This window comes from Vigna angularis, chromosome 8, assembly GCF_016808095.1.
Source record: "Vigna angularis cultivar LongXiaoDou No.4 chromosome 8, ASM1680809v1, whole genome shotgun sequence".
Taxonomy (NCBI): domain Eukaryota; kingdom Viridiplantae; phylum Streptophyta; class Magnoliopsida; order Fabales; family Fabaceae; genus Vigna; species Vigna angularis.
Window position 1 is genome coordinate 2,362,170 of NC_068977.1, and position 60,948 is coordinate 2,423,117.

Consider the following 60,948-nt stretch of genomic DNA (forward strand, 5'->3'; position numbering starts at 1 on the left):
GACTTGTAATCTTTTGTAATAATTGTATGAACACAGGAAAATTAGTAGTTTTATGTATGCATTCAAAAGTGATGTAAAAATAAGCCATAAGCAAAATTCTGTGCAGTGCTAATCGATTAACAAGAGGTGCTAATCGATTAGCGTTAATCGATTAACAAGGGCTGTTAATCGATTGTTCCAGTGCGCCATGAAGAAGCCCAGCATTGCAGTGTTAATCGATTAACACAGGGTGTTAATCGATTAACGTTAATCGATTAACAAGGGCTGTTAATCGATTAACAAGGTGAACGTTTGAAAAACTAGCCGTTTTTAGAGCCGTTGAAGTATCCGTTGGGTTGTTAATCGATTAACCACTGTAGCTAATCGATTAACACTGTCAGAAAGTCTAAAAGCGAAAATGGAGGAGCCTTTGGATGAGTCTATAAATAGACTCTCATTTTCTCTCAACTCCAACTCTTCCCTTGTGCTCAAATACTCTGAAACTCTTGAGAATTGTGTACTCTTGCTCAGCTAAGGAAACTCTGTCTGTAGAGTTGGTGAAATACTGCTACGGTGATAGAGGAATAGCTGGTTCATCCTTGGTGCATCTAAGGAAGTGTTTGGAAGAGGAATTCATCCTTCGTGAAGTATTCGGAGGAAGTGTTTCATCCTTTGTGAAGATTCAAAGGAGGTGTTGTTTCATCTCTTGTGGCTTCAAGAGAGGTGTTTTCTAAACTTTTACAAATTGTATCTGTGTGATTGTAGTTTGTAATAGTTTTGTGATTAGTGAAGTGTTTATCTTGTTTTTGAGATAAGCGACTGGACGTAGGATTGGTAAGATCCGAACCAGGATAAAATCAACTGTGCAAATTTCTCTCAACCTTACTCTATTTTATTGTCTTTATTATTTGCTAAGTAAGTTTAATTGAGTAGAAATTTTTAAGGCACACGATTTTAGTAAGAACCAATTCACCCCCCCTCTTGGTTTGTTATCCCACGCTAACCATTCCGCTGCAGCCGCTCTGACAATTGGTATCAGAGCTTGCTTTGATAGTCATTCAAATGGCGGGATCACATCAAACCTTTGCAGAGGGTGCTTCTATCAATAGACCACCACTATTCACAAGTGAAAATTACGCATTCTGGAAGGTAAGAATGCAAATTTTTATGGAATCTATTGATATAGATATTTGGGATGCTGTTGTATCTGGTCCTTTTGTTCCAATTAACAATATGCAGGAACCAAAGCCCCGTGACCAATGGACTGTTGAAGATAAGAGAAAATTTGGTAATGATGTAAAAGCTCGTAATATTATTTCATCTGCTTTAACTGTTGATGAGTTTTACAGGATTTCTATTTGTAAAACTGCACAAGAAATGTGGGAAGTACTTAGAGTAACCCACGAAGGTACAGATGATGTTAAGAGAGCAAGAAAGAATACATTAATCCAGGAATACGAAATGTTCAGGATGAAGCAAGGGGAAACAATAGTAGATGTTCAGAAACGCTTCACCAACATCGTAAATCATCTTATTGGATTAGGTAAGTCTTTCGATACTGATGAGCTTAACATTAAAATTTTGAAATCTTTAGACAGGTCTTGGCAACCAAAAGTGACTGCAATTTCTGAGTCACAAAATCTCAACACGATGACAATGGCTGCATTATTTGGAAAGTTGAGAGAGCATGAACTTGATCTTGGAAGACTTGATGAAGAAGAAGCAAAAGCCAAAAACAACAAGAAGAGTTTGGCATTAAAGTCGGAGGTTGAAAGAAACAAAGGTAAATCAGAAGATGAAGACTCAGACGAAGAAGAAAATTTAAGTCTCATGATCAAAAGGTTAAACAGGTTCATGAAGTCTAAAGGTAAAGGAAGATTTAGATACGAAAAGAAAGATAATCAAGCATCTTCCTCAAATTACCGATGTTACGGCTGTGGAGAAAAGGGGCATCTAAAAGCAGACTGCCCAAATCAAAAGAAGGGTGAAGAAAAGAAGGAGAAAAGATTCTTCAAGAAAAAGAAGGCCTACATTGCCTGGGAAGACGACAATGAGACCATTTCAGATTCAAGCGACTCAGATGAAGAAGCAAACATCTGTTTGATGGCAGATGATGATAACGTCAGCCAAGTAAGTAGTTCACACTATTCTGATAATGATAGTCATATGGATGAAGATGAACTGCATGATACTTATGCTGCTTTATTAGTAGAATCTGAAAAATTAGATATAGCTCATAAGAAATTGAAAAAGGACTTCAAAAAGTTAAAATTGAATTTTGAAAATATTCTTGAAGAAAATGAAAATTTGAAAATTACTTCTGAAAACTTCTCTAAAACAAATGATAATTTGAAAACTGAATTTACAAATTTATCTGAAGAAAACAGAAGTTTGAAAAATAAATTTTTATATCAAGCAGAAGAAATTAGAAATTTAAAAAGTAAGGTTTTATATTATGAAAAAGAAAAATATGTTGCTAAAAATGAATGTGAATCTTGCATAAAATTCAAATATTTTTCTGAAAATACAACCACTGGAGAATGTAGTAAAGCTAATGAAAATAAGGTTGTTAAAAATAAGTATGTTCCTAAAATTAAACATAATCATAGAACCCGTAGAACTTGGGTACAAAAAGGAACAACTTATAGGAACACAAATGTTGCATCATGCTTTTATTGTATGAAAAAGGGTCATACATCTAATAAATGTAAAATTAAGCATTATGGTGTTCCAAGTGGTAGATATGCTTGGGTTGCAAAATGATTTTAATCTTTTTAAATCTAACCCAAAGGACCCATACAAAGTAGTTGGGTACCTAAATAGCTTGTTCTTTTTATGTTGTAGGAATTATCAAAACCAAGGAAGTATATGTGGTGTCTTGACAGTGGATGTTCAAAACACATGACCGGAGATAAAAAGAAATTTACAAGCTTCCGGAAAAAGGAACGAGGCTTTGTCACCTATGGTGATAACAACAAAGGAAAAATCCTTGGAATTGGAGATATTGGAAGTGAAGATACCTTGATGATTAAAGACGTGCTATATGTGGAAGGATTAAAGCATAACTTAATTAGCATTAGTCAATTATGTGATAAAGGATTCAAGGTAACCTTCGAACAAAATTCTTGCACTATTTATAAAGATGATTCTTCTGAAATTGCTTTGAAAGGAATTAGGCATAACAATATTTATTTGATTGATTTGGAAAATGCATCAAATAGGAATATTTCATGTTTAGTAGTAAAAGAAGAAAATCCATGGTTATGGCATAAAAGAGCTGCACATATTCATATGCAACAATTGAATAAACTCATTTCTAAAGACTTAGTAATTGGTCTACCAAAACTAAAATATGTGAAAAATAAATTGTGTGATGCATGTCAAAAGGGAAAACAAGTGAAATCATCTTTCCATTCGAAAAATGTTGTTTCTAGTTTAAAACCCTTAGAACTTTTGCACATGGATTTATTTGGTCCCTCTAGGATAAAAAGTTTTGGAGGAAATTATTATGCTTTAGTTATTGTGGATGATTATTCAAGATATACTTGGACTTTCTTTCTTACTCTTAAAAGTGAAGCTTTCAAAGAATTTAAAAAGTTTTCAAATTTAGTTCAAAATGAAAAGGACTTGAAAATAAAGGCTATTAGAAGTGACCATGGAGGTGAATTTCAAAATGAATCTTTTGAAACTTTTTGTGAAGAATATGGCATTTCTCATAATTTTTCTGCACCTAGAACTCCTCAACAAAATGGAGTTGTAGAAAGAAAGAATAGATCCTTAGAGGAACTTGCTAGAACTATGTTAAATGAATATAGTGTTCCTAAACAATTTTGGGCTGATGCTGTGAGTACTGCATGTTATGTATTAAATAGAATGCTTATTAGGCCTATTTTGAAATGTACTCCTTATGAACTTTTTAAAGGTAGAAAACCAAATGTTTCACATTTAAGAATTTTTGGATGCAAATGTTTTGTCTTAAATAATGGAAAACAAAATTTAGGAAAATTTGATTCCAAATCCGATGAAGCTATTTTTCTAGGATATTCTCTAACTAGCAAAGCTTATAGAGTTTTTAATCGGAAAACACTTGAAATAGAAGAATCTGTGCATGTTGTCTTTGATGAAATTGTGGACCTTGAGGTAAAACCTCTTGAGTCAGATGAATCAGATGCAGGTGAAAATGAAGACTTGCAAAAGACAACCAATGAAGAGAAAATGAATAATCCTCAAGATGATGAAGATCTAAACAAAATATGGCAACAACCTAGAGGATTATCATTGGACAACATCATTGGCGACATATCAAAAGGGGTAAACACTAGAAGGAATTTAGTTAATTTTTGTATGAATGTAGCTTTTATGTCGCATATTGAACCTAAGAACATTAAGGAAGCTCTTCAAGATGAACAATGGTGTATAGCAATGCAAGAAGAACTCAACCAGTTTGAAAGAAATCAAGTTTGGGAATTGATTCCTAGAGAAGATACTCATCAAGTAATTGGAACAAAATGGGTATTTAGAAACAAACTGGATGAAGATGGAAACATCACCAAGAATAAAGCTAGGCTTGTGGCTCAAGGATATAGTCAAGAAGAAGGTATAGATTATGATGAAACATATGCTCCAGTTGCCAGGTTAGAGGCAATACGCCTACTTCTTGCTTATGCATCTATAATGAAATTTAAATTATTTCAAATGGATGTTAAAAGTGCATTTCTAAATGGTTTTATAAAAGAAGATGTGTATGTTGAACAACCACCCGGTTTTGAAGATTTTAAATTTCCAAATCACATCTATAAATTAAAGAAAGCACTTTATGGTTTAAAACAAGCACCTAGATCTTGGTATGAAAGACTTAGCAATTTTCTTTTAGAAAATGACTTTAATAGAGGAAAAGTTGATTCCACTTTGTTTATTAAAAGAGTCGGAAAACATATTTTGATTATTCAAGTATATGTTGATGATATTATTTTTGGATCAACTAATAAATCTCTTTGTGAGGAATTTGCTAAGACTATGCAGGGTGAATTTGAAATGTCTATGATGGGAGAATTAACATTCTTCCTTGGTCTTCAAATTAAGCAAACGAAAGAAGGTACGTTCATTTCTCAAACTAAGTATTGTAGAGAAATTCTTAAGAAGTTTGAAATGGACAAAGCAAAGGAAGCATCTACACCTATGGGAACCTCATGCTATCTTGACAAAGATGAGTCAGGTAAAGAGGTAAATCAAACCAAATATAGATGTATGATAGGTTCTTTGTTATATCTCACTGCTAGTAGACCAGATATTATGCAAAGTGTTTGTGTGTGTGCTAGGTATCAATCTAGTCCTAGAGAATCTCACCTTACTGCAGTTAAAAGAATATTGAAATATCTTAAGGGAACTGCATCCTTTGGTTTATGGTATCCATCTGGAACGGAACCTAGTCTTGTAGGATTTTCAGATGCTGATTATGGAGGTTGTAAGATAGATAGAAAAAGCACTAGTGGAACATGTCATCTTCTAGGTAGCTCCTTAGTTTCTTGGCATTCTAAGAAACAAGCCTGTGTAGCCTTATCTACCACTGAGGCTGAATATATTGCTGCGGGAAATCGCTGTGCACAAATCTTATGGATGAAACAGCAATTAGAAGATTATGACATTCACTTAGATCATATACCACTTAAGTGTGATAATACAAGTGCAATAAACCTTACAAAGAATCCCATAATGCACTCTAGAACCAAGCACATTGAGATTAGGCATCACTTTCTTAGAGATCATGTGCAAAAAGGAGATTGTGAAATAGAGTATATTGATACCCAACACCAATTAGCTGATATTTTCACCAAAGCATTGCCTAAAGATAGATTCTATGAGCTTAGAAGAGACCTAGGGATATTAAAAACATGTTAAAAATTGAAAAGCAGAACAAATTGCTGATTTTCGGAAATCAGCGTCTGTTAATCGATTAACACGTCCTGTTAATCGATTAACGTTAATCGATTAACACACCCTGTTAATCGATTAACAACGGTAACCTGCAGTAAATTCTGCAGAATCTAGCCGTTATAAACGGCTATAAACGGTAACTTTTTGAATTTGAACGTTGGGGGGTCATTTTTCTGCCTATTTAAACCCATACCATCCCTCATTTTTACCCACTCACTTTACCCATCCCTCTACAACTCAAAATCACTTCATTTCTTCTCTCAAAATTCAAATCTCTTGCTCTCATGGCTGAACCATCAAGAAGAAGAAGAAGAAGAAGCTATGGATCGGAAAGCACACCTATTGCACGTGGTCCGAATATTCAAGGGTGGATTTCCGATGATGGAAAGCATGAAGAATATCTACAAATGTGGAAAGAACGCAAGATTCTTCGTCAAAAATTTGTAGATCTCAATTGGTTTACCACACATCAATTTCAATTTTCTCAGCAATTGATTGAGCAAGGTGTCCAGCATCTACTGCAACTTCAAGGGAGATATTATCCAGATTTGGTAAGAGTATTCTACTACAATCTAAAATCCCAAAACGGTATTATTTACACTCGTGTAAAAGGGATAGATATCATTCTGGATAATGACATTTGGACCAATGTTGCTCATCTTCCCATCTTAGAAAATACCATGCATGTGCCAAATGACTTTGGTGATTTTAACAAAATTTTGGCATATCGTTCTTTCATGCGCAACCCTCAACAACCTCTACCAAATAGGCGATATCTTCTTGTAGGAAATCTTAGAATGGAGGAAAGGGTTCTTCATTATCTTATTGTATGGTTGTTGTGTCCAAGAGGTTCAAACCTAGCCCAATGCTTTGAAATTGATCTCATAATCATGTCTGCCATTACTCAAAATATCAAAATCAATTGGGTAGATCTTATCTCCGACACTATTGTCCGGGCAAAGAGGTATGATAGAGGTCATCTTCCATATCCCCTCCTTATTTCCTTAATATGTGTGTATAAAGGAGTTGATGTCACCGGAGAGAAACATCTATCCGTCTTAAGAAGTCATGAAATTGAGGAATCAGCTTTGCATCAAATGGGATTTATACGCCAAGGAAATATGTTTGTCCGTGCTGAAGATGATATTGCACCAGAAGATGATGCATCAGCTGAAGAAGATGAAGATATACCTATGCCTCATCCAACCAATGTTGCTGGACCATCCCATCCTCCCCAAGAATATAGTCTAGAGAGTATATCTAGACAAATTGCAGATATGGCTTCTATGCAGCAATCACGGATGGATGATATGATGGCTTATCATGCTCTTAGATATGATGCAATTGATAATCATCTTAAGGAGACTGATGAAAAACTGGCAAAACTCTATGTACCCGATAGCGATGATGAGCCCTAGGAAATTTATGTTTCTATGCTTTTATTAGTGTGTGCCCTTTATATTTCCTTGTATGCTTGCATCTTAATATTCAATAAAATGTATGTTGTCTTTTCTTATTCTATGCCTACATGCTTTTATTAAGGGGGAGTATAATTTCTAATCAAATTAGGGGGAGCACTTATTCATCACTTTTTAATAATGATCAAAAAGGGGGAGAAATATTTAAAGCCTTAAACTTATTTCTAAGTACCCTAACCATTATTTCTTCCTTAAGTTTTGTTTCAAATACAGATTATTACCAAAAGCTTTAAATCAAGAAAGTTTTGATCATCATCAAAAAGGGGGAGATTGTTAGCAAATTGATGAAGATGAAGTTTTGATGATGTCCAATTCAAGTCAAGAACAAACAAGACTCATGAAGAATGATCTTTGAAGACTTGTAATCTTTTGTAATAATTGTATGAACACAGGAAAATTAGTAGTTTTATGTATGCATTCAAAAGTGATGTAAAAATAAGCCATAAGCAAAATTCTGTGCAGTGCTAATCGATTAACAAGAGGTGCTAATCGATTAGCGTTAATCGATTAACAAGGGCTGTTAATCGATTGTTCCAGTGCGCCATGAAGAAGCCCAGCATTGCAGTGTTAATCGATTAACACAGGGTGTTAATCGATTAACGTTAATCGATTAACAAGGGCTGTTAATCGATTAACAAGGTGAACGTTTGAAAAACTAGCCGTTTTTAGAGCCGTTGAAGTATCCGTTGGGTTGTTAATCGATTAACCACTGTAGCTAATCGATTAACACTGTCAGAAAGTCTAAAAGCGAAAATGGAGGAGCCTTTGGATGAGTCTATAAATAGACTCTCATTTTCTCTCAACTCCAACTCTTCCCTTGTGCTCAAATACTCTGAAACTCTTGAGAATTGTGTACTCTTGCTCAGCTAAGGAAACTCTGTCTGTAGAGTTGGTGAAATACTGCTACGGTGATAGAGGAATAGTTGGTTCATCCTTGGTGCATCTAAGGAAGTGTTTGGAAGAGGAATTCATCCTTCGTGAAGTATTCGGAGGAAGTGTTTCATCCTTTGTGAAGATTCAAAGGAGGTGTTGTTTCATCTCTTGTGGCTTCAAGAGAGGTGTTTTCTAAACTTTTACAAATTGTATCTGTGTGATTGTAGTTTGTAATAGTTTTGTGATTAGTGAAGTGTTTATCTTGTTTTTGAGATAAGCGACTGGACGTAGGATTGGTAAGATCCGAACCAGGATAAAATCAACTGTGCAAATTTCTCTCAACCTTACTCTATTTTATTGTCTTTATTATTTGCTAAGTAAGTTTAATTGAGTAGAAATTTTTAAGGCACACGATTTTAGTAAGAACCAATTCACCCCCCCTCTTGGTTTGTTATCCCACGCTAACCATTCCGCTGCAGCCGCTCTGACAAGCAGATGGTGATACCCTTTTGGAGGAAGTGGTTGAAGAAGAAAACCTGGTGGACGTCGAAGTGAAGTCCAAGACTTAGAGCGGCCAGTAGGATTAGTCTGCTTAGAATTTTGAGACGTTCGGTTATTAGTTTTGTAAAACCGTTCATCTTGGACCTTAGTTATTTATGTATTTATCTTCTTGTAAGGTCGTTCGGCCAGAATCTCTGTTTTAGAAATTAAGACTGCATCGGTTAACTGTTAATTGTAATTAATTCTAGATTATAGTTATTACTATATTTTGGGATGTTACACTGGGATTCGCTGAATTGAAGGAAGAAATAGAGGTTCCAGATAGTTTGGTCGGGAACAAAGCAAAGAAAAGCAAATTACGTCTCATCATGGAAAGTGTGTGGAGTGCTGGACTGCGCCGACAAGCCATTTATTACTCTGAAGAAATCTGATCTTCCCGACTATCCCGCTTTCCTTACCGTCGCCCGATTTACTATTTAGGATCCGACGACTTTTCCGGTGGATACACGGGATGTTAACACGCAAGTTTCAAAATTTGCTGTACCCAGTCTCGCAAGAGTGGGTTGAAGATTCAGGTTTATCCTCTCTTTTGTCTTCCCTGCGAAATATCTTCATCCACAGATTGCATTTCAATTTACCGCATTCAGCACTCAATGCGACGACAATAAATCTTCTTCGGTGTCTTTATCGGAGTTGAAATAAAAGGGGAATTATCTTCCCAACAAGATGGAGTTGAGGCTGGTGGTATCAAGAACCGAAAAGCTTAACACTGAAGATGCAGATTCTAATTTGGAGCTTGATCTGTTGATGAAAGATGTGTATAGAGTTGGAGGATGTAGATAGTTCCGTTCGGCACGGACGATAACTCCTATGATATGGAAACTCATGTTCTCCGATAACCTCGCCATGGTGCCCGACAACGCCCGGAAGCGCGCCATCAATAGCCGCACCGCAACCACGACAACCAGTGTTTCTTTGTCACCGCTGACCACGAGCCCAAGAGACCACTTCATTGCAGTTTCTTCCCGCTTAAAATTGCGTTTAAATTGGAACATCTGACTAAGTTGCAGGGGAAGCTCAATGGGCTAAGTCCAACCCTCAGCAGTGGCAGTAACAGCAACAGGGCCGTTTTCCTTGGTTCAAACCCTAAAGGGCGATGCATAACTCACTATCCCGAGCAGTTTGATCTCCTCGATGATGATCACTGCGTAACCGGTTTCAACATCTATGATTTAATTTTTATGATATCTTCGAATAGGTTACTCGATTTTAGGAGTTTCTCTAGTTTCATTGGAAATTTCAACTGGGCACCTCAACACTTATTTAACACCTTCCGAGCGGTGATGGTTCATGCAATCATCGTCAACGTTTATTCTTTTTTACAGTTTGGAAGTGCAGGTGATAGGACCATACACTTGCTTAGTAACCCGAACGCGAGGTTACCTTAACATGAGTAGAGTCGCCGCTCGGTAACCAGAATCAGGCTAGTTTATTGGAACCGATCGGCGATACCAAAAAAGTCCCGCCACCAATGTTAACCAAATTCAGCCGAACGATCTCACCTGCGCGTTCGTCTTTCCTCAATATTTTGGCCGAGCGGTCATGTCCGACCTCAACATATTCTCGGCCGTTCGGCCTCAACATATTATCGGCCGTTCGGCCTCAACATCTTTTCGGCCGCTCGACCTCAGTGTGATCTCGGCCCGTTCGGCCTCATAATATTTTCGGTCGCTCGGCCGCAGCGTGATCTCGGCCCGTTCGGCCTCAACATCTTTTCGGTCGCTCGGCCTCAGTGTGATCTCGGCCTGCTCGGCCTCAACTTATTCTCGGCCGCTCGGCCTCATCGTGATCTCGACCCGCTCGGCCTCAGCGTGATCTCGGCCCGCTCGGCCTCTACTTAATCTCGGCCGCTCGGCCTCATCGTGATCTCGGCCCGCTCGGCCTCAACTTATTCTCCGCTGCTCGGCCTCAGAGTGATCTCGGTCGTTCGGCCTTAACATGAGCTCGGCCGTTCGGTCTTGCCTCTCCTTTAAACATCTTCAGAGTAATATTATACAATATTTTGCAGGTCTCAAGACAATAGGGCACTATAGGTGACACATCCTCATGAATACTTCATATGTCTAAAGATAGGTCGAATGGTCTACCAAAAGACTGAATGGTCTAGCATATATGCTGATATTATCTTATAGGTCACAAGGCACTAAGGCAGTGGCATAAACATTCAATTGAAGACTGAACGGTCTCACTGGTTCGATCAACCGCTCAACTAAATATAGCTACATATTTCTGACCGTTCGAAATTTGTGCGTTATTTTTTTCGGTGCAGATAACAGGACTCTGTATACAAACCACTTGGCACTCCTTGAGCAACCGAGCGGGTGTGGCAGATTTCTTTCGTGAACTCCCACCTTGGTCTTAGGGCACGCTTCTAGAGAGCTCCTAAGACCTAAACCGAGCGGGTGGGGCAGATTTCTTTCGTGAACTCCCACCTTGGTCTTAGGGCACGCTTCTAGAGAGCTCCTAAGACCTAAACCGAGCGGGTGGGGCAGATTTCTTTCGTGAACTCCCACCTTGGTCTTAGGGCACGCTTCTAGAGAGCTCCTAAGACCTAAACCAAGCGGGTGAGGCAGTCTCTTCGTGAGCTCTCACCTTGGTCTTAGGGCACCCTTCGAGAGAGCTCCTAAGACCTAAATCATGAGGCAAAGCAAGCTCAAGCAAGCTCTTTTGTAACTATTAGCGCAAAACCGCTCGGGTGATAAAGAACGCATGCTAGCGTGAATATAAACTCAGGTAAAATCTACTACCGATTGATATAACATTTCAAACCCAACGCAATATCATAATTTTGCTAGGGCTTGGGGGGCTTATGTTACTACCAAGGGCGGATAACCGACCGGAATACCCCGCACGCCTGGATAACCGACCGGAATACGGTCTTAACAATCCGCCGATCAGTCTCGACAATCAGACGATCGGTCCTGACAAAGCAGTCAGTTCGGTCTTCATCCCCATCAGCCGATCGGTCTCGACAGCTTCCGCGGTCGGTCTTCCGCGGTCAGTCTCGACAAAGCTTCCGCGGTCGGTCTCGACATAGCTTCCGCGGTCGGTCTCGACATAGCTTCCGCGGTCGGTCTCGACATATAGTTCTCCGTGGTCGGTCTTCCGCGCTCGACAAACAAGTAGGTGTAAATGCACAATGAATGAGTAATTAGCAAATAATTGAAGGAGAAAGTGGAGGGGTTTCCCATTCACCTAAAGGGGTAGCAGTTGTGAGTGGTGGGTCTCTCCACCTTTAGTGCGCCAGCCATTATTAAACCCCATCATTACCTTCACAGTGGACTTGGCATAAAGGAATGATTAGGGAATATTCTCTAAAATCATATAAATAAGGGGTAAAAGGAGAAGGTATGGCATCTTTTCTGATATAATGATACACTGATAAAAACCCATTCTGACTTGATCGTCGGAGTGTTTATTGCAGGTCCACCCCCCATTACACTGATACTGACGGCGGAGGAGGCGAGAGAAGGAGCACCGTGCGCAGGAGGAGGAGTGTTTCAGGACGGAGGCGGCAGGAGTTTTCCTCGGTCCGATTCAACAGAAACAGCCGTCTTTGTTAGATGGAGAAGACACCACACACGCCAATTCGCTTTGTTGGAGGTAAGCACACGGATAGGAGGAGAAGAATTTAGTTTACTATATTGAAAAGAAGGGTTATTACGGTTGTGAAGAGTAGAAAATGAATTTTGGTGGAGAATAGCAAGGTGTTTAAGTGAATGGTCCAGCCACCCCTTTTTGCTGAAGAAGTGCGTCGGTTTATAGTAGAAGGAAGCACATCTTTTCTTTAGCTAGGAGACAAAATGAAATTATTTATGCAAGAGTGCAGCTGCCATGTGGAGAAGAGGTAATCAATTTTAGATAGAAATCAAAGGTGGGTGGAGCCATAAAGAGTGTTTCTTTTCATGTGAAGAAGAGTTGGCCCGTGACCCCTTGATTGCATTTCTTTATTCCTTTGAAAATTGTAGACTAGATGGAGTAGTAGATAGCTTCCAATTTAATTTGCTTTCAATTCCTTTTTGCAAAGTGAGTGGACCAAGTGTGTAGAAGATGGAATTTCACGTCCGGAAGGAAGAGGCGACCAAATTGTTTTGATATTTTTTTTTAAAAGGGAACAGAATAGTGTCATGGCCAAGGAGTGGGTGTCCCTACCACTTAAAAATGAGGTCCTTACACCCCTTACCTGGATAGTGGTGCACGTCTAAAAGTAGGACTTTGTCTCGTTCAATTATGGCTTTCTACCCTCAACGATTTTCTTAAGTTCTTCACTAAATCTAACCAAAAGAAACGTAGAAGAATTTAGCTTATACCCTTGCATGCAGCCGAATCTTGGTTTGCATGTAACTCAGAAACGAGCGTCCAGAGTCGAGAGACTTACCGATTTCAGAACCTGGATCTATTCGGTTCAGATTGAAGCTCACAACTCAGAGAATGCTCCTACGGTTTCTGAAGATGAATCGGAGAAGAGAGTGGTGAGTTATGGTAGAGAGAAGATGGAGATGTTCTAGAGAGAAGAAGGAGAATTTGAAAGATCAGGGTTTTTGGAGAAGATGAGTGCATGCAGAGAGTGGGAAGAAGGTTTTTCAGGAAAAATCAGTTTTCTTCCCAAGGTCAAACAGACACACTCTCACATACGGACACCTATCTTCCACTACCGAAATCAGAATGTTCTATTTTGACACTTGACAGACGTGATCCGAGTTTGTGAGTGGGTTTTAATGGCACTGAGCGTTTGACGTGGGTGCATTTATGAGAGTAACCAGGTGACTCAACAGTGCATTAAATGAGACGTGACAATGAGCATGTTGATTTTTTTATTTTCTTCCAAATGAGATTCCAATTTTATAGAAGATAAATTCTTGAAAATAAACATAATTTACACGACTTGTGTAAATTAAAGCAGTTGTTTGACCAAGTACTTGCATAGTTAGTTAAGTGGTGGTTTCAGAAATTGTCTATTCCGAAATGTGTCGTTTTCATCGAAAAGTACAAGTATGAAACAAGAACTAGCAGCCTCCTCTCCCTTGAATCTTGTACAGTTCACATTTGGCAACTCTACGTAAGGTCGTTCGGCCAAGAGCGTTCAATAAGAAATGATTAAATTAATTTCAGAGAGACCACATTAATATTAATTAACATTTTGGAAATAATTTTTCTTGTCTATCAGTGTAAAAAACAAATTTAATTCATCATTATAAATTTAGAGATTAGATGGTTCATGCTTCTGTATTGTTATCGAATCATGGATTAATTTCAGCAAAGGTGTCTGCAAAAGGGGAAGCCCAAAAGGTATAGAAAGAAAAGACCAGGCCCAGTAAAGTTCGTGAAGAGGGAGGATGTTTCTTTCTGTACCCTGTCAATTTTCTTTTTACACTCTTCAAAACTTTCCAGAATAATGTCGTGTAAGGAAAAATTTAATGGATGGAGGAGGAAACTGTCGAAGAGGGAAAAAGCAAATAACCTTTGGGCCTTGTACCTCCGAACCAAAATTCGAAGGGTAAATTGGGAAGTTTTGGAAAAATATCTGAGAGGGATAAACCGGTAAGAGATGAGTGTTTGAGAAACAATAGAAGAGAAAAGAGAAAAGCGAGAAGAGAGAAGGATGTCGTCGTTGTCAAGCATGTTTGGGTGTGGAGTGGTGATGGCGCCACCACAAGCACTGGGAATTGGAAAGAGAAGTGACGGAGGATTGACGATAGTGTGTTCGTCTCGGCCGCAGAAGAAAGTGACTACGCATCACATGAAGACTCGGCCACGGAAGATGCAGCCATGGGATATAAACCGCAAGCCAACTGTGTACGATCCTATGTCTCCTCTTCCTCCGGATTGGACTCTCGTTATTCCTGCTGACGCTTCTTCTGCTTCCGCTGCTCCTCCGCCTCCCTCTGCCTAGCCACTCACTCGGTACTGCGTCGTCGTTTTCATGCTTTCTCTGTTTTCTTCAAGCCTCATATTCGCTACTCTTTAAACATTTTATCTTATATTTCTTGTTTAAATCTCAAATGAAACTTTTTATCTGTGCATTTGTTTTGGATGAATTCACTTTCTTAGGTACGGTGAGCACGAGAATTCGATTAATTTGCGAACTGATGGTTAGGTTTTCTGAATGCGTCTAGTATACGTCAATTTTTAGACTAAAACTAGACACTCTCCCTACACACTCAGGAACCCTTTGCAACTTCCTTTACCTTTATATTTCTGAATTCTTGTAGACAGATGTTCTTTCTGCACTACTCTTCTTACAGTTTTCTTTTTCACATTTTTTTTGTCCCTTATTTCCTTTCTCCACTTAGCTATGTTCTCGCATGTATACATATACTAGAGAAATTAAAGAAAGAGGCATAAGTGGACCAATATCGAACACCTTCAACTCAAAACTAAGGCAGTAGGAAAAATATTTGAATGTACAGTCTGACCAAGGGTCTGTGTAAATATTTGTAATGGAAAGTAGTTACTGCAGAAACAGAACAGAACAAAGCTGTTAATTACCACACGCTTGTGTTAACCAGAATTGTAACATCCCAAAATTATACAGTCATCAACTATATACTTAGAATAATCACATGTATTAATGTGACAAAACAGTCCTAAAATAAGAGGGGTTAAATTCGCAAATGGCTGAACGGCCTTACACATATACATAAGTTACGAGTGTTTACAAAACAATGAAGACGAACGGTTTACAAAATAAAATACCGAACGTCCAAGTATTTACATCAAGCAAAAGGGCGTTCGCTCACAAGCGGCCCGCTATCCTAAATACACTAACTAAAAACCGAACGCGCTACAGTTCGGCCTTCACTTCTACTTCTACGAGATTCTGTGTAGCTACGACGTCCGTGCACCCAGGTGGGATAGCTGCAATACTCGTCAGCAGCCACCTGAGGTTAGTCCGTTCTGTCCAAGTTACAGTTATGGACTAAGACCTCCTGCCATTCCCACACATGACATACCCCTCTCTACTTGAGAACGGGCACTCACGGAATATCAGGATGACCCGCCAGCTAAGCTTGCCACATTCATACTTTACAAATCCCAATTTCCATTCAAGAGTCGTTCCTCCCTGGAACGCTCGTTCAAATTCAACAATCATAATTTCATCTCTTACACCATTCGCACATCTTAATCTTTCCTCTTATTCACATTTTCATTCTTAGTTCCACTTTCATAAAAGGACGAACGTCCAGTCCTCTTTGTAATAGAGGACGAACGTTAATATAATACCAAGAAGGTTCGTTCACGAGTGGAATAAAACCAATACAGGTTATTAGACGGACTTCATATTAACTTGACTCAGTTAGATGAACTGAATCTAGTACGATCTGGAAAATACTTAGAATAATTTAAGTTCAATAACTCTGGAACGAATCCAATGGATAGATACGTCCCAAACTGGTTTAGATAAATAAACCGGACACGAGGTAATTTAGGAGACCAACCGCCCGTCAATGACCGAGCGCGAAAATAGGCATTTAATGAAGTTTTGAACAAACGTCACTGAAGTCTTGGACGAACGTTACTAGATCTATTGGACGAACGCTATTTAAATTTATGGACGAACGCTTATGGGAATTCAGGACGAACGCTATTACAGCTCGTTGCTAATTACGGAAAAAACGAGCGTTCGGTATAGGACCGAGCGCTACTTATCATTTTCACTTTTAGGACGAGCGTTCGGTATAAGACCGAGCGCTACTTATCATGTACGCTTTGGGACGTACGTCTATGGGTCGAGACCATTTGCTGATTCCAAATCATAGAATTAGGATTTTTATATAAGTAGAAATGGTGAAGTTATGTTTTTGACAATATGACTAAGTGTCTGAATGGGTATTCTCAAGCTTCTCAAATCCTCACACAACACTCAGGATATCTACGTTTGGCCGAACGCTCAAACGTAAAGATATTTACAAGAGGGCGTTCGTCCTCAAATACAATCCTTTCCAAATGAAAGGGTTCGACTATTTCAAAGAATTTACTGCGAATACCGAACGATCAAAGACCGTTTCGATAACGAACGTTCCATATCATATGAGAATTTATATTCAAAGTTTCATTTATATCAAATACATTTTCTCAGTATATACTTTCATGCATTCATCTCATCATACAGCTCATATTTCAGTTTAATCAACCCATAAAACATTTCATCATTTCCATACATCAATTCAGGATCATACTCATATGCCAAACATCCAATATCATAAATCATACTTCAAACAACACATAACGCACATGCAGTACAGTAAAATCATAAGAATTAAATCTAATAAGCTTCCCTTACCCGGATTAGAAGTGTGCGTACGCTCTTCGGACAGAAAAATCAGTTTTCAGAAATTCTCCTCTACCCTTAACGCTCAACCCAAAACTCCTCTAGCTAAATTTACAGAAAACCAAGATTTGGTTCAGAGTTATGCATAAACGCTGATAAGGACGAACAGTTAAGGACGAGGTACTTACCCGTTCAGAATCCAGAAACGTTCGGTTCAACTTGAAGCTTATAACGCCGGGACTACTTCCACGGTGCCTGATTGTTGATCGGAGAAGAAGAAAGTGAGTTAAGGTAGAGAGAAGATGGGGGTTCTAGTGAGAAGGAGGAGAAGTGAAAATCTGAGATTTGGAAGGGGAGAAGGTGCGCGTAGAGAGTGGGAGCTTTTCCAAAAATTTTACTTTTGATCAAATCCCACTTCCAGACGAACGAACGTCTCTCTGGTTGACACCTGCACCCCACCATTCACTTCAGAAACTTCCACTTTGACAAGTGGCGTGCATGCAGGGCTCTGAGGGTTGATTTTAAATGCTCAGAACACGTGGCACGGTGCATTTATGGGAGCAGAGTGGTGACTCATCAGGAAAATAAATGGGACGTGACAAGAATACTCTCCCTTAATCTAAGTTCTCAAAAGGAAACAATTCGTATTTCATTTCTCAGTTTTACAAATTCAGACACTCAGACAACATAATTCAGCTGCTTTTATGTGGACTTAAGAAGTCGTATTCTTTGCAAGTGGGTCTAAAGAATCAGTTTATCATTTGTATATGTGCTGCCTTCCCATCCTTTCTCTTAATCACAGTATTTTCCATTCCTTCTGCTAACAGAGTGCTAATGTATGCAATTCTAATCTTAATTATTTTGCTAACGTCAAATTCATTCAGCACCTCTCTTTACTCAGTCATATAGTTTTAACAACCAGTATTAAAATACCAAAATAGGGAGATCAGTCACCGCCAACAATACTGGATCCTAATCAGAATCTCGAGCCACATTTGTTTTTGGTCTATTTCCCTTTTGCATGCCAACACTCAGAAGCAAAATGGCCCGACACAGTTGTAACAGTGTATTTTTTTTTCTTATTAAAACTGTCTTTCCTTGACTTTTACCATTTCCTCCTCCTCCTCTACTTGAGAACTCGGAACTATCTTCACTCTCTTTCCTTTATTCGAGTGCCAATTTCCCTTTCCTCTTGCTTGTACCCTTCTTTCCATCTTTCTTATGACCCATCAGTTTTCTCAGAAGTTTGAACTTGCACATGTTTGATCTGTCTCTCGTGTGGACTTTCTAAACACGAGTCTTTGGTCATCATGTGTCTCAAGTCATTGAATGTTTAGTGCTTGGAGAAAATAGGTTTAATGTCTCGGTAGGTCCCTATTTTTGGCATGAATTTCAAATAGGTCCCTTTTCTTTTCGGCGTCTCAATTGGGTTCTTTTTTGTGTAAAATTGGAGCAATTAGGGGTCTGCCGTCAAATTAGACAAACGGCCGTTTAAGTTTGCCTACGTGTTATTAAAAATGATTTTGAATTAATTTTTGTATTAAAAAATGGATTTGTTCTTCAAGGGCAAAAAAGGAAAACTGGGGCAAACCCTTTTCATATAATCCTCTTCATATCATCTTCTCTTTGCCATTCCTCTGATAACCTCCAATCGCACCTCACCGGCGTTAGCCACGACAAACAGTGGAAGGAGCAGCCTTACGCACCTGCAGCAGCGTGACGAATCGAACATCTACCACACAGATTTGCGTCTCACAACACCTCCATTACAGATCTTGCGTTTGTGATAGATAGTGATATCACTTTCAAGAGTAAAGAATGGGTGACAAGAAGAAAAAGGCTCAGATGTTTGTGAAACTAGTGTCTGCTGCCGGCACTGGATTTTTCTATGAAAAGAGAAAGCCGAGACAGTTCACAGAGAAGCTTGAGTTTCGAAAATTTGATCCTAGGGTTAATCGTCATGTTCTCTTTACAGAGGCTAAGATACCTTGTATGGCTTCATTTCCCTTTAACTGGATCATTCTTATACTTCTCTCAAAGGGCTTTCTATGTTTTTGTTGATTTACCTTGATTTATGTAGTTCTGGGTTAGATTTGTTCGGTTTAGATTAGGAAATTACCTAAATAAGAAAGGACTGTGGCAGCTTTGTGTTAGAGTTTTGTAATGATTGTTTCAGAGAGGACAGTTTATAATTAACTGTCCAGTTGCCTTCTCATTGTATAAATTCTAAACCTCTGTTCTTGTAAATGTGACTTTGAAGAAATCAGAGTGAATAATATTGTTTCTGTGCTTTTTACTCTCTCTTTCTCTGTTCATCTCCTTCAGCGTTCGGCTAGGGACGTTCGTTCTCCAGTCGCACATGTTACTCATACCGTTCGGTCATCCACGCTGCAGTACTGTGTGTTCGTAGCGTTCGTCTAGGGATGTTCGTTCTCCAGTCGCACATGTTACTCATACCGTTCGGTCATCCACGCTGCAGTACTGTGTGTTCGTAGCGTTCGTCTAGGGACGTTCGTTCTCCAGTCGCACATGTTACTCATACCGTTCGGTCATCCACGCTGCAGTACTGTGTGTTCGTAGCGTTCGTCTAGGGACGTTCGTTCTCCAGTCGCACATGTTACTCATACCGTTCGGTCATCCACGCTGCAGTACTGTGTGACGCTAGGTGCAAACCCTTGGTTTTCCTTCTTTTCCCAACAAATCTGGAATCAACACTCTAACTGCTCAACTTCAATACAACCTTTAATATTGTCGTTTTTGGTCAAGCATTGGTTACCACTAAGTGGCATTGTTGTTGGAATAGAATGTCTAAGTTCTGTTCACATTCTCACTGGCCCTCTGTTTGTTTGCTTCGTTTATTCTTGAATTATGCCAGCTCAAGTAAGGCACTTAAAAGTTAGTTTGCAATTACGGTTGAGCTCAATTATGTAGAGATTTTTTTCCCAGTCTCTGCCTACTGCAACCATACAAACTCCAACCTTTGACTCCTCTCATCCGTAACCACCTCAACGCCTTCATCATCTATCATACACTTCTCACACTACTCACCTATATTCACCAGGAACCATCAAGAACCACTCGGGCACAAACAAAACAAATTTTGAGTTTCTCTTCATGTCTCCAACAGTCAAAAAACAGGAACAGTGAGAAGCACGGTGAAGTTAGGTTGTCGGAGAAGAGCGAAGAAGGAGAAGGTCGCGTTAACGCTGGTAAATCTTCCTCCTATGGTGACCGTCATCGCCGGTGGCTGTCCTAGCTTGATGGAGCGTGGTCGCGCAACGGTCGCCTGACTGGAGATCTCGAGGGGTCGCGACGGTTGTGAAGGCTGGTGCAGGAGTGCTTTGCCCGAAGTGAAGCGGGGCGCTGGGAGAAGCCCTGGTGGTGACCGGCGTCGTCGCCGGCGGTCCTGATAGCGAATAGCATCGTGACCTCTTGTAAGTTCTTCATTCGGAAGGGATTTCCCCTCCGCGCTTCCAATCGAAGAAGAAAAGAAGAATCGCGCTTCCAATCGAAGAAGAAAAGAAGAAAAGGGTTTGCCCCAGTTTGCCTTTTTTGCCCTTGAAGAACAAATCCATTTTTTAATACAAAAATTAATTCAAAATCATTTTTAATAACACGTAGGCAAACTTAAACGGCCGTTTGTCTAATTTGACGGCAGACCCCTAATTGCTCCAATTTTACACAAAAAAGAACCCAATTGAGACGCCGAAAAGAAAAGGGACCTATTTGAAATTCATGCCGAAAATAGGGACCTACCGAGACATTAAACCGAGAAAATATTATTTACAGGATATATTGTAAACTCAAGATTCTAACATTATTTTAAATTTAAAATGCTTTTACATGGTTGCTATATTGTATTTTGTACATTTATATGGTTGATGAATCATTATTTTATTCACTTCATTTAGTTTATTGTGCTAGAATTAATCAGGGAATTGTGCTTAATTGTCCAGTATTTTCCCATTTTACTGAATTGAGCCTAATCCGATCAGAAATTCTTATTTTAATTAATTTGAATTATCTGAAACGAATTATTTACATTATTGAGTGCATGAAAAATTTTGGAAAATATTTTTGGACATTTAGACTTTCTGTACAAATTCCCAATTCCTCTCGGGTAATTGTTTACAGGGGCAGAAGTGCCTAAAAGTCAGTTTTTTTGCCAATGGTGACCTGTGTTCACCTGACTGAGTACCTGTGTTGGACTTTCTGTACAAATTTGCAATTCCTCTCGGGTAATCGTTTACAGGAGTGCTGTAAACGATTACTAGTGCTGCGTGAATGTTGTGTCAACTTGTGTGTCTTCGTTTGAGTTCAATTCTTATCCGTTTTGCATGCAATTTTTTTTCATAGTTTCGTCTGGATGTCTATTTTCACGTATAGTTTTTACTTTGTTCAAATTCATTGTGTGCTGTTCCCAGTATTTATTTTACTATCCTATGTCAGTCTAGTGATTACTGTTTGAGTGCTCTAATATATTTGCATTGTTTGCTTATTGTTTAGCAATTGTGATGGCTGGAATTGATCATTTAGAAGCAAAACTTGGAACCCACATATACACCACACGGCCTAGGACCCATTGGAAATTCTATTTTGCAAAGTTTTACCTTAGATTATATTTTGTAATGAGGTGTTGATTTTGTAGTGCCATTACTGCAACCAAAAATCACACGGCCAATTCATGCTAAAAGCCTATTCATTCTTTGCCAATTGATGAAACATAATGGAGGGGCCACACTTGTTAAGAAGCACACGGCTGTCCAAATAAATATGGGTCCATGATTTTGAAGGAAGAAATACTACACATGGTTATCCAATGGAAAGCCACTGCCATTTACTTTTGTTGGGAGAAACATATGCTAATTTATTGGGTGGCCTTGGTGACTCATTTTCACATGTAAACCAATTTGGCAATATGGGAGGCTTATTTCTCTTAGTGGGAGACAACATAAAAGAAGGAAGGGCCACCACCATTGAAGGAGAGACCAGAACCACACGACCAAAGTCACATTTCATATTATATTCAAATGTAAGATATGCTGAATTATGGGCTGTAACTGTCACGGGAGAATTCTCTTGGAGATTTACGGACCAGCAATGAAGCTTTGAGAAGCTCACGGTCAGCCAAGGTGCAGTAGCGCTTCATTCATGCACCCAGTAAAGAAGAGATCTTTGTCCAGCAGCTGTAGCCTTCACAATAGAGAACGTGCAGCAGCCACACTTGGCTCGTCCAACAGCAGCATCACGTAGGTAGCGTTCCAGAGCTGGAAGCGTGATAACCAAAGTCCAGCATGAAGGATTGTCAGCAAGAAATGAAGAGCCACATACATGTAGATGCATTGTCCAGCCAGTAGCAGTGGTCTTCACGGAAGCAGACCAGCAGCAAAAAGGTGGTGATGACTGGAATGTTCAGAGAATGGATGTGCACGTGATGGACAACATGGAAGTGAGAAAGGGTTCCCCATCTGCAGAGAAGTTGGCAACAAATATGGAGGTGGATGAAGAAGCCACAATCACGGCCTGCACAATCAAGCAGCTTGGGCAACAGCATTTTGGAGGGGACCACATTGAATCAAAAGAAGGTCACGGTTTTTACTGGAAACTCACGGGTTTGGGAGGCCAGCAATTCACGTTCAGAATTCTGGCTATAAAATGGAATGGGCAGCAAAGGAGAAAGGCATTAGAGTTTAGGAGTAGGAATTAGGAAGCAATTTATGTGCTGGCTTTGATTTTTCTTCCTCCCCGTAGGGGAGGTTTTGTTTCCATTTTCAGTTCATTGCTTATTTCCAATTGCACAATTTAATTTCTTTCAGAAGTGTATTTGTTTTGCAATTTATCTTTTTCAGGTCTAGTTTCTGGAATTTTATTTGAAGTGTTGAATCATTACATGAATCTTTGTCATTTTCATTTAAGCATTTTATTTTTACCGTCTCTTTATTTTACTGTCTCTTATTTTACCGTCTATTGTTTTATGCATCGTTAAGTTTTACCATTTTCTAAATTTACCATTTTCTATACATTTACTGTTTCATGCAATTTATTTACCGTCTTACTATTTTAATCTTGTTTTTACAGTCTGTTATTTTTACTGCCTTTCCAATTTAATTTTTCTGTGTCAAACCAAAAATTACAAAAACAACCCCCCCCCCCCCTTCGTGTTAAAATCTAAGACTGAACCACATAAATTGGTCCTTGAGAGACGACCTAGGAGTCACTTCCTAGTAATTATACTGCATAAATTTTTGTATCAAATTTGTATGACCGCGACAGTCGTAGCAATGGTATAGTAATCTATTTGTCTTAAGTGATGTATGGTATATATTACCAACTTTAGTCTATTTTTATTTACTTATACTACTGCTAATAACAATGTATTCATACGTTTTTATGGAAGTTATAAACATAATTATTTTCCACTTTTAAATGATGGTATTAGATGTCTCACCTCATATAAAAGTTTGAAAGTCTGAGCATTTGTTTGCGTTATTTTGTAGAATTTTTAATGAACTATTTTTTATGATGCTGTCAAAGCTAATAACAAAGGAAATAAATTACTACGATAAGTTTAATAGTAGGATTAAGTTAAACACAGATACATATCGGTCATGATGTTTATTCTTAGTGAACGTTCGGTCATGATGTTTATTCTTAGTGAACGTTCGGTCATGATGTTTATTCTTAGTGAATTCGGTCTTCATTGAGCGTTCGCCCAAACAGTAATTTGTTTTAAAATGGTCGTTCGTCATTCTATCGTTCATCCTGACCCTCATCACTTCTTACCGCTCGTCCTGATCGTTCGCCCATGTATGCCGCTCGTCCTGATCGTTCCCAATGTCTGCCGCTCGTCCTAATCATTCTCCCTCTTCTACCGTTCGTCCTGACACTCCTCACTTATTACCGCTCGTCCTGTTCATTATCCCCTCTCGCCTTGATCGCTCCCCTTTGTTTAGGGCCCAGAAATGATTCCCACTATCTTCCACTAATGATTCCCACTTCACCAACCCTCCAAACTAATGATTCCCACTTCACCAACCCTCCAATTATGTCTACCAAATTATTCCAATGGTCCCCCAATCAAAGCTACCGACAGTTTCATCCAATGAGGCTTGCCGACAATTTTGAGTCTTCTGCCAATTTAAGGAGTGCACTTCGTCTTGGGGGGACAGGACTGAACGGCTAACATCTATCTCTTCTCCACAGCTCACGATCAGATCGATATCCTCATCCTGATACCACCTCCAGGATTCATCTTCAACCTATCCTCACCCTCCAATACCTCACGGCCAACACCCGTAACCTCAACAAACCACTTCCTTTTCACTCCCAACTCCATTGCCTTCAACCCTTCATCCATTACTTTCAGCTCCATACACCGTCTCCAACACCTATAATCTTCATCCCATCTCTTCCTCATCACTCACGGCCAACACCACCATATTCACTCCAAAACTTCCTTTTCATACCCAACTTCAACTTCATCTTTCAACTGTCAAAAACCCCCAACCATCAGACTCTCACTAGCTATCACGATTCATCCTTCACTTTTGCCAATAATCACAAAGAATCCAACAATTCAAAAAGAAGGAAGGAATCAAAAAACTGGAATACTGAAGAGTACATTGAAGCTTTAACCGTACATCGAAGGAGAAAGAGAGGCAATCGTCGGCGGTATCGTCGGCGACATTGCCAACACCGTTTCTGGCGCGGGCGACACCACTGACGGTGGCTTTTAGGAGGCCAAGGGGTGTGCGGTGACGCTAGCCGTGGAGCTGTCGTGGACGATGAAGAAGTGAACCCTGGCCGGCGCGGTGGCCGAGCTCGCCTGGGAGGCGATTCACGAAGGAAAGTGTCCCCCTCGCGCGCAAGGAGTAGAGGAAGGAGGAGGCTCGATTCCATGGCCGGCGACGAGCTCGACGGAGGGCAGCGACCCTAGCTTGGTGGCATCTATAACTCTCGACGGTGAACGGCCGGCATTGTTCCAGAATGAGAAGGTTTATCTCGCGTGAAGAGAAGGGAGTGAAGACGGAGGCCAAAACTGCTCCGACGATGGAGGTTCGAGCGGCGGCTTCGCGGTGTCCGAGCTTGCCTCACGAACGCATGGAGGGTGCGGTGGTGCTCCCAGCATGGGTGATGACGCCGGCGACTTTCTCGGTCGGCCACGGGGATGTGCGGCGGGCTGGTCGAAGATGGTGGTCACCGTGGGTGGTGAAGAAGTAGCTCTCGTTCCCATTTGTTTCATGTTTCTGGATGAGAAAGAAGACCTTAGTGGTTTCTAGTGGTTTCTGATTGAAGAGGATAAAAGAGGTATTGGGCCTGGACCAGCAAGTGTCATCCCAATATTTCAATTGCACCCCTTCCATTCGGGCTTAAGCCCATTTTGTGCAAATAACACAAAATAAATAAAAAATAGAAGAAGAATTGGACCTGGGCACACATTTCGGGATGCACCTCCATTTTTCATCCTTAAAAAAAAATATATTGACTTTTTTTAATGGAATGAATGGCGTTAAATTGGCCAGTTTTTTTATAGGATAACTCTGATGATTATTGTGGATGTTTTTCTCTACTATATCTCAATTTCGAAGAATGCAAATATGAGGGGATTCCGAACACTGGAGTTATACACTACTATCGCAATGAAGAGGGAAGCACGTGTTTATATAACTTAAAATTACACTACGTGTATTGATTTTTAAAATTACACTACGTGGTGATGATGGAAGATTAAAGTGTTTTAAATACTCTAAATCAGTTCAGCAAATCAATCAAATTCTAAGAAAATGTGTTTTAAATGTTATATAAATTAATCCAACAAATCAATCAAATTTTAACAAAACATAGTTAGAATTCTTCTACAACTAGTATATCTTTTTCTTCTGAGTTACGTTACTCTATCGGAAAATCTAGTTGTCACGTGGAACACGGTAGCTTAACTCATGACTTCAGTGACAAGAAAATTACTCTAGTAATCTCTCTAAATTATTTAATCTAATCTATTTTGCCAATCCATTTTCAAATTCAGACATGTAATAGTTCCTCAAATTTCAAAATTTCCCAGTTTAAGCTCACCATCAGTTGAATATCCATGCTAGATAAAGGAAAGGACAATTTTTTTTTACTTTCAAATTAAAAAGTAATAAACGTCAACTAGAGGAAGAAAATGAAATGGGAAAAATCACATTTACATGAAGTATTATAAAAAAAAATATAACAGAAAATTCGCCACTGTGTGTATCTTAAAAAATTTCGAGCTCTCGTTGTGTTTGTCCAACAGAAAACCAAATATCAATACATTGTAAACGATTTCGCATGACTACCGAAAGAACAACGTAGCGCTCCTTTGATCAGATGTTATGTCTCTTTTTCTCTTGTATTCTCTTAGGATCCAAATCAAGTAACGTGTATCTTTGAAAATTCCGGAGCTCAAGTTCTTTTTGTAGGCAAATTATCTGAGAGTCGCATACTGTTGAGAGGGTCGCACCTCACACAAAAGTTGATTGCAAAATTAATGCAATATAAGCTAGGAAGTGACTCCTAGATCATCTCTCAAGGACCAAATTTAGTTCAGTCTCAGATCAAACACATTGTGGGGGGGTTTGTGAAGATTTTTTTTAGAATGCAAGTGAACTAAATTAAAATGCGAATGTGAACACGGAAAGAAACGAAGAATTAAAATGGTTGGTGAGTGAAGCTAACATTACAACTAAATCAAAGAAAACTTGCGTGACTCACTTAAATTGAAATTGCTAAATCAGAAAACGTAACATTGAAAGTGACAAGCATGAGAAATGAAATTAAATGCGCAAGGTGTGGAAAGCGGCAGTAGACATAAAACATTCAATGCAAAAACTTTAACTAATTTAAAGGAGTGAGAATTAACTTCCGTGTGACAATGAGCATTGAAAGAAATGGTGAGTAAGCACAAAATGATTTAAAAGTTAGCAAACATTCATGAATGTATTCAATATGAAAATTGTAACCAAATTAAGTATAAGATCAAGCATTTAAAATAATCTGAAACAAGACCCTTGGAGCTCATCTCACGTGGACATGGCAGCAGGAGCCCTTCTCCCTAAGCACACGTGTGTTTCTTCCACCATCCAAAACTCTGGACCCGTGACAACACCACTTCATTTCTCCATGAAAATGAATCAGCACCTGTGCTTTCTCTCCAGCCCAGCCGTGACACCACCCTTCTCAAATTTAATGCGCTACATTTTTCTAAGCAAAAAATAAAATAAAATGTTTCTGCGGAGTCGGACCGGGAAAGACTCCTGCCGCCTCCGTCCTGAAACACTCCTTTTCCAATGTTCCGGACTCCTTCCTTTGTCTCCTTCTGCTGGTGGTATCAGTGTAATAGGGGGTGGACCTGATCCTTGGATCCTTTATTTATATGATTTTTAGAGGAGATTTCATAATCGTTTCTCAATTGTCAAGCAAGGGACCCACCCCTCATATTTGCTGCCTAAACAAGGGATTTGCTGCCCATTTAGGTAAGCAAGGGGTCCCTCCACTGTCTCCTTCAATTATTTGTTAGTTACTCATTTGCGCATTACACCTGCTTGAATTGCTGTCATGACCGACCGCGGAAGCTTTGTCGAGACCGAGGGAAGGCTTTGTCGAGGCCGAGCGGAAGGCTTTGTCGAGACCGAGCGTCTGATTATTAAGACTGTACTAAGTCCTCCGATCGGATATATGGCGTGCCCACTTCCGGTCGGTCGTCCGTCCAGGGTAGTAACATAAGCCCCCCAAGCCCTAGCAAAATTATGATATTTGCGTTGGGTTTGTAATGTTATATCAATCAGTAGTATATTTTACCTGAGTTTATTCATGCTGAGGCCGAGCGGGCCGATAATATGTTGAGGCCGAGCGGCCAATAATACACTGAGGCCGAGCGGCCATAGAATAGGTTGAGGCCGAGCGGCCAATATGATGATGAGGCCGAGCGGGCCAATAATGTGTTGAGGCCGAACGGCTGTGAATACATTGCCCGAGCGGGATTGCCATTCGGTCTTCATATATTGAGATGAGTTTTACCTCTTATCCGAGCAGGATTTACTGTCGGTCTTCAAATATTTATAGTGGAATTTACCTCTTATCCGAGCAGGATTTACCGTCGATCTTCATATATTTATAGAGGAATTTACCTCTTATCCGAGCGGGATTTACCGTCGGTCTTCAAATATTTATAGAGGAATTTACCTCTTATCCGAGCGGGATTTACCGTCGGTCTTCAAATATTTATAGAGGAAATTACCTCTTATCCGAGCGGGATTTACCGTCGGTCTTCATCTTCTAACTGAAACCTTCATTAAATATACTTTAGCTTCTTCGGGATCGATAGGTCGGCCTAAATTGGACTTAATTTATTTCATAATAAAAGCATAAGTTAATAACAAAAGCATGAATCAATTGAGACCGAGCTTAAACATGATAATAGTAAAATTGTGGGCGCTTCTCTTCAGTTGATCACTCCACGAAGCGGTTGTTCCCGACTACGGTTGGGACTGTGACTATAGCCTTGTCTCCGTTCGTCTTTCCTGCTCGCCCGCTCGAGGCTCCTTCTCGAATGTCCATCCTTAGGGAGATCGTATCTTGCTCCTTTTATATATCTTTGTAAATGTCCCGCCCGGATGAGATTCTCTATTTCGTTTTTTAATGTAATGCACTCTTCTGTATTATGTCCATGGTTTTGATGGTACCGACAACTTCTCCTTTCATCTGCATCTCTTGGGGATGGTTTCCTCAAAGGTGTGATAAGTTCCGCTCTAAAGGCTTCTTCAAGAACTTTTGCCCTAGGTGCATTGAGTGTTGTATAACGGTGAAACTTGGATGGCCTGTGTAACTCTCTATTCTTATCGTTACTCCCGAACGGTCGTTTGCCGTCCTTTCCACTTCCACTTGCATCACCCTCTTGCTTTCGTTTCTTTTGTGACAAAAGCATTTCCTCCATACGGATGAACTCGGTCGTTCGCTCTTGGAGTTCCTCCATCGTTTTTGGCGGTCGTGCGTATAGTTTTTCCGCAAAGTATCCTGGTCTCATACAAGAAGGCAGATTATTAATAATAAAAGATTGATCAACCTCTTTAACTCGTCGCGTGGTTTCCGTATATCTCTTCATAAAAGCCTTCAGAGTTTCTCCTTTCTCTTGTTTGGTATTTATTAAATCCACAGGCGTTACCTCCTGTTTCTGATTGGATGCATATTGTCTCCTAAAGAGGTCTTCCACAGTAGCGAAGCAATCCACTGTGTTGGGAGGAAGAGTATTATACCATTCCAATGCCTCTTCCTTAAGTGATAATGAGAAAGCTCTACACATGATAGGGTCACTGTCCGTATAAAATGCCATTGAATTACCGAGCGGCCAAGAATCCATTGAGGCCGAGCGGCGAGCGGCAGAGAATAGCTTTAGTCCGAGCGGCCGAGAATAAATTGAGGCCGAGCGGACGAGAACAAATTGAGGCCGAGCGGGTTGAATCCGAGCAGATTGAGTCCGAGCGGCCGAGAAGAAATTGAGGCCGAGCGGCCAAGAATCCATTGAGGCCGAGCGGCCGAGAATATGTTGTGTCCGAGCGGCCGAGAACAATTTGAGGCCGAGCGGGTTGAATCCGAGCGGATTGAGTCCGAGCGGCCGAGAAGAAATTGAGGCCGAGCGGCCAAGAATCCATTGAGGCCGAGCGGCCGAGAATATGTTGAGACACCCTTCCGCCCCTGGCCTGCGAAGTCGCCTGCTACACAGTCCCTGCCGAAACTGCTGTAAACAGGTTCCTGGAGAATTTCAATATCTCCAGCACTTCAGATTTTTATAAGTTCAAATTGTGAGAATAGTAGCCCGGTTGATGCAGCTCTAAATTTGAACGCCTTCATCCAGCCATGAACTGGCAATGAATATATCGGAGGTGCCACCAGTGTCAGCATTTCCTCTCTCTATTTCTGGACCCCTCTTTTTCATGAGGCTTTTTTGATGAAATTATTTATCCAAAGGGGAGCCTGACGCCCCCTTACAGCTGTAGATATTCATTTGTCCTTTCCTAAATAATGGAGTAAAAGAAAGAAGCAAGCCAAAGCCAAAATAATGTAATGTAACCTCCACTGGAAGTTAACGTAACAGTTAAAATTATTGACAACATTATCATATATCACATTTTTAAAGATCCATGTGATTATCGTAGAACTAGAATAAGTGGTAAAATAATAAAATTTTAATGAGAAAGTTTAGAATCTTAAGGATTTTCCACTCATCTTTTTCTAAACTTCAACCGACGGCATCTATATGATGAGCCTTTCCGAAGGTAGACTCAAGTTCAATGTCCATATATCTGGATATTCCTGGAAATTCTCAAAACAAAAGACATCAAATTTATTATTGAACTTTTTGTTCTTAGTGCAAAACCTGGTACTGATCCGAAGTAACCATGTTGAGACTGAGCACGTGTTTGATTTTATGTGGTTTCATGGGGATGCCACTCCTCCCCACAGACGGCGCCAAAATGTTTCTGCGGAATCGGACCAAGGAAGATTCCGGCCGCCTCCATCCTGAAACACTCCTTCTCCTGTGTTCTGTGCTCCTTCCCTCGCCTCTGTGCTCCTCCTCCTGCTACCGGTATCAGTGTAATGGGGGGTGGACCTGCAATAAAACCTTCGACGATCAAGTCAGAATGGGTTTTTATCAGCGGAAGCTGTCGAGACCGATCGAAAGCTGTCGAGACCGACCGCGGAAGCTGTTGAGACCGATCGGAAGCTGTCGAGACCGATCGGCGGACTGTTGAGAATGTATTCCGGTCGGTTGTCCAGGCGTGCTGGGTATTCCGGTCGGTTATCCGTCCATGGTAGTAACATGTTCAAAGCCAAAACCCTAAAAATCAAAACTCAGAAAGTGGCGGCTGGATGCAGCTCCAGGCCGAGACACCTCCTTCCAGGACCCCCTTTCTTTTCACTCCTTTGTCTTTTTTAAACCCTCATGAAGCCCTCCAAACTGTTGGGCCTGCTTCTTGCGTGTTGCTGCTGCTTTACGTGTGCACCCCTTCAAGCTTGAAGGTCTTCTCCTGCCTTGGGCCGTGGTGGGCCTTGATGTTGGACCAAGTTCGTGTTGATGTTGTCCGCGTGTTCCTTCACTCAACATAATCACCGCTTCTTTATTGGAAGAAAGGAAGAGAAGCTTCTCATCCCTGCTGCTTGGATGCTGGACCGTGAAGGCTGCTGGACGTGCGTATTGCTCCTAGACGTGCGTTCTTCTCCAAGCTGCTGGCCGCGTGCGTCACATGTGCGGACGTAGCACTTCATCCTTACTGGACGTGCGTATTGCTCCTGGACGTGCGTTCTTCTCCAAGCTGATGGCCGCGTGCGTCACATGTGCGGACGTAGCACTTCATCCTTACTGGACGTGCGTATTGCTCCTGGACGTGCGTTCTTCTCCAAGCTGCTGGCCACTTCTCTCAAAAGCTGCTGCCCGCGTGCGTCACATGTGCAGACGTAGCACTTCATCCTTACTGGACGTGCGTATTCTATCTGCTGGGCTTGCTGCTGCTCAAAAGATGGACGCGTGGTGCCTTCTGTGCTTGCTGGACGCTCCCCATGGGCCGTCTCTGTGTGAACCCAGCGTGGACGTCCGTTGCTGCCCCAGCTGGACGCTGCTATCCACTCTGCTGGACGTGCGTGTGGAGTGTGCTGGACGTGCGCTGTCTCCCAAGCTGCTGGAAGCGTGAATCCAAACCAGGCCGTGCGTGCCATCTGCTGGACGCTCCCCCTTGTGGGCCGTGTGGATTGCTGGACGATGACGTGCTTTCCATCCGCGCCAGCTCTTCTTCTAATGTGGAGAACACTGCTGGACCAGGCCCTCTTCCGTGACAAGCTGCTGCCAAGCTGGACCAGAATTTCAGTTGCACCTCCAAAAAGTAAATCCACACCTCTCACGTTTTAGTTTAAACAAAATTGATGTCACATTTTCTTTTGACCTCCAAAATGTCCCAAATATTATCCAACAATTTTCCTACAATTAATAATGAAAATAATTAGCTCAAATAATTCAAATTAATTAAAATAAGAATTTTTGGTCAATTTAAGCACAATTAGTAAAAATGGAAAAATACCGGACATTTTAGCATAATTCCCTGATTAAATTCGGTACAATAAACTAAGTGAAGTGAAGAAAATATCGACTCATCAAAATAGACCACACTTAGTCTTTTGCACTCCTGGGCAAAATCAAGACCAAGGAATAGTTTAGAGGACATCCAGGGAAGTGACACAACACTCAACACAAAAAAAAAACAAAGACTAACAATGACAGAAACAAAATTACACAGTTCTCAAGGAATCTGGACCAAGAAAGGAAGTAGACAATATTGTCAGAGCAGCTGCAGCGGAATGGTTAGCGTGGGAACAAACCAAGAGGGGGGGTGAATTGGTTATTTTCAAATATTATCCCTTTTTAATATTTTTCTCTTAATTTCTTACTAAGCAGATAATTAAACTTAAATAACAGAGTAAGGGAAAGAGAAAAATTACACAGGTATTTTATCCTGGTTCAGATCACTAGGATCCTACGTCCAGTCGCTTATCTCAAACAAGATAAACCTTTTTCACTATCACAAAACTATTACAAATATTAGTCACACAGAAAAACAATTTGTAACAATTTAGAAATTACCACCTCTCTTGAAACCACAAGAGATGAACTTACACCTCCTTTGAATCTTCACAAAGGATGATCACCTCCTTCGAATGCTTCACGAAGGATGATTCTCTTCCAGACACTTCCTCAGACACACCAAGGATGATCAAGCTATTCCTCTGTCACCGCAGTACCACTTCAGGACTTTGCAGACAAGAGTTTCCTTAGCTTCAGCAATTTCACAGAGTTCTCAAAAGAGTTCAGAGTACTTGAGCACAAGGGAAGAGTTGGAGTTGAGAGAAAATGAGAGTCTATTTATAGACTCATCCAAAGGCTCCTCCATTTTCGCTTTTAGACTTTCTGACAGTGTTAATCGATTAGCTACAGTGGTTAATCGATTAACAACCCAACGGATACTTCAACGGCTCTAAAAACGGCTAGTTTTTCAAACGTTCACCTTGTTAATCGATTAACAGCCCTTGTTAATCGATTAACGCTAATCGATTAACACCCTCTGTTAATCGATTAGCACTGCACTGCTTGGCTTCTTCATGGCGCACTGGAACAATCGATTAACAGCCCTTGTTAATCGATTAACGCTAATCGATTAGCACCTCTTGTTAATCGATTAGCACTGCACAGAATTTTGCTTATGGCTTATTTTTACATCACTTTTGAATGCATACATAAAACTACTAATTTTCCTATGTTCATACAATTATTACAAAAGATTACAAGTCTTCAAAGATCATTCTTCATGAGTCTTGTTTGTTCTTGACTTTGAATTGGACATCATCAAAACTTCATCTTCATCAATTTGCTAACAAATATCCAACACAAAATCAATCAGAGAAAGCAAATACTCATGAAATCATCCAAGCAATTCAAGACATGGCAAAATGATCAATCAGCTCAAGAGGTGAATCAAAAGTAACAAAAACTCACAGATGCACTATCAGTGTTTCTCTCAAGTGTCTACGGTAAGCAATTTCAACTCAATGCACTCAAGAAAAGCAAGCAACAACAGACTTGGCAAGCCTCTAATATCAACACTCAAGCACATACGCATGTTCAAATCAAAAGGTCTTTTATGGATGTAATGGGGCCAAGGACATGGGAGGATAACATATGGATGAGAAGCTATAAACCAAAAGAAATAGAGGAGCAATGGGGAACAAGTGTAAACACAATCAACTCACACCCAAAAGTTGTGCATAAAAGAATGCAGTATAGTGCTAGGAAGTGACTCCTAGGTCGTCTCTCAAGGACCAAATATGGTTCAGTCTTAGCTCTAACAAGTAGTGGGAGGTTTTGAGTTTGTTGTTGTGGACAAAAGAAATAAATTGCAGTAAAAATAAATTAAAACAGTGAAAACCGAAACAGTAAAAAAAAACGTGCAAACAGTAAAATCACAAAATGGTAAAAACGAAAATCAACACAGTGCAATGAAAATGAAACTGGAAAACATGACTGAATGGTAAACGTTCAGAAAACTTTGGTTCAGAAAAGCAAACAGCTTGCAGAAAATGTAATTTCAGATTTCAAAACAGTAAAACAGAAGGAGAAATTTGCAGCAGAATAATAAAAACGAAAATTTAAAGTGCATCAGAGAAAATGAAATGTTCAAACAGCAGCGTAAAACATCATATCAGCAGAAATTTAAAATCGCAGAAAGCATGAGACTGGCGGAAATTAAACTGCGACAGAAATAAAACAGTAAATAAACCTGGAAGCTCAGAAGCGGAATTTGAAATGAGACTGGAAATTACACTGAAGTTCATTACAGAAAACAAGAAATTATACTAACATCACATCATATTGATCACTGGAAATGGAAAAGAAACCCCAAACCTCCCCAAGGGGGAGGGGGAAAAATTACACAGAGCCGAAAACTAGGAAGCCTCTACCCTACTCCTACTCCTATACAAGCTTCCATCTTCTCTTCCGTTTCCAACACTGGACCAGGGCCGTGACACTCTTCTCTTCAAGCTTGCTGGATTTGGACGTTGCTGCCAGATGTGCTAGATGGGAGCTGCATTCTTTGCTTGCTTCTTCATGTGTGGCAGTGAGCTGTAGCGTGAAGAGCTGGATTGTTTTTCCTCTGTGCAGCAAGACCGTGAGTTTTTCTGGAATGGACGGTGCAGGCTTCTTCTGCTGGATACCGTGCACACCAACGTTACTCTTTCATGGATAGATTAAAAACCTCAATAAAGAAAATGCATGAACCAAATGAAAATGGCAATGTGTAAAATCAGCAATATAAAATTAAAGTAGATGCTTTTCATTCAACCGTAACAATGTTCACAATTTTTCCTCTCAAAATCCAAACGTTCAGGAAGAGAAAAAAAAACTCAGTAAATGTGGCGGCTGGAGCACATAACCGTGCTTCCCATTCCAGGCCCCCTTCAAAACATTAAGAAAGCTCCATCTAAAAAAAACATGTAAGTGGCGGCTTCAGCTAGTGCCCCAGCCCTCACCCGTAACCTTCCATCTCTCCAACTCTACTCTCCCTTTCGGTGGTGGCTACTCTCCTCCTGGACGAAAAACCCCCCAAAAACCAGAGAGTGGCAGCTTCTCTCGGTAGCTGCTTATTCTCCCCCCAAGCTGGACTTGCTTACCTCCGTGCTTCCAAGCTGGAATGCTGGATCCGAGAGCTCCCTCTTGCTAGACGTCACCTCCAGCTCCAAGCCTAGACACCCCCATTGCGTGTTGGGCCATGTGCTTCTGGATGCTACTGGACTTCAAAGCTTCTTTTCCTAATAACGAAAATAATTAGCTCAGATAATTCAAATTAGTTAAAATAAGAATTACTGGTCAATTTAAGCACAATTAGTAAAAACGGAAAAATACCAGACATTTTAAGTGAAGAAAATATCGACTCATCACATACCTTTCTTTTTGTGTACATTTGTTTCTTTTCAAATGCTTCAATTTTTACTTGTCCGATGTAACATTCCTTTGGCAGTGGCATAAACAATTTGATTAACCTTTATAATCCGACGTTTATCAAGCAATGCGTAGGAAGTTTGCCCTCTTCACTTAAAACTTTCATACCAGAGGATGTTCTGTGATCCTTGGAAAATTTGTCTATTGCATCCATCACAACGGGGTAACTTTTATCATGGGATTCTGGGAAAAATCCTGAATAAACCATCTCCTTAAAAATCTCAAATGCAGAGGCCAAGTCCATATCAGACAGAAAAGCACTGAGCAATGCAATATAAATGAACGAGTTGGGCTTCATTTCTTTCTGTTCCATCTCGCGTAAATAATGGAGTGCAGCAGATGGCCTCTTGCAAATGCAAAGACCATAAATAAGTGCCATAAAAGCAACTCGATTAGGAGAACAACCTTTTCTTTCCATCTCTTTCCAAACCAAGAGTGCATCATCAGGCCTTTCTTCTCTGCAAAACCCATCCACCAAAGTTGAGTAAGTGACGACATTGGGCTCCCTGTCTTCTTCAGACATTTTCGACAGAAGAGACATCGCCCTATCAACAGAACCACTTTTGCACCAACTATCTATAAGCAGACTGTAAGTCACAACTGAGGGACAGAGGCCCTTTACAAAAATCTCATCCAACAATTTTTCAGCTTCTGCAACTCGGTTGACCTTGCAGAGCCCTCTGATCACTATGTTAAAAGCCACCACATCAGGACAATGGCCACGAGAACACAAATCCCTGAGCAAGTTCAATGCTCGGTCCACTTTTTGAATCTTGATCAAACCCCCCATTGCTGCAGAATAGGAAACTATGTCAGGAAGGAAACCTAGCTGAACCATGCTGTCAAGAAAATCGCATGCTTCTACAGCCCGGCCACGATCACACAGTTCTTTCACAAGAAGGGTGGAATTTTTTATCCACGGTTCATGCCCACAAGCACGCATCACTTTCAACATATCGATAGCTCCTACGACATCTTTTCTTTTACACAGGCATCCATAAATTGAGTTGTAAGTGAAATGAGTTGGTTCAATTTCTGATTCTTTCATGTCTCTCAACAGCTCACGGCTCTCGTCCAATCTATCAGAATCGCAGAGACCATTGATCAGATTGTTGTAAATCAAAACGCTTGGCCTACCAACAAATTGTTTAAGGTCATTGAAAAGACTTAGAGCGAGGTCCAACTGACCATTTGTGAGTAAGCCATCAATCACGATGCTAAAGGAAGCGGCATTTGGGAAAACCAATCTCTTGTCCTTGAAGAAATCATCCATCTCGACATCAGTGAATTTGCTCTGAATCATCATCTGAAGAAGGCGGCAGGCTTCATCCACCTGTCCCTCATTAACATAACAAGTCAAAACAGCATTGTAAATCAAAACGAGAATTTTCTCCTCTTTATCTTCCAGAACCTCTTCCAGCAACTTGGTAATCACACTTCTGTCTGGAAAAACCGATATCAACTTCGTAAAGATTCCAATATCTGGGGCAACCACAAACTGCTTCATCTCCGAAAGCAAGCTCAGAGCTCTCTGAGCATCATTACTCTTACACAGTCCTCCAATGAGAACATCAAATAATGAAACAGGAGGAGTGAAGCCAACCCGACACATTTTCTCAAACAACTGAAGGGCCCTATCAACCCGATCCTCCTTGACAAACCCATGAATCAAAACAGAGAAAGTCTTCTCACTTAGCCTCACCCCCTGTCCATCCATCCTCTCCACCAACTCAAACGCTTTATCCACATCCCCCCACTTGGAAAACGACAATGCCAGCACAGAGCAAACACGCGCATCAATCAAACTCTTTTCCTTCATCCCATCATAAACCCTCAAAGCCTGATCAAACCTGCGAGCTTTGCAATAAGCTTGCACGACAGGCGTCAGCGTGAACTTATCAAATTCCCATCCAAACCCCTTCATCTCCTCCAACCTAGCCTCCACCAAATCAACCTCCCCGGCCTTGGACAGAGCCTCCAACAAGCAGTTGTAGCAGTAAACATTGGGAACGCAAAGACCCTTCACCCGCATTTCATCGAACAGGTGGTGGGCCTCCTGCGCAAGGCCCACTTCGCCCAAACACCGAATGAGGAAGCCCAAGGCACCGGGCGTGAAGGAACAAGGAGCGGACTCCACGAGCTGTTTGACGACCGTTTTGAGATGGGTGGTTTGGCGGGAGCGGGAGAAGATAGAGGCGATGGTATTGTAGGTGTAACAATTATGGCGGTAGCCATACTGGTGTTGATCGGAGGCCCACTGGAAGAAGGAGAGGGCGAGTTTCCAAGTGGGGGAGGCGCGTGAGAACGGACTCGACAAGGGGAGGCGTGAGGATGGGAGCGAAGAGGTTGAGTTCGGGCCCGGCGGCGTTGGGTTGTTGGGTGAAGACGGAGACGAGGTTGTCGGCCACAGAAGAATCATAATGAAGATTGTTATGGGGTGATCTCGAATATGAGAGTTTGGCGATTACAGAGAAAATAGAAGGGATTTTGAGTTTCTGGATTGCGACGGCCATTAACACTCTTTCGCACGAACCACTCCAATTGACATTTGCATTACATTCCTATGTACAGAGGTGTCATTTGAGCCTCTGATCCATGGGTTGACCGTGACCCCATCTAAAATCAAGGCTCAATTTTCTAGCCCACGGGTTTTTTAAAAGCTCCAATCCCTAAAGGTAGGGTTGGGTTGAGGCTAGTCCCAAATTAAATTAATTCATTTTTAATGTTCCTTTTACTTATTTTTTTTATTTATTTTACAAGTTTAATAATTTTCAAAATTTACATGATATTTAATATCTTTTAATTAAATATAAATGTATAAATATTGATTTTATAAAAACTTATTTAAAATAAATTTTTAGTTATAAGTATATTTTAAATATATAATTTTATTATTTTGGAAAGTTGAAAAAAAAATTATTATTATTATTTTTATTTTAAAGAAAATGAAAAAAATTTCAAAAAAGAAATTATAAAAGTAACACAGTTGAAAATTCGATTTTTCAATAATCGAATTCTGATATCTATATAAATATTTGAAATATTAATTATGGATAGATTTTAAATTCAAATCTATTGATTGGATGAATTTTTAATATCGGTGTAAAATTTTTATTTTTTATAGTTTGTCATATAAAATTCTTTTGTTGAATGTTGTAACATCCCAAAATACAGTAATTACCATAAATTAGAATTAATTACAATTAACAGTATAATAAACAGTCCTTATACTAAGAAAACGAAGAACAAAAGCCGAACGGCTTAAAGTACAGAACCATTGTACAGGAAACGGAAATAATACAGTTTCAGGACGAACGGTTTTACAAAATAAAATAATCGAACGTCCAATTCAAAAGCGAAATCTAAACTCTTTAAAAAGGACGAACGTCCTACTACTCCGCTTTAACTTCAACATCGATTAAGTTCTCTTCTTCGATCACATCCTCTAAGGTGGCCTCGCCTTCTGCTCACATCCACACAGATGATCATTGCAAGACAGGACGAACGTACATAGACAAATGGACAACACAAGGAAAAACGAAAGGGTAAGCTTATATAATTTAATTCATACAATCAACACATACATTTAACAATACAATTCACACACACAGCATGTAACTTCACATAGAATAACATAGTAATATATATATATATATATATAAGACAGACCGTCCGGACTGTATGAACCTGTGTAGTTACAAGCGTCCTTGCACCCGAGTGATGTAGTAACTGGGATACACCAAACAGCTGCCACTCGAGGTTAGTCCGTTCTTACGTCGCCCATGTTAACTTATGGACTAAGGACCTCCTGCCGTTCCCACACATGAACTACCCTCTTCTACGTGAAGATGAGCATCACGGAACATCAGGATGGACAGCGAGTCTTAACTTATCCACAGTCATACTTTACCAAATTTAATATTCAATATATATGTAAGAGACGTTCCTCCCTGGAACGCTCGTTGAAATTCCACAACCATAAATTCAGTTCTCATAGTGTTCGCACATCATAATACTTCCTCTTAAGTACATTTTCATTCTTTGTTCCACTTTCATAAAAAGACGAGCGTTCAACCCTCTGAAGGACGAGGACGAACGTTAACCGCTAACCCGAGAAGGACTCGTCACCAATTAGAATAAAACGACAGCTGATCATTTGACGAACGACACAGCTACTCGAATCATTTGAATGAAAAGACTCTAAAGTGATACAACAACTTTTCAAAATATTCTACGTACCAAGAAGTTAAGCCAAATCCAATTGGATGAATATACAACAAGACGAGAAATTGAATACGCTGAGAATCATTAGTTTAAAGGAATCGAATGTCAGTCAATGACCGAACGCATCAATAACCATTTACTAAGTATTTGGACGAACGCTATTTACGTCCGTTAAGAGATCAAAGGTAAGGACGAGCGGTCGGTATAAGACCGAACACTACATTAGAACGAACACTAGGTAGATGACCTAGCACTGATTAAGACGAACGTTCGGTATAAGACCGAGTGCTATTTAGAACGAACGCTTGATATAAGACCGAGCGTTATTTAGGACGAACGCTTGGTATAAGACCGAACGTTACTGATTTTAAAGTTTAAGGTATTTATATACAACTGAGCTGAATCGAACGCTCAGAAAGTAATTCAAATGAGGACGCTCGTTCTTGATCAGAATTCTTTCCGAATGAAAGAATTCCATTCTAAGTCAATTTCAGGAAAACCGAACGGTATAAGACCGTATGATGACGAGCGTACTTTATCATAGAGAAAATCATTATATCCAGATTTATTTAAACTATATTAACTTTCACAATTTTCATACGATTCATACTTTATAACTTCACATCCAGTATCAATTCACAGACTTTATAGAATTCATCATAATAATAACTCATACATTACAGTAATCATCCATCCTTCAATCCATACGTATCAAACATACTCATACATTACAACCAACATATGCCATATTCATTATCAGCGAACGTTCATAACAGTTAAATCAGCATACTTTTCATGCATCCAAGTATATCATACCACATACAAGTATAAATTAAATTTATAAGCTTTCCTTACCTGGATAGTAGTGTACTCTCAAAAAGCAAGATTTAGTGCTTCCTCTAACAGCGTTCTACCCTCAGGTTTCGCTCAACAATTTCCACTCAATCTAAAAATACCAGAAATCAAAACAACTCAGTCCTATAACCCATGCATGCAACCAGAACTAGGGTTTGCATGAAACCAAATGGACGAACGCTTAGCGACGAGAACTTACCAGTTTCCAATCCAAATTCTGTTCGGTCCAGAATGACGCTCACGTCTCAGGGAACGTTTCTACGGTTCTGAAACGTGATCGGAGAAGAAGGTGATGAGTTACAGTAGAGAGAAGTTAGGAGGTTCTAGAGAGAAGTTAGAGAAAATGAAAGGTTGGGTTCTAAGGAAGAAGAAAAGTGCGTGCAGGTCAGAGAGAGTTTTTCCAGAAACTCAGTTTTGTTAATTTCCACGCCCAAACGAACGAGCGTCTCCTCTACTGACACCTGCACTCCCACTTCTGATTTCCGAAACTTCTAACGTGACACGTGGCGCTCGTGCATGCAGTGCAAAGTGCGTTTTTAATGCACTGGACGTGTGGCGTGGGTGCATTTATGGAAGCTGACAGGTGACTCAGCAGTGTATTAATTGAGATTTAGACAAGATAATTATGGTTAAATTTTCCGAGGTCTCACATTCCACCTATCTACAAAAATTTTCGTCCTCGAAAATTAAAGACTCACCCGGAAATAGATTAGGATACAAGTCCTTCATGGCGCTTTCCACTTCCCACGTTGAGTCACCAGTTCTTGCGTCCCATAACACTTTCACCATTCGGACAGCTTTCCGCTTGTAATATCTGGTATCACTTTCTTCAATTCGCACCGGCTGCATCTCCAACGTTCGGTCTGGACGAAGTTGAACGTCTTCCAACTCCAGTACGTGGGATGGATTCGCTATGTACTTCCAAAGTTGGGAAACGTGGAATACAGGGTGAAGGTTCAACAGCTGAGGTGGCAATGCAAGCTCGTATGCTACTGGTCCAATTTTCTTCAGGATTTGATATGGTCCAATGAATTTGGGAGACAGCTTCTTTGGACGAACGGCTCGGCCTACACCAATGATCGGGTTGAGTCGAAGAAACACATGATCTCCTGCAGCGAACTCCAAAGGTCTTCTCCTCTTATCCGCATAAGATTTCTGCCTACTCAGAGACGTCTTCAACCTCTCCTGAATTTGCTTGACTTTCTCGGTCATTTGCTGGATAAGCTCAGGTCCAGTTAGCACGTTCTCTCCTTCCTGGAACCAACAAAGTGGCGTTCGGCATTTTCTCCCATAGAGTGCTTCAAACGGTGCCATTCCAATGCTTGCCTGAAAACTGTTGTTATATGAGAATTCCACTAGCGACAGGACTTCATCCCAAGCGCCTAAGTGATCTAGGACGCACGTCCTCAATAAATCTGTCAGGAGCGGCTGCAGCGGAATGGTTAGCGTGGAATAACAAACCAAGAGGGTTTTTAATTCAAACGTGTGCCTTTTAATTTCTACTCAATTAAACTTACTTAGCAATTAATATTGATAAATAAAGAGAGTAAGGTTGAGAGAAATTTGCACAGATGATTTTATCCTGGTTCGGATCTTACCAATCCTACGTCCAGTCGTTTATCTCAAACAAGATAAACAATTAACTACTCACAAAACAATTACAAACTACAATCACAAAGATACAATTTGTAAGAGTTTAGAAAACACCTCTCTTGATACCACAAGAGATGAAACTACACCTCCTTTGAGTCTTCACAAAGGATGAACACCTCCTCCGAATACTTCACGAAGGATGAACACCTCCTCCGAATACTTCACGAAGGATGATTCTCTTCCGAACACCTCCTTAGACACACCAAGGATGAACCGGCTATTTCCTCTGTCACCGTAGCAGCACTTCACTAGCTCCACAGACACGAGTTTCACAAGCCGAACAAGAACACACAAGTCTCAAGAATTTCTGAGTATTTGAGCACAAGGGAAGAGTTTCTGTGTTGTTGGTTGTTTTTCTTGAGAGGAAATGAGAGTCTATTTATAGACTCATCCAAAGGCTCTTCCATTTTTCGTTTTTAGGCTTTCTTACTGTGATAATCGATTATCTTAAGTTGCTAATCGATTAGTCACTAAAAGACAAAACAACGGATAGTCCAACGTCTCGAAAACGACTAGTTTTTCAAACGGACACCTTGCTAATCGATTAACAGCCTCTGCTAATCGATTAGCGCTAATCGATTAACCACCCTTGTTAATCGATTAGCTACAGTGTTTTGCTACAGTAATTGTGCTACAGTATTTTGCTACAGTATTGTGCTACAGTATTTTGCTACAGTAATTTTACAAAACACTTTCTTTTTCTAATCTAAGTCCTATACATATTTCTAAGAGTATTACAAAAGCTTTCCATATCAATACAAGTCTTCATAACATCTTGATTCTTGATTGGTCTTGACTTGATTTGGACATCATTAAAACTTCATCTTCATCATTTTGCTAACAAAATCTTCCAGCGTCTGGATTGTCCTCTCAGATTGGCCGTCCGTCTGTGGATGATAGGTTGAACTCATCTGCAATCTACTCCCCAATTCACCTTGCAAAGATTGCCAAAACCGAGATGTGATTCTCGTGTCTCGGTCAGAAATTATGCTTGAGGGGACTCCATGTAAACGAACGATCTCCTTGATATACAACTTAGCCAAGTTGGTCATCGACATCTTCAAATTTACTGCCAGGAAGTGGGCGCTCTTCGTTAGCCTATCCACGATTACCCAAATCGAGTCGTGATTCCTGACCATGTGTAAGGAATCGTAATTAATTAAAAAAAAAAAAGAGAGAACGGGGAGGAAGGAACGTGCGCTGCCACAAAGGGACAGTGAACGTTGCTTCCCCTTTGAAAACAAAACCAAAAGAAAACAAGAAAAGGAAAGAGAAGAAGAGGGGAAGAGGGAAGAGTTTGGGAAGTTAAAAAAGGGAAGCTATGGGTTCTGCTGGGAGGAGAAATGATTGCTGCCAAATTTTTTGTGAGAGAGGAGAAGTTCTTGCTGCAAGTTCTGGGAAAGAGGAGAAGTGGAGAACTTTTGAAGTTTTGGAGGAGATAGACTCAAAGAATTCACAAAGGAAGTCTTCAAGAGGTAAGGGGTGCTAGATTTTTCGTTTTGATTAGTTAATCTTACTGTTTTTGTAAAAATCTAAAAGCTTTAGAGTTAAAAATGGAGGTTTTTCTGGTTTTCTGGAAAACCAGTGATTCTGCAGAATCTGCAGACTCGCGTTCGTCCAATTTGGTTTCAAATTGGACGTTCGTCCAAAACTTGACGAATTGAACGTTCGTCCACGTTGTTTTGAACACTCGTTTTTTCTTTAGCCTGACGAGCGTCCGCTCATGCGTTCGCTCATGCGTTCGTCCTAACACTATATGACCTAATATAGGTGGGTTTCTGAGCGTTCGTTCATATATAGTGGATTAACGAGCGTTGGTGATAAGGATTTGAGTAGAGAGCGTCTGTGTGCGCCTGTGAACGTTCGTTCATTCCAGGTAAGGGAAGCTTATTTGATTTAATTCATGTGGTGTGCCTTGTATGAACGTCCGTTAATTTACTGCATGAAATTAATGCCTGATGTATGATACGTATGAATTGTATGAACGATCGTTTTTGATGGTATGAGTAAAATACATGATATTTGATTTACTGAACTTCATGAACGTTCGTTTCATTGGTGAAATGAGTTTATATGATATGGATTGTATAAAATGTGGGAGATGAGGTTGATACGAACGTATGGAATTTTATGAATTACATGTTGAAATTGAACTGGAATGTAAATGAATGGAAAAAGAGTTTCCCTCCATATTGAACGTTCGTTCTGAACGGTCTTTGACCGTTCGGTTTTCTTATTTGCCATAGTCAAAACGGGATTCGTTCATTTGGAGTGATCCCTGGTCGAGGACGAGCGTCCTCATATTCCACTGTCTTGCTGAGCGTTCGACCTAATAGTGCTCGGTCTCCAACTGAGCGTTCGACCTAATAGTGCTCGGTCTCCAACTGAGCGTTCGACCTAATAGTGCTCGGTCTCCAACTGAGCGTTCGTCCAAATAGTGCTCGGTCTTGAATGAGCGTTCGTCCAAATAGTGCTCGGTATCACACTGAGCGTTCGTCCTAATAGTGCTCGATTTTGAGCTGAGCGTTCGTCCAAATAGTGCTCGGTATCACACTGAGCGTTCGTCCTAATAGTGCTCGGTTTTGAGCTGAGCGTTCGTCCAAATAGTGCTCGGTATCACACTGAGCGTTCGTCCTAATAGTGCTCGGTTTTGAGCTGAGCGTTCGTCCAAATAGTGCTCGGTATCACACTGAGCGTTCGTCCTAATAGTGCTCGGTTTTGAGCTGAGCGTTCGTCCAAATAGTGCTCGGTATCACACTGAGCGTTCGTCCTAATAGTGCTCGGTTTTGAATTGAGCGTTCGTCCGAATAGTGCTCGGTATCATTTTGAGTGCTCGTACTATTCTCCACAAATAGCGTTCGTCCAGTGAACAGTACCAGACTTGTACATTTCTGAACTTAAACCGTTCGTTCTTTGATTCGAACGAGCGTCCTTTTTGGGTCTCGGCTCACAGCGTTCGTCCTCGGTCTTATTGGGGACAGAACGTTCGTTTTTAATGGCTTCCTTATGAATGATGAAAATGATTATGGAATGATGACTAGTGAATTATGAATAGTGAGTGATGAACAGTATATGAGATGAAATGAAAATATGAATATATGATCAAAAGTGAATGATGAACTATATATGAGATGAAATGAAAGTATGAATGATTGAAAGAGCGTTCCGGGGAGGAACGACTCCGAATTTGATTATTTAAATTTGTAAAGTATGAATGTGGTAAGCTTAGCCGGTTGTTCATCCTGATGTTCCGTGAGTACTCGTCCTCACGTAGAGGGGGTACGTCATGTGTGGGAACGGCAGGAGGTCCTAGTCCTGATGATTATTTGGACAGATAGGATTAACCTCGGGTGGCAGCTGATGAGAGTTCCAGTTACTACATCACCCGGGTGCACGAACACCGAAGCTACACAGAGTTCATACAGTCCGGACAGTCAGTCGTGTTGAGTTTTAATTTGTGAATACATTAAAGTGGGTCGTTATTTAATGAATGTGTATGTTGAAATATGCATGTATGTTGAATTATTTACCTGAAATTGTATGTTGATGCATGAGTTAAATTACGTAAGCTTACCCTTTCGTTTTCCTTGTGTTGTCCATTATACTTGTACGTCCGTCTTGTCATTGCAATGATCATCCGTGTGGATGTGAGCAGAGGGAGATGAGCGTTTGGAAGATGCGTTGAATGAAGAGAACCTGGTTGATGTCGAAGTGAAGATCGAGCAGTGAGACGCTCTGCTATTAGTTGTTGGCATGAGTGGTCGTTCGACCTACTCACTCGTTTTCTTTTAAGTTCGGCCGTTCGGTAATTGTTTCTGTAAACCGTTCGGTCAGATTTTCTTGTACGTTCGGTTTTAAATTATAAACTCTTGTGTGGACGTGCAGTTGTGCACGCTCGTCCCTTAATGTTGTACTGTACTCAAGGACGTTCGTCCTTGATCATTCGTTCGTTTTTAATTTTTAGTGGAAAACTGTTTGAGATTATTATTAAATGTGATTTTTCTGAATTTATAGTTATGACTGTATTTTTGGGATGTCACACCGTGCGTGGTAGATGAGTCACGAAATCCATGGATATGCTATCCCACTTTCACTCGGGAATTACCCAAATATTAATTTTATTAAATTTGGAAAATTTAAAAAGTTAAAAAGTTATTAAGTCAAAATTTTAACATGTTCACACCAATTAAAAATAATGTAGGCTTAATTACCTACTTAGTCCCCATGTTCGGAGGTAATTTGCTGTTTAGTACCCGGTTTTAAAAATGTAGGCATTTGATACCTATGTTTTGAAATTTGTATCAATTGAATCCTACCCACTTAACGCCGTTATAAATCTAACGTTTTTCTGACATCAACTTTGAATTGTGGACGAGCGGTAGTGGACGAGCGTCCTCTTAGTGGACGAGCAATTGATAACGCTTGCCCTGTGGATGCAAGTACGTTCAGTGGACGCTCGTCCAACGAAGCGAACGCCCAGTCAGGACGCTCGTCCAGCGAAGCGAACGCCGAGTCAGGCAGAAGAGGACGCTCGTCCAGCGAAGCGAACGCCCAGTCAGGCAGAAGAGGACGCTCGTCCACAACCGCTCGTCCACAATTCAAAGTTGATGTCAGAAAAACGTTAGATTTATAACGGCGTTAAGTGGGTAGGATTCAATTGATACAAATTTCAAAACATAGGTATCAAATGCCTACATTTTTAAAACCGGGTACTAAACAGCAAATTACCTCCGAACATGGGGACTAAGTAGGTAATTAAGCCAATAATGTAATTTTGATCACAAATCTTAATCGAATGATATTGATTTAAACTAGTGACAAAATAGATTACCATCTATAAATAAATTCGTTAGTCCATCAAAATTTTACAAATTAAATTAAATTTTTTAACTTTTAAACCTATTTTATGTGGATATCTCTGAACCGTCAAATTTACAAACCAAAATTAAGATGAAAAAATTATTAAAACAAAATTTGAAAATTAAAGAATAATTGTATAAAAGCATTATTATTAAACTAATTAATATAGAAATAGTTATGACGTAGAAAATTAATTTTATTCGTAAAAAAATATAATTACACATGAATCAATTATGATTATAAGTTATTATTAACTCTCAACATCCAATTTCGTCCGGATTGACTAATAGGTTTGCTGTATTTTATTTTCATCATGAGTATAAAATAAAAAATAAAAAAATGAAAAATAATGAATAATAAAATAATAATAATAATAATAAAAAAAAAAGAGAACAAAGCGTTCGGCCTTTTGCTGTATGACCGAGCCGTTCGTACTCAACTAAGCGCGACCGTCCGCCCTATACATCGAGCCGTTCGTCCTCTTCCACTGGTGACCGTTCGTCCTCAATCCTTAGAGCCGTTCGTCCTCTACCCTGCGCAACAGGTCTTTGTTGGCCAACATCGAGACCGTTCGTCCTCTTCACTGGGAGACCGTTCGTCCTCTACCGTGCACTACTGTTTTACGGTCAGTTCCTTCCACCTGCATGCAACCGTTCGTCCTTCATTGAATAATATCAGACATTCGGCCGTTCGTCCTTAACCGTTCCGATGTGCCCATTGACGTTCGACAATTCTCATTCTCAAGCGTTCCTTCGTTCGACCGTGGAGCCTCTCAGGTAGCGAGCGTTCGGTCTTGGCTTATTGGTGTTGAGTTTAATATGACGTTCGGTTTTGAGACTTTGAACGTTCGGTCCTGATGTTGAACGCTCGACCTTGATGTTGAACGTTCGGTCTTGATGTTGAACGTTCGGTCTTGTGTTGTTTAACGGCCGGTCCTATTATGTGTTAGAGAACGTTCGGTCATGCTTATTCTTAGTGAACGTTCGGTCATGATGTTTATTCTTAGTGAACGTTCGGTCATGATGTTTATTCTTAGTGAACGTTCGGTCTTGATTTAGCGTTCGCCCAAACAGTAATTTGTTTTAAAATGGTCGTTCGTCATTCTATCGTTCGTCCTGACCCTCATCACTTCTTACCGCTCGTGCTGATCGTTCCCCCATGTCTGCCGTTCGTCCTGATCGTTCCCCGATGTCTGGCGCTCGTCCTAATCATTCTCCCTCTTCTACCGTTCGTCCTGACACTCCTCACTTATTACCGCTCGTCCTGTTCACTATCCCCTCTCGCCGTGCACTTCGTCTTGGGGGGACAGGACTGAACGGCCAACATCTATCTCTTCCCCACAGCTCACGATCAGATCAATATCCTCATCCTGATACCACCTACAGGATTCATCTTTAACCTATCCTCACCCTTCAATACCTCACGGCCAACACCCGTAACCTTAACAAACCACTTCCTTTTCACTCCCAACTCCATTGCCTTCAACCCTTCATCCATTACTTTCAGCTCCATACACCGTCTCCAACACCTATAATCTTCATCCCATCTCTTCCTCATCACTCACGGCCAACACCTCCATATTCACTCCAAAACTTCCTTTTCATACCCAACTTCAACTTCATCTTTCAACTGTCAAAAACCCCCAACCATCAGACTCTCACTAGCGATCACGATTCATCCTTCACTTTTGCCAATAATCACAAAGAATCCAACAATTCAAAAAGAAGAAGGAAGGAATCAAAAAACTGGAATACTAAAGAGTACATTGAAGGCAATCGTCGGTGATATCGTCGGCGACATTGCCAACACCGTTTCTGGCGCGGGCGACACCACTGACGGTGGCTTTTAGGAGGCCAAGGGGTGTGCGGTGACGCTAGCCGTGGAGCTGTCGTGGACGATGAAGAAGTGAACCCTGGCCGGCGCGGTGGCCGAGCTTGCTTGGGAGGCGATTCACGAAGGAAAGTGTCCCCCTCGCGCGCAAGGAGTAGAGGAAGGAGGAGGCTCGATTCCATGGCCGGCGACGAGCTCGACGGAGGGCAGCGACCCTAGCTTGGTGGCATCTGTAACTCTCGACGGTGAACGGCCGGGATTGTTCCAGAATGAGAAGGTTTATCTCGCGTGAAGAGAAGGGAGTGAAGACGGAGGCCAAAACTGCTCCGACGATGGAGGTTCGAGCGGCGGCATCGTAGTCCACGCTTCGCGGTGTCCGAGCTTGCCTCACGAACGCATGGAGGGTGCGGCGGTGCTCCCAGCATGGGTGATGACGCCGGTGAGTTTCTCGGTCGGCCACGGGGATGTGCGGCGGGCTGGTCGAAGATGGTGGTCACCGTGGGTGGTGAAGAAGTAGCTCCCGTTCCCATTTGTTTCATGATTCTGGATGAGAAAGAAGTTAGTGGTTTCTAGTGGTTTCTGATTGAAGAGGATAAAAGAGGTATTGGGCCTGGACCAGCAAGTGTCATCCCAATATTTCAATTGCACCCCTTCCATTCGGGCTTAAGCCCATTTTGTGCAAATAACACAAAATAAATAAAAAATAGAAGAAGAATTGGACCTGGGCACACATTTCGGGATGCACCTCTATTTTTCATCCTTAAAAAAAATATATTGACTTTTTTTAATGGAATGAATGGCGTTAAATTGGCCAGTTTTTTTATAGGATAACTCTGATGATTATTGTGGATGTTTTTCTCTACTATATCTCAATTTCGAAGAATGCAAATATGAGGGGATTCTGAACACTGGAGTTATACACTACTATCGCAATGAAGAGGGAAGCACGTGTTTATATAACTTAAAATTACACTACGTGTATTGATTTTTAAAATTACACTACGTGGTGATGATGGAAGATTAAAGTGTTTTAAATACTCTAAATCAGTTCAGCAAATCAATCAAATTCTAAGAAAATGTGTTTTAAATGTTATATAAATTAATCCAACAAATCAATCAAATTTTAACAAAACATAGTTAGAATACTTCTACAACTCTAGTATATCTTTTTCTTCTGAGTTACGTTACTCTATCGGAAAATCTAGTTGTCACGTGGAACACGGTTGCTTAACTCATGACTTCAGTGACGAGAAAATGACTCTAGTAATCTCTCTAAATTATTTAATCTAATCTATTTTGCCAATCCATTTTCAAATTCAGACATGTAATAGTTCCTCAAATTTCAAAATTTCCCACCTTAAGCTTACCATCAGTTGAATATCCATGCTAGATAAAGGAAAGGACAATTTTTTTTTACTTTCAAATTAAAAAGTAATAAACGTCAACTAGAGGAAGAAAATGAAATGGGAAAAATCACATTTACATGAAGTATTATAAAAAAAAATATAACAGAAAATTCGCCACTGTGTGTATCTTAAAAAATTTCAAGCTCTCGTTGTGTTTGTCCAACAGAAAACCAAATATGAATACATTGTAAACGATTTCGCATGACTACCGAAAGAACAACATAGCGCTCCTTTGATCAGCTGTTATGTCTCTTTTTCTCTTGTATTCTCTTAGGATCCAAATCAAGTAACGTGTATCTTTGAAAATTCCGGAGCTCAAGTTCTTTTTGTAGGCAAATTATCTGAGAGTCGCATACTGTTGAGAGGGTCGCACCTCACACAAAAGTTGATTGCAAAATTAATGCAGTATAAGCTAGGAAGTGACTCCTAGATCGTCTCTCAAGGACCAAATTTAGTTCAGTCTCAGATCAAACACATTGTGGGGGGTTTGTGAAGATTTTTTTTAGAATGCAAGTGAACTAAATTAAAATGCGAATGTGAACACGGAAAGAAACGAAGAATTAAAATGGTTGGTGAGTGAAGCTAACATTACAACTAAATCAAAGAAAACATGCGTGACTCACTTAAATTGAAATTGCTAAATCAGAAAACGTAACATTGAAAGTGACAAGCATGATACAATTCTCGAAGGCACCCCATGTAATCTCACTATCTCCTTAACATACAGTTGCGCCAACCTTGCCATAGACATTCTCAAATCAATTGCCAAGAAGTGGGCACTCTTGGTCAATCGGTCCACTATTACCCATATTGCATCATGTCTTCGGACAGTGCGTGGCAAATGGGTAACAAAGTCCATAGCGACGCTATCCCATTTCCACTTTGGAATTTCTAATGGTTGCAACAAACCTCCCGGTCTCTGATGCTCTATCTTAGCCTTCTGACATGTTAAACATGACGCAACAAACTGAGCTACATCTCTCTTCATACCGGACCACCAAAAAGACTCCTTGAGGTCTTGATACATTTTAGTCATGCCAGGATGCATGCTAAAACGACTTTTATGACCTTCCTCAAGGATTAACTTCTTCATTTCTGAATTGCTAGGGATACAGACTCTGCCTTTGAACCTTAAGATACCATCAGCCCCCAAGGAAAAATCTTTTCCTTGTTCAGTCCCAATCAAACTGGAGGACGTTTGGAGCTCAACGTCCTTCGACTGCTCTTCTTTAATATGCTTCAACAAGTCATTGGACACCACCAAATTACTGCATCTGATGCTGTCAGCTTCAAATTCTACCTGCAACCTCAAATCTCTGAAGCTTTTCACTAACTCCAGCTCTCTGACCATTAAGGCTGAAATATGCACTGACTTCCTGCTCAATGCATCCGCCACCACATTAGCCTTCCCAGGGTGATAAAGGAGATCAAAGTCAAAATCTTTAAGAAACTCCATCCATCGCCTTTGCCTCATATTAAGCTCCTTCTGATCAAAGAGGTATTTCAGGCTCTTATGATCACTGAACACCTGAAATTGCGCGCCATACAGGTAGTGTCTCCAAATCTTCAAAGCAAATACCACAACTGCCAACTCCAAATCATGAGTGGGATAATTCTTCTCATGAACCTTGAGTTGTCTTGATGCATATGCCATTACCTTCTTCTCCTGCATTAGTACACACCCTAATCCCTGATGAGAGGCATCACAAAAAACCTCAAAAGGTTTACTTGTGTCAGGGACAACCAAAATCGGTGCACTAGTCAACCTGTTCTTTAACTCTTGGAAGCTAGTCTCACAACGATCTGTCCAAATAAAAGGTTGATCCTTCCTAGTCAGTTGTGTTAACGGCGCCACAATCCAGGATAAACTCTCAATAAAACGGCGGTAGTAGCCCGCTAAACCCACAAAGCTCCTGACTTCTGTAACAGTCTTAGGTCTCTCCCACTGAAGCACTGCTTGTACCTTAGCGGGATCAACAGCAATTCCTCCAGCTGAAATCACATGTCCAAGAAAAGGAACCTCTTTCATCCAAAACTCACACTTGAACAACTTGGCGTACAATCTTCTTTCTCTCAGCACTTCAAGCACTGCCCTAAGGTGATCTTCATGTTCTTCCCGAGTTTTAGAATAGACAAGTATGTCATCTATAAACACCACCACGAACTTGTCCAAGAAGGGTCTGAAAATTCGATTCATATAGTCCATGAATATGGCTGGAGCATTAGTCACACCAAAAGGCATAACCACATACTCATAGTGACCATACCTGGACCTGAATGCCGTCTTCTGCACATCATCGGCTTTCACTAAAATTTGATGGTAACCCGACCTCAAATCAATCTTGGAGAATACCGTAGCTCCATGCAATTGATCCATCAGATCATCGATCCTCGGCAATGGATATTTGTTCTTGATTGTCAACTTATTCAACTGTCGATAGTCGATGCACAACCTTGAGCTACCATCTTTCTTCTTTACTAGCAACACTGGCGCACCCTATGGCGAAGCACTCGGTCGGATAAACTATTTTTCTAACAACTCTTCAATCTGCTTCTTCAACTCAGCCAGCTCAGCTGGAGCCATCCGATAAGGGGCTATGGATACTGGTCCTGCTCCTGAGACCAGATCAATAGAGAACTCCACTTCTCGCGGAGGAGGTAAACTAGGAACTTCTTCAGGGAAAACATCCATGAAGTCATTCACAACAAGAAGGTCTACACTTTGGTTCCCAATCGCTAAAGAGTTCAAATTAGAAGTCCCGTCCATATGAAACATAATTAGGAAGCAGCTGGCCCCCTCGAAGATGTCTTGCCTCAATACACCGAGTGATAACGACAAGTCTTCCTCTTCTTTGGGAAATATTAACTTCTTACCACCGCAATCTAAAAGAATACGATTGGCTGCTAACCAATCCATTCCCAGAATTACCTCTAGCTCCTGTAGAGGTAAGCAAATAAGGTTCACTCTGAACCTACGCCCCTCTACCTCAATAGGACATCTGGAGCACACATTAGATGTCTTGACTAACCCAGCTGCTGGTGTAGACACCACCAGATCACACGGAAGCTCTCTGACAACTAAACCAAGCCTCTCCACACAAGCTTTAGACACAAAAGAATGTGTCGCCCCCGAATCAAACAACGTCACACACGAAGCTCCAAATAACAAACAACTGTTGATAATTAAATTACCTGCACTAGTTGCCTCAGTCTTAGTCAACGCATAGACTCTCCCGGTTGCCTCAGGTCTGTGCCCACCCCTCTGAATAGATCTGCCAGCCTGGCGTGGCTGTGGTCCTGCCCTCCTAGTAGTAGGACAGTCTCTGGCGTAGTGTCCCTCTTGCCTGCAGATATTACACCTCCTATACCCTTCTAACTGAGGGCAAGACATCTGGAGGTGTGGTCCACCACACTTGAAGCATCTAACGGAACTGGCAAAACTGGATTTCCCCGATGACTGAGAGGAAGAACCCCTGGACCCGGAGTAAGAGGGTCTAGAAAAAGGGGTCTTTCTAGAACTGGAGCCTCCCCGGGATATCACAGGTCCACCAACCCTAAGTGGCTGGTTCTGTTGTCTCTGAGGTCCCTCTGGTTCTCCCTTAGTCTTTTCCATATCACGGGCCATCTCTACCAAAGCGGAGAATTCTCTAATGCACAATCCTTTTACTAGTAACTTTATATCCTTCCTCAAGCCATTCTCAAACTTGCGACACTGCCATTCTTCATCTATTGACATGGTGTTGAAGCGAAGCAGGTGTTTAAAACGATCTGCATACTCCGATACCGATCTGCTGCCCTGAGTCAACTCAAGAAACTCTACTTCCTTAGCAAACCTGACACTATTTGGGAAGTATTTAGTGTAGAATTTAGTTCTGAACAACTCCCAAGTGATAGGAGTCTCGTTCCTCTCCAAGATCATCTTCACACTGTTCCACCAATGTCCAGCTTCTCCTGTCAGCAAGTACTGGGTGTAGGCTAGCTTCTTCTCATCCGGACACCCTTTGGCTTCATAGATTCGCTCCATATCTTGGAACCAATGATCGGCCTCATCCGGACTGCACTTGCCAGTAAATCTGTCGGGATGATGTTGGAGAAAACTCTCCAAACTCCACTCCTTAACTGGAATGGCAATAGGGGCAGAAACACCAGGAGTAGGTCTTCCATTAGCCATCATTTCCCTGAGGTACTTCTGAGTATCTTCAGCTGACACTCTTGCAGCTTCTAGGTTTTGAAGAGCGATGGTGTTTTGTTGCACCAAGGCAGTATTCTGAAGTTGCATAGCCTCAAGTACAGCCTCCAGTCTTACGGTGTTCTCAGAAGGCTCAGGCTGAGAAGGAGGAGGAGGAGGTGGTCTAGGTGCCATTTTCTGCTCATACAGAGAAACACCATTAGTCCAACCCACGGAAACAAGAACAACCATCCAACACAAGACTAAGAGTACACAACAGAAGCAGGGCACACACATATCCTACAAGATCCTCTAAGGACAAAAACTGCTCTGATACCATAAATGTAACATCCCAATTATATACGTCATGCATATATAATAAAGACGTCATCATGCATAATATAGGAAAGCAGTCAAGAGTTAATTTAGGATTACAGTCATCCTCAGAATAGTGCAGAATTGACAACAAGAGTATTAGAATTTCTCTATGGAAATTACGGAGAATTTAAAACTTAAGATACACAAAATGTCCTTTCAAAAAAAAAAAAAACAAGTTCACGAAATAAAAACTAGCAAGTCTAAGTTGCAGCACTGCCGTCTCCATCAAGGGCCGCTTCCAAAGTATCCTCTCCACCATCTGCTCCCATCCAAGTGGATGATCATCGCCAAAGAAACGTACACAAGCAATACAAACAAGCAAGGGTGAGCTAGATATAAAAAGCATGTTATATAATCTCACACGACATGCAAAAATCATCCAAACATGGTAAACCGACATTACAAGACTTGTTACTTTATACTCCGACTTGTTACTTTATAGACCGACACGTCCGGACTAGAATGATTACCGAGCTATGGCGGGTCTTGCACTCGTGGTGGCTTTATGAAATTTGGGCACTCCCGCCCCAGAGTCAAAACAAACAACTTAGGGGTAGAACTGTCAGACTTGTCAAAGTTATCTGGAACAATGGAATGGGTGACTCTACTTGGGAGTTAGAAGACGAGATGAGAGAAACTTACCCCTATTTGTTCTGATAAGCTTAATTTTCGAGGACGAAAATTTTTGTTGTTGGGAAGAATGTAAGGACCGTGCGTCTGCACATAGTGGGCGGCTGCACGTTCTAGTGGAACGAGGGCTCCATGTCCAGCAACTGATGGTGGTGGGAGATGTGGAGACACAAATGAAGAGAACAGACTCTAGCTGGAATTCTCACGATAGCCAGACGGGAAGTACATCCCAGAGTGACACCGCTACACAACTCCTCTATTTCTAAGTTGCGCTCAGACCCGGGTATAGGGCCCCACTCATGATATGCATAAAGTGTGTGAAGGGAGATTATACTGTAAAACAACAATTGCAAAAATAAACACACATAAGTAGAAACAATTATTTCAAACATAAATAAAAAGTAAAAGAAACTCACATGCAATTATTCCAAATATTAAACATAGATAAAGACAAAGGGAATAAATACACAAAGGAAAACCACATCGAATTCGCTTATCTAATTAAATGGCCTGACTCTCTGACTTCCCCAGTGGAGTCGCCATCTGTCGCAACCGGGATCGCGACGGGACGACGATCCGAAAAGGAAAAAGGAATTTTGAAAAAGAGATTGGGAGTCGCCACCATAGTTTATTCTGGAAAACTACGGAAAAACCATAAAATGATAAAGCATGGTCTATTAGAACCAGATTCTTGGTTCGGGAGTCGGTTACGTGTAGGGAAGGTATTAGCACCCTACAACGCCTGCCTTAAGGCAGTACCTTTAATTAAATATGCGAATATGATGTGGTTTTCAAAATGTTTAACTTTCCCTTAAAATAAAACTCGAAAGAAACAAACAATATTTTTTAGTTTTTTGAGCCCGACAAGGATTGACCTTGCTCCTACGTATTCCCATTCAGAATGAGAAATCAGGGTTCCGTAGTTCATTCAGAAACTGTTTGAGAAATTTGTTTGGAAAATTGTTTGAAAACTTGTTATGGATAATTTGGATTTTTGGGAGAATGAGCCTGACAAGGACTGGCCTTGCTCCTACGTATCTCCACTTTTGATGGAGAATCAAGGATCACGTAGTTCTGCACAGGCGATATTGTTTGTAGTTTAAAAAATAGATGTTTTTTTAGTTTTTGAAGATTTTTTTTATATGTTTTTGGTATTTTAATTTAGGAGAGTGAAAAGGTTTTTAGCACAAGGACGATGCGTGCAATCACACATGTGCCTAAACCTTTAAAACATATTTTTGTAATTTTATTTAAAAGAGAGAAAAGGTTTTTAGCACAAGGACGATGCGTGCGATCACACATGTGCTTAAACCTTTGAAACATATTTTTGTAATTTTATTTAAAAGAGAGAAAAGGTTTTTAGCACAAGGACGATGCGTGCGATCACACATGTGCTTAAACCTTTGAAACGTATTTTTGACATTTTTTTGAAGAAAGAGAAAAGGTTTTTGGCACAAGGACGATGCGTGCGATCACATATTTTTGATATTTTTTAGAATTTATCTTTTATTTTTCTTCATTCATTTTTTTTATTTTTGTAATTTTTTATGTAAAACGAAACAAATAAGTTCAATAGATAAAACAAATGGTGGGGAAACTATACAAGGAGGGCATGCCATAAAAACCAAATAATTAAATAAAGAAACAAAATAAAGTAAAAAGAAGTCCAACATGAATAAGGGTACAGAGATAAAAACCAGAGTGCCAATTGAAATTGAAGCTCCTTTATTTAGGCCAATACTCTTCTCCAACTTTGGATATGCTAGGAGTGTAAACATGAAAGTGGAGGTGCACCCTGAAATCCTGAAATCTGTTTGTAAGGTCCAAAGCTCACCCTTCTATATTTTTTTGAAACAATAGGGGTGCGTATAGGACACAGGTGTGTGCAAAGAGAGGATAGAAATTTTTTGATATTTTTCTTTTGATTTGTTCCAAGTTCTTTTAGCAGAAAGATCAGGGTCCTTCTCCTCCTTCCATTCGTTTTTCCTTCTTATTTGTAAAAGCTAATCTCTCTTCTCCCAGCCAAGGACTCTGATGAAGGGGCGTCACCACCGCCAAACACTGCCGCCTCCGCCAGATCGGCATCGCCGGTGATACCATTCCTTCGGAGCTACCGCCGGCCACGGCGTCACTCCCCTTTCTCCCTCTTCTCGCTTCGCGAGAAATCATCTCCTCTCTCTGCGCCGCGTCCCGCTGCCTGGGGGAGCCCGACCACCGCGAGCCGCGGCTGATGCCGCCAAACCAGGGCCGCTCCTCCCTTCTCTTCTTCACTTTTTTATTATTAGAATTCAGAACTGGGTTTGTTCATTCTCTGTTCAATTGATGTATGTGATGAACTAGGAGGAAAACAGGTTTCTATCTGAGTTTAATTTACGAAAATGAAGAAGTATGTGGTTGTATGTGATGGCTGGGGAATAAAGATGTTGAACTGAGCCATGTTCATGAATGGGTAATGGAAGTTTCGTGTTTGGGTTTGGATAGTTGGAAGACGAAGTGGGAGTTGGGTGTTGACAGAGAATAATAGAATCGGCTGAAGCAAATTTGGGTTTCTGTTTGTTGGGATGATGATTATCAAGGGATTTTTTTTTTGGGTGTTGACAGAGGATGGAGAGGATGGTGATGGGGAAATTGGTTTCCGAAAATCTGTGTGAGTGTCCGTGATGGAGGAAATGAAAGCAGAAAAGGGTAAAGAATGAAGAGTGTGAGTTTTGTAGTGATGGGGGAGCCAGTGCCCCCCCTGGCCGTGGTCACCAGGTGTTCCAGATGAATGAAGAGTAAGGCCCAGCAGAGGGGTGGAGAGCAAAAGGGTCGAGTGTGGGACGGAGATCCCCTCCCTCTGGGGGTGATTCTCCTGGGCTTAAATTAACAGAAAGAGATAACTGTCGGCAGCTCTGATTGAATGAAATTGTCGGCAGATTATGATTGGAGTATGCAGAAATTATTGGGTTGGTGGAAGATTGTAGGAATAATTGGAGGGTTGGTGAAGTGAGGGAAGGTAGAAGTGGACCGTTGGAAGATTGTGGGAATCAGGGGGCCCAGGAACGACGGGTGATCAGGACGAGCGGTAGGAAGGGAAGGTGATGGACGAGCGGTTGAAAGGGGAGGTGAGTTCGACGAGCGGCAGACCGGGAGTGATAAGGACGAGCGTCAGAATAGCAGGACGAGCGTAGATGAGGGGGAACGAATTGGGCGAGCGGTCGCACGCATAGGACGAGCGCTCAAAAACGAACGCTGGAAGAAATTAAGCACAAATGCTGAAGACAAACACATGGAGACCGAACGTTCAAATGAGAATAAAACCGAACGTTCAAATGAAGACCGAACGTTCAGTAAACAATCATGGCCGAACGGTAAACCTGCGGGGCCGAACGGTCGAGGACGAGCGGCCGAACGGTTGAAAAGCCTGTGGTTGACATAACGTTGAGACTGAGGACGAACGTCCTAAATTAACGAATGGCTGAACGGTCGAAAAGGGAACGAGTTGAAGATGACCGAACGGTTGAGCATTAGCGTCCGAACGTCACTGAGGTCGAATGAACGAACAGTTGAGAACGAGCGTCCGAACATCATTATCGCTTGGTAAAGGACGAACGGTCTGCAACATTGCAATAGAGGACGAACGGTTTCAGGCAGGGTAAAGGGGACAAACGCTGGATCAAATTAAACAACAGTACGAACGCTAAAGAGAAACGTCATTGAGATCGAGCGTTAAAAGGAAGACCAAACGTTCGTTAAACAATATAACCGAACGCTAACTAACACATGACCGAACGCTCATTAATATACTAGAGAAACGAATGGCCGAACGCTTGAACTACTGTAGCCATAGATGACCGAACGATAAGGACGAACGGTCGAACGGTTGAATGCATAGTAGATGGCGAACGGTCACGTAGGATAAAGGACGAACGTTCGGAAGAGGAGAAAGCGAACGCCCAATGAACAACAGGAAAATTTAAAACAAATATGAACAAGGCTAACAAAATTGCGGTGTGTAGACATTGTGGAGGGTGTAACAACCATATGGATGAAGTGAATGAGGTGTACAAACCTCGTGGAGGGTGTCGTAACCCTGTGGAAGTGAATGAGGTGTCATAACCTCGTGGAGGGTGTCGTAACCCTGTGGAAGTGAATGAGGTGTCATAACCTCGTGGAGGGTGTCGTAACCCTGTGGAAGTGAATGAGGTGTCATAACCTCGTGGAGGGTGTCGTAACCCTATGGAAGTGAATGAGGTTTCGTAACCTCGTGAAGGGTGTCGTAACCCTATGGAAGTGAATGAGGTGTCGTAACCTCGTGGAGGGTGTCGTAACCCTGTGGAAGTGAATGAGGTGTCATAACCTCGTGGAGGGTGTCGTAACCCTGTGGAAGTGAATGAGGTGTCATAACCTCGTGGAGGGTGTCGTAACCCTATGGAAGTGAATGAGGTTTCGTAACCTCGTGAAGGGTGTCGTAACCCTATGGAAGTGAATGACGTGTCGTAACCTCGTGGAGGGTGTCGTAACCCTATGGAAGTGAATGAGGTGTCGTAACCTCGTGGAGGGTGTCGTAACCCTATGGAAGTGAATGAGGTGTCGTAACCTCGTGGAGGGTGTCGTAACCCTATGGAAGTGAATGAGGTGTCGTAACCTCGTGGAGGGTGTCGTAACCCTATGGAAGTGAATGAGGTGTCGTAACCTCGTGGAGGGTGTCGTAACCCTGTGGAAGTGAATGAGGTGTCATAACCTCGTGGAGGGTGTCATAACCCTATGAAAGTGAATGAGGTGTCATAACCTCGTGGAGGGTGTCGTAACCCTATGGAAGTGAATGAGATGTCATAACCTCGTGGAGGGTGTCGTAACCCTATGGAAGTGAATGAGGTGTCATAACCTCGTGGAGGGTGTCGTAACCCTATGGAAGTGAATGAGGTGTCATAACCTCGTGGAGGGTGTCGTAACCCTATTGAAGTGAATGAGGTGTCATAACCTCGTGGAGTGTGTCGTAACCCTATGGAAGTGAATGAGGTGTCAAAACCTCGTGGAGGGTGTCGTAACCCTGTGGAAGTGAATGAGGTGTCATAACCTCGTGAAGGGTGTCGTAACCCTGTGGAAGTGAATGAGGTGTCATAACCTCGTGGAGGGTGTCATAACCCTATGAAAGTGAATGAGGTGTCATGACCTCGTGGAGGGTGTCGTAACCCTGTGGAAGTGAATGAGGTGTCATAACCTCGTGGAGGGTGTCGTAACCCTGTGGAAGTGAATGAGGTGTCATAACCTCGTGGAGGGTGTCGTAACCCTATGGAAGTGAA

At 41.1% G+C, this 60,948-nt stretch overlaps 3 protein-coding genes and 1 pseudogene across 3 annotated transcripts; 2 read left to right on the forward strand and 2 right to left on the reverse strand.

Annotated features, from left to right (window-relative positions):
- The first annotated feature begins 14,427 nt into the window (after positions 1-14,427).
- On the forward strand, positions 14,428-14,718 carry LOC128193508 (50S ribosomal protein 6, chloroplastic-like). The gene has a single exon (XM_052867115.1). The coding sequence runs from the start codon at positions 14,428-14,430 to the stop codon at positions 14,716-14,718; it is 291 nt and encodes a 96-aa protein (XP_052723075.1).
- Positions 14,719-18,647: 3,929 nt separating this feature from the next.
- Positions 18,648-19,188, forward strand: LOC108318962 (uncharacterized). The gene is made up of 2 exons (XM_017549960.2): positions 18,648-19,087; positions 19,178-19,188. Exons 1-2 carry the CDS (start codon positions 18,916-18,918, stop codon positions 19,186-19,188), a joined length of 183 nt encoding a protein of 60 aa, XP_017405449.1. The 5' UTR covers positions 18,648-18,915.
- Positions 19,189-28,561: 9,373 nt separating this feature from the next.
- On the reverse strand, positions 28,562-29,449 carry LOC108318961 (uncharacterized). Its single transcript, XM_017549959.2, has one exon. The coding sequence runs from the start codon at positions 29,447-29,449 to the stop codon at positions 28,562-28,564; it is 888 nt and encodes a 295-aa protein (XP_017405448.1).
- Positions 29,450-34,489: 5,040 nt separating this feature from the next.
- On the reverse strand, positions 34,490-38,258 carry LOC128193603 (putative pentatricopeptide repeat-containing protein At5g08310, mitochondrial; annotated as a pseudogene).
- Positions 38,259-60,948: the final 22,690 nt, after the last annotated feature.

Bases quoted from the DNA above. Each gene is read 5' to 3' on its own strand.
- LOC128193508 (XM_052867115.1), top strand. From the start codon at position 14,428: ATGTCGTCGTTGTCAAGCATGTTTGGGTGTGGAGTGGTGATGGCGCCA.
- LOC108318962 (XM_017549960.2), top strand. From the start codon at position 18,916: ATGGGTGACAAGAAGAAAAAGGCTCAGATGTTTGTGAAACTAGTGTCT.
- LOC108318961 (XM_017549959.2), bottom strand. From the start codon at position 29,449: ATGGCATTTTATACGGACAGTGACCCTATCATGTGTAGAGCTTTCTCA.